The sequence below is a fragment of the Tamandua tetradactyla genome, chromosome 12, assembly GCF_023851605.1.
Source record: "Tamandua tetradactyla isolate mTamTet1 chromosome 12, mTamTet1.pri, whole genome shotgun sequence".
NCBI lineage: Eukaryota > Metazoa > Chordata > Mammalia > Pilosa > Myrmecophagidae > Tamandua > Tamandua tetradactyla.
The window spans coordinates 4,542,463-4,603,410 of record NC_135338.1 but is presented as its reverse complement, the minus strand read 5'-3'; the positions used below and the strand labels follow the sequence as shown (position 1 = coordinate 4,603,410).

General features: G+C 33.9%; 1 protein-coding gene across 4 annotated transcripts; it reads right to left on the bottom strand.

Annotated features, from left to right (window-relative positions):
• Window positions 1–9,747: 9,747 nt before the first annotated feature.
• On the bottom strand, window positions 9,748–56,600 carry C12H14orf39 (chromosome 12 C14orf39 homolog). Of its 4 annotated transcripts, none has more exons than XM_077122464.1 (18): window positions 56,542–56,600; window positions 55,831–55,891; window positions 55,677–55,733; window positions 54,529–54,655; window positions 48,831–48,920; window positions 45,085–45,272; window positions 44,949–44,991; window positions 43,190–43,310; window positions 41,407–41,501; window positions 39,178–39,308; window positions 38,549–38,625; window positions 32,558–32,643; window positions 32,406–32,464; window positions 24,043–24,104; window positions 21,405–21,583; window positions 19,556–19,694; window positions 14,615–14,672; window positions 9,748–11,105 (listed from the first exon to the last, which is right to left on the bottom strand). In XM_077122464.1, the coding sequence occupies exons 1-18, from the start codon at window positions 56,572–56,574 to the stop codon at window positions 10,909–10,911; spliced, it is 1,803 nt and encodes a 600-aa protein (XP_076978579.1). In that variant the 5' UTR covers window positions 56,575–56,600; the 3' UTR covers window positions 9,748–10,908. The 4 variants fall into 4 exon arrangements, with proteins under 4 accessions (XP_076978579.1, XP_076978578.1, XP_076978580.1 ...); XM_077122463.1 differs by having other exon boundaries at window positions 9,749–11,105; window positions 41,407–41,504; XM_077122465.1 differs by having other exon boundaries at window positions 9,749–11,105; window positions 41,407–41,504; window positions 43,190–43,298.
• Between the last annotated feature and the right edge of the window lie 4,348 nt (window positions 56,601–60,948).

Genomic DNA, 60,948 nt, shown 5'->3' with positions numbered 1-60,948 from the left:
GAGATAATGGGGGGAACTTCTCAACCCTTATAAAAAAGATAACTATGTAAATCAAAGAATCCCCACAAACCCCAAATAGTATAAACCCAAATAGACCCACTCCAAGACACATATTAATTACACTGTTAAATGCTGAAGAGAAGCAAAAAGTCCTGAAGGCAGAAGAGAAAAGAGACTCACCACATACAAGGAAAGCCACATAAGACTAAGCTTGAATAACTCAATAGGCACCATGAAAGCAGGAAGGCAGTGGTATGAGATATTCAAGATTCTGAAAGAAAAAGACTTCTGGACAAGAATTTTTTGTCCAGCAAAGTTGTCCCTCAAAAGTGAGGGAGACAGAAACTTCAGGTGTTCATGTGACACTTGAGACTCAGAGTTAGAGCTGCGAAGCTATGAAAGTCAGTAGTACCACATACAGATACTGTTTAAAAAGTTGAAAAAGTGATCAGACATCAAATAAAGATATGAATGAAGCTAACCTGGATAGGACTAAGGTATATCAGAAGACTGAGTAAAGAATGATATCGTCCATATTTTAAAACTTCAGCTTCTGTGTGAGACTAAAGGGAGAGATGCTTATTTAGTGCAAAATTTATATTTTGGGTAGTGCATTTCCTAATTTAACTTGTTTGGTCAGTTTAATTGAACACCATAAGTACATGGAATCTTGAATAGGGCATGAGATTTTGTTGGTTTTTCCAGGTTAGTGTGATGCCCTAATAAATCCCAGAGAGATTTGGACAATGAATAAAGAAGTATTTTTAAAATCCCCTTGGGAGAATAGGGAGAAAGGAGAAATATTCAACTTCCCCATTTGGAAAATTTCTGATATTCTCCCAAGCAGTGGGGACAACCAAATCAATAGGCTGAGCCCTCGATCTTGGGGGTCACCCCTATGAAACTTATTCCTGCAAAGGACAGGCTAAGCCCACTTAAAATTAGGTCTAAAAGTCACCCCCAGAGAACTTTTGTTGCTCAGATGTGGCCTCTCAGTCTAAGCTGACATGGAAAGTGAACTCCTGCCCTCCCCCACCTACTTGGGACATGACTCCCAAGGGTGTAAATCTCCTTGGCCACATGGGACAGAAATCCCGAGATAAGCCGGGACCCATCATCAAGGCCTTGAGAAAATCTTGACTAAAAGGGGGAAGAGAGAAATGAGAAAAAATAGTGTCAGTGATTGAGAAATTTCAAACAGAATTGAGAGGTTACCCTGGAGGTTATTCTTATGCATTATGTAGATATCTCTTTTTAGTTTATGGTGTACTGGTGTGGCTAGAGGAAGTACCTGAAACTGCAGAGCTGTGTTCCAGTAGCTTTGTTTCTTGAAGATGATTGTATAATGATATGCCTTTTGCAATATGACTGTGTGATTGTGAAAACCTTGTGTCTGATGCTCCTTTTTTCTAGAACATAGACAGATGAGTAAAAAATACATATAAAAATAAACAAATAATGGGGGGACAAAGGTTAAATTAAATTGGATAGATGAAAATACTAGTGGTCAATGAAAGGGGGGGCTAAGGGGTATGGTATATATGAGTTTCTTCTTTTTAATTTGTCTTTTCTGTTCGAAAATTGATCATGGTGATAAATACACAATTATGTGAGGATATTAGGAGCCATTGACTGTACACCATGTATGGGATGTTTGTATGTTATGAATGCTTGTATGTTTGTAAGGTTTTATCAATAATATATATATATTAAAAATATTTACATTTATTTATAAAATTATATATATAATTATATAATTATATATAATATATAATTATATATAAATATATATTTTATATGTATAAATATATATCAATAATATATATTAAAATATTTATATTTATTTATAAAATTATATATATATATATATATATTTTGCATAGGCAGGCTCTGGGAATTGAATCCGGGTCTCTGGCATGGCAGGCGAGAACTCTACCACTGAGCCACCATTGCACCACCCTCAATAAAAATATTTTTAAACAACTTTGAATGTTAATGGACTAAACTCATCAATTAAAAGATACATATTGGCAGAATATATTGTAAAAGTTTGATCCATCTATATGGCTCTTACAAGAGACTCATCTTAGACCCAAGGATACAAATAGATTGAAAGGAAAGGATGGAAAAAGATGTCCCATGCAAGCTGTAGCCAAAAGGAAGTAGAAGTAGCAATACTAATATCAGACAAAACAGACTTTAAGTGTAAAGATGTCATAAGAGACAAGAAAGGATACTACATATTAATAAAAGGGACAATTCACCAAGAAAAAAATAACAATCATAAGTGTTTCTGCTCCCAATCAAGGAGCTCCAAAGTACAGGAGGCAAACATTGGCAAAACTGAAGGGAATAATGAACGTTTCAACAATAGTGGAAGACTTCAATATAAACTATTCATTATAGGTAGGACCAGACAGAGGTTCAGTAAGGAAATAGAGAACCTAAGCTATGTGATAAATGAATTAGATCTTACAGACACATAGATTGTTAACCCCCCAAATACCAGGATATATATTCTTCTCTAGTGCTTATAGAACACTCTCCAGGATAGAGCATATGCTGTGGCACAAAACAGGTCTTAATAAATTTTAAAAGACTGATATTATTCAGACACTTTCTCTGACCAGGGTAGAATGAAGCTGGAAATCAATAACAACCAAAAACCAGAACTTTCACAAATATATGGATTAAATAACACACTCTTAAACAAACAGTGGGTCAAAGAAGAAATTACTAGAGAAATTGGTAAATGTCTGGAAATGAATGAAAATGACAGTGCAACATATCAGAACTTATGGGATGTGTAGCAAAGGCAGTGCTGAGAGGGAAAGTTACTGACCTAAATGCCTATATTTAAAAGGAAGAAAGAGCAAAAACGGAGGTTTAACTGTTCACCTGGAGGAACCAGAGAAAGAAAAGAAAAGAATCCCAAAGCAATAGATGAAGAAAAATAACAAAGATTAAAGCAGAAATAAATTAAATGAGAAACAGCAACAACAAATCAATAAAGCCTAAAGTTGGTTCTTTGAAGAAATCAATAAAATCAATGGACCACTAGCTAGGCTGACAAAGAAAAAAAAAAAGAGAGGATGCAAATAAATAAAATCAGAAATGAGACAATATGCTATTACCATGGACACTGCAGAAACAAAAGAAATCAAAAGAGGTTACTATGAAGAACTATATGCCCATAAACTAGACAACACAGATGAAACAGATAAATTCCTAGAAACACATGAAAAACCTTCACTGACTCTAGAACAAAATCTCAACAAATCAATCACAAATAAAGATTCAATCAGTCATCAAACATTTTCCTATGAAGAAAAGCCCAGGGCCAGTTGGCTTCTCAAGGGAATTTTACCAAACATTCCAAAATGAATGAACCGAACCTGCTCAAACTCTTCCCAAAAAATTTGAGGAGAAAGGAATACTACCTATTTTATGATGCTAACATTACTCTAAATACCAAAACTGGATAAAGATGTCACAAGAAAGGAAAACTACAGGCCAATCTTCCTAATGAATATAGGTGCAAAAATTCTCAACCCAATGCTTGCAAATCAAATCCAATGACACATTAAAAGAATTATACACCACGACCAAGTGGGGCTTATACCAGGCATACAAGGTCAGTTCAACACAAGAAAATGAATCATTGTAATACAACACATTAACAAATCAAAAGGGAACAATCACATGACCATTTTGATTGATGCTGAAAAAGCATTCAACAAAATTCAGCATTCTTTTCTGGTAAAAGCACTTCAAAAGTTAGGAATCAAAGAAACTTCCTCATAAGATAAAGGACATATATGAAAAACCCACAGACAAGATCATACTTAATGGTGAGAGACTGAAAGCCTACCTCCTAAGATCAGGAACAAGACAAGGATGCCCACAGTCACCACTATCATTCAACATTGTGCTAGAAGTTCTAGCTAGAGCAATGAGGCAAGAAAAAGAAATGAAAGGCACCCAAATTGGAAAAACTTTCATTATTTGCAGATGAAATGGTTCTGTACTTGGAAAATCCTGAGAAATCTACAACAAAGCTATGTAAGTTAAACAAATTCAGCACGGTGGCTGGATAACAAGATTAATGTCCAAAAATCAGTAATGTTTCTATACACCAGTAATAACCTAACTGAAGAGAAAATTAAGGAAAAAACTCCATGCAAAATAGCGGCTAAAAGACTCAAGTATCTAGGAATAAACTTAACCAGGGATGTAAAGGACTTGTACACAGAAAACTACAAAACACTGCTAAAAGAAATCAAACATCTAAATAGGTAGAAAGACATTCACTGCTTATGGATAGAAAGGTTAAGTGTAGTTAAGATGTCAATTCTACGCAGATTGATCTACAGATTCAATGCAATAACAATCAAAATTTCAACAAGCTTCTTTGAAGACTTTGATAAGCTAGCTATCAAATTTGTTTGGAAAAGAAAGAGACCTAGAATAGCTAAAAATACCCTTTAAAAAAAAAGAGAACAAAATAGAAGGACTAACATTCCTGATTTTAAAGTTAATTATAAAGCCACAGTAGTCAAAACAGCATGGTACTGATACAAAGATAGACATATTAATCAATGGAATTGAATTGAGAGTGCAGAACTAGATCACCAAATCTATGGTTGATGTTTGACAAGGCCCACAATTCCACTGAACTGGAACAGAATAGTCTCCAATAAATGGGCCTGGGAGAAGTGGATATCACCATCCCAAAGAATCAAAGAGGACCCCTACTTTATACCCTATACAAAAATTAACCCACAGTGAATCAAAGACCAAATATAAGAGCTGGTAAATAAAACTCCTAGAAGAAAATGTAGGGAAACATTTTTAAGACCTAGTAATAAGAGGTAGCTTCTTAAACTTTACACTCAAAGCATAAGCAATGAAAGAAAAAAAAAACAGATAAACTGGAACTCCTCAAAATCAAATGCTTCTGTGCCTCAAAGGACTTTGCCAAAAAGGTGAAGAGGCAGCCAACTCAATGGAAATTATACATCAGAAAATGTTTGATATCCTGTATATATAAAGAAATCATACAAGTCAACAATAAAAGAACAAACAACCCAATTATAAAATGGACTAAATATATGAATAGACATTTTTCTGAAGAGCAAATACAGATGGCTAAAAAGCTCCAAGAGTTGCTCACTTTCATTAGATTATCAGGGAAATGCAGATCAAGACTACAATGAGATATCATCTCACACCTATAAGAATGGCTGCTATTATACAAACAAGAAACCACAAATATTGGAGAGGACGTAGAAAATTGGAACACTCTTTCACTGCTGGTGGTGCAGTTACTGTGGAAGAGTTTGGCAATCCCTCAGAAATTAAATATCAAGTTGCCCTAGAACCTGGCAACACGATTACTCAGTATGTGAAAATAGTGACATTAACAGACATTTGCACACCGATGTTCATAGCGGCATTATTTTCGATTGCCAGAAGATGAAAGTGCCCACCAACAAATGAGTGGATAAACAAAATGTGGTGTACACATATGATGGAATATTATGCAACAGTTAAGATTAAATGAGGTCCTGAGGCCTATGACAACACAGATGAATCTTGAGGACATTATGCTGAGTGAAATAAGCCAGACACAAAAGGATAGTGTATGGTTTCGCTAATATGGTCCTGGTAAAGGTAAACTCAGAGTCTTATAATGCAGAATATAGGGGACCTAGAGATACACAGAAGCCAGAGATAGGCTAACGGTTACCTAATGAGTTTGAACTTAAATGCGTGGGAATGGATAGAAGTGACGGTAGTTTTTTAGTAGGTTTATAAGTAATACTGCCATATTGAAGGTGAATATGATTGAAAGGGGTTGCAGAGCCATGTAGCTCACCAACTAACACTATAAATATAAATAAATAGCTCTTGCATGAACTACTTCAAAGGTATAAATCTTGGACAAGAGTCAATTACAGAGAGATATAGGGGAGAAACTAATATTGCATGCTGTGCTGGATTGAAAGCACTGTGTACCCCAGAAGAGTCATGTCCTTTAATCCTTATTCAACATTGTCAAGTGGAAACTTTTGGTTAGATTGTTTCCATGGAGACTGACCACCTCAATTGTGACCATGACCTTTTGATTAGATGGAGATGTGACTCCTTCAAGGTAGGTCTTGATCAGTTTACTGGAGTCCTTTAAAAGGGAGACATCTTGGGAAAACACAGTTGCTTCAGAGACACAGGCATTTTATGCTTGGAGTGCTGACGGAGAGAGCAGACACTTAGACATGGATGCTTGGAGATGCAGAGTGCAACAGGCATAGCCATGTGCCTTCCTGTGTGCCTTCTAAGGAAGCCAGAACCCAGAGCGTGTCTTGGAGGAGCCAAGTGAAGGCCAACAGACACTTAGAGAGGAAACCACTGGCATTAGAAGCTGGAAGCAACAGAACCCGGAACAAGGATCAGCAAATGCTGGCCATGTGCCTTCCCATGTGATAGACATCAGCCTTTCTTGAGTCAAGGTATCTTTCTCTGGATGCCTTAGTTTGGGTATTTTTATGTCATTAGAACTGTAAATGTGTAACAATAAATTCCCTTTTTAAAAGCCATCCCATTTCTGGTATGTTACATTCTGGAAGCATTTAACAAACGAAAACACATGCTATGGCCTATGTTTAAACAGGAAGACATCATTAGTACCACAGCAATACTAGGGGTAAATAATTGGGTGGGGAGAGATGAGTTAAGGGGAGTTTGGGATTTTTTTCTTTGGTGAGGGTGTGTTTATCTATTTTCTTTTTGGAGCAATGAAGTTTGTCTAAAATTGAGTGTGATGATGATTGTACAACTAAATGAGGATACTGTGAGACATGGATTGTTTCTTTATTGTGGACATTATCCATGATGCCCCATGGATGGAAAGTGGCCAACGGGTACAATGACTGAGAAGCAGAAGCAGAAAGGTGAACTGTGGTCTCTCCATATGACAGAATATTGTACGGCCATAGGAAGGAAAAAAGTCACGAGATATGCAATGAGGTGAAGGAAACTTGAGGACATTATGTGGTGCAAAATAAGCCGGAAACAAAAGGACAAATAATGGTTTCTTTTAGAAAACACTTATAAGAAAATTGGGGCCTAAATTGTAAGCTTTTATAGTAGTCACATTTGTTTCTGAGCTTTAAGTGCTGTTTCTAGATTCTGAGATGCTGTGCTATACGTGCTGTATGTGTATAACCTGGTATTCCCCTGGAACTTTGGGCACCTGTGTGAAACCTAAGACTGAGAGTTGGATTACTGCAGCTCAGAGTGTAGCATTTGCTACATACAACTGTTAATGAAACCGAAAAATATACCAGCCTTCAATTACAGATACGAATGAAGCCAATCTTGTTGGAACTGAGGTAAAACAGAACACGAGGTAAAGGATAACAGAATCTGTATTTTAGAACTTTGCCCACTGTATGAGACAAAATGGAGTTTTATTTTGTCCAAAACCTAAATTTTCTGTAGCACACAATCTAAAATAACCTATCTAGACAGTTCATTTAAACAACCCAAACACATGGAACCCAGAATGGGAACTATGGTTTGTAATTCTGTATAGCTGAAAGTAATATCTGGATATAACCTAGAGTATGTTGGGCAGATAATTAAAAAGTGATGGCAAAATCCCTTGTGGAACTGGGGAAAAAATATGGAGCTATGAAATTTTCCCACCTGGGGAAGCCCCTGATACTCTCTCAAACACTAGAGACTTCCGAGTTAATAGATCAAGCCCTTAATCTTCTTTTTTTTAATTTTTAAATTTTTATTGTAAATGACAAACAAGCATATAAACATTCTTGGCATAAACATTCTTGACATGCAAGCCCTTGATTTCAAGGCTTGCTCTTAGGAAACTTATTTCTGTAGCAGGGAAGCTAAGCCTACCTATAATTATGCCTAAGAGCTACTTCCAGAGAACCTCTTTTGTTGCTCAGATGTGGCCTGTCTTGCCTACCCTCCCCCCTCCATGGGGCATTACATCCAGGGGTGTGAATCTCCCTGGCAACATGTGATATGACTCCCAGGGAAGAGACTTGCCCTGGCACCATGGGATCAACAATGCCTTCCTGACCAAAATGGAGAAAAGAAATGTAATAAAATAATGTATTTATTTAATAATGAGAGTTCAAATACAGTCAAGAGGCTATTCTGGAGGCTACTCTTATGCAAGCATCAGCTAGATATGCTAATTGCCATGGTTTGCCAATCCCCAGACAACATCATTCCTGTTAACATCCAGGCCTCTATATGATATCCTACAAAAGCTGCACACACTAAGTTTATGTTTCAGAAACCTAAAATCTTCAGATGGTTCCTAAGCCACGTAAGTCATGAAAGTCAGAGGTGCCAGTCTCTCCAAGAACATCAACCAGTTCCATCTTCCTATTCCATATATTGTTGACACCCCATTTCAACATGAAAAAAGCTAGAATGGGCATAACCCAAGTATCGCTAAAGACTGGGAGAAGGATCAAAGAAGGGGGAGTTAAAACAGTGAAGTTAAGATTTAACAAATGAGTATGCCTACTGGATCACTACACTGATATTTTTTAGTCTCCAGTGTCTAGGAGAAGCCAGAAGGAAAAACCTGAAACTCTGGAACTATAACCAATATCAAACTTCGAAATCGGTTCTATAACTAAAATTTCAAAATGTACTTTGAGATTTATTGTTTTATATTTCACTATAAAATATGTTTTAAAAAATAAGTTGGCCATAATTGTGGGCTTGATTTGTGAACTTTCAATTTGATTCTATTGGTCTAAGGGTCCAATATCCTTGGGCTGTTTTGACTACTACAGCTTTTGAAACTTAGAGCCATCCTAATGAGTTGAAATAGTATAATGTGGTTTGATTTGCAGATCCCTTATGACTAATGATGTTGAGTATATTTTATCTTCTTAGGAGAAATATCTATTTAAAAATGTCTTCTACCCATTTTTGAATTAGGATATCTTTTGTGGCTGAGCTGTAAAAGTTCTTTTTACATTTTGGATCCTAGATTCTTATCAGATATATATGATTTACAAATTTTCTCCAATTATGTAAATTATCTCTTCACTTTCTTGATAGTATCTTTTGATGCACAAGAGTTTTAAATGTTGATGAAGTCCAATTTGTTTATCATTCCTTTGTTGCTTGTGTTTTGGTGGCATACATAAAAATCCATTGATACATCCAAGGTTATGAATTTTTTCCCCATGTTTTCTTCTAAGAATTTTATCATTTATTCTCTTACATTCAGGTATTTGATCCACTTTGAGTTAATCTTTGTATATGGTGTGAGGCAGGAGTCCAAATTCATTCTTTTTGCATGTGGATATCTAGTTTTCCCAACGCTATTGTTGACGAGATTAAAACAATTTTTAAAAGTTGGAGGACTCACACTACCCAATTCAGTCACAGGGTCAAATCAAAATAAATACTTGATATGAAAAAAATTTCCAGCTTTTTAAATGAAATTTTCATCTTTCAACAAGTAGTTAATTTTTTACACAGTATAAAATTTTCTTAACTTCTTTGTATCATTAACTAGACCATCTTTTCAAATGATCTTAAATGTCTTTGAGAAAGCTTGATTTAATTTAAATTGTGATATGTTATGGCTGTGCTTCAAAGGCAAGATGGACCCTCACCCCAAATTCAGTTCAGATGTTGAGACCGATGACGTCAGACAAAATCAACAGGATATGAAAATACTCAGTACTCACAGAATGGGATTTTCTGTGGACTGCAGGACAGACCTCTTGAGTTGGTCCTAAAATGGTCTAAGAGAGCAGAGAAAGGAGTCTGGCTTGGGGTTTTTATGGTGGTTAAGGGCTGGGTTGAGAGTTCCTCTGCACGGTATGAACAAGACATCAAAAGAGGGAACGCCTGAGCTTTCCTATTAGCTTGCCCAGCCAATAAGAGAAAGGGGTAAAACTGGAAAGCTGACAGCAGATAAACATTAAAAAATGAAGTCAGATTCTTTATTACATGATAACCTAATACAACTAATTTAAAACACACTATACAAAGATATTGAGTAAAATGTTTATACAATTTCATCAAATTTTAAATAACTTCATTGAAGCTATGTACTGTCAGCAAATACTGCATAAAAATATAAAGGTGAAATTTTGTTGAAGACAATACAATATTTTAAATGTTCTTCAAAAAAGGTTTACGTAAAGAGAGAAAAAAAGGTTTAAGCAAGAAAATGATAAACAGTATCGCCATTAATACAATTCATTTTTCTGAAATTACTTTAGCCCTTCACAATGAATTTCCTGCCATTAAACGATTGCAGAATAACCCCTGTGTTTGCCACTTGTTGTATTAGAAGAAAATAACACAGACTTTACTTAAGCATAAACTCACTGAGATTATTATACTGTAGTACCACTCCATTTACTACAACAATGAAACATAAGTAAATCCTAGCAATTTTTAAATTTTTTAGAAGCTGAAGTTAACTTCAGCAAAAATTCTGCACAGCTATCACTTAAAGGTCTCCTGATGACCTGAAAGAACGTTTGTTCTTTTCAAAGCACTTAAAATACTACAAGAATGAAGCTTAGGTTCTGAGGAGAATCTGGCTTGATATTCACAACAAAGATTAATAACATCAAATTCTATTAAAATTGATACAAGTTCTGCTTCAATATGGTTTACAAATCAAAATTAAAATAAATAATTAATTAAAGCTAGAAATAAAAATAAAATTAGATTACAGGTTTAATTTCTTTAAATATTTAAATAAATATAATCAAATAATGTTACTATGGTAACCCATTATTGTTTTAATCAACAAAATAAAATGTTTTCAATAATGATGAAAATTTATGCTCTAGAGAATTATAAAGCAGTAAAATACTTCAAGAAATTAGTAGTTCAAAAAAAAGTAAATTGTGTTGTACTTTGGGAAGATGAAAAACCTTTTAAAGAGGAAGAATGTGCTGAGTTTTGATCCTGTTCAAATGAAAATGGAAAACTAAAATCATCTTTTCCAGCTCCAAATGTGTGAGTTGAAGAATTTGATGGAAAAGAAAATGTAAAAGCATCTTCTTCAGGTTTCCCAAATAAGCTTCCTGAGGAAGATAAATATTATAATATCATGTTATTCACATTATTTAAAGTTTACATTATCTGCAGAATTACAGTATATCATATACAAAAAAGAGTAACACTGAATCACTTATCTTTATTTAACAAATATTTAACCATATTCCTTTTAAGTGCAAGGTACTGTCCTGGGTACTATGAAAGGTTAAAACAGACTCAAACTTAAACGCTACTTTCAAAGAATTTGAACTTAAGGATAGAAAATGTATATAGAGAACAAGCATATAAGGTAGAAAGTAGAGTAGAATACCCCAAATGGAGAAAATAGTACAGAGGTACAAAAATAGGCATGCATGGAAATATTAAGGTAACAGAAATTTATTCTACTTGGCAGAAGCACTGAGAAATAATAAAGGGATATAAAAGGGAATTACTGAAGATGAGCTTGTAAACATTACCGAATGTTCAACTACAGAATCTGGACTTCATTTGATAGGTAACAGAATGCCATTAAAGGTTTTCAAGCAGATCCGTGACGTGACTTGAATTGTGTTTTAGAAGGATTACTCAAGAAGGAATGAGTAGAAAAGCTGGGACAAGAGAGTGTTTAGAAGTGAGGAAAACAGAAAGGGAAAAAATGGCAACTGTCCAGGAAAGAGCGGATAGAATTCTGATTTTACCTACTACATAACAGTAAGAATGGAGAAAAAAATAATGGATCTGAGAGACAGTGCATAAATCAACCAAATATTATTTATCAACTACAATATACTGTTTATGGCACTTTTCACAAAAACTGGCAGATCAGTGAAAAGAATTCTATAGTTTTAAAAAGAATTTTAAAAATAATCTTTATAGATAAAAATTTTTGATTCATGATTCCCAGAATTGCCATTAGTAAAAATTTTGTATTTCATTCATAATATATAAAACTATAAATAGAAAAAATTTTCAACATATTAATTATAATTTTAAATCAATTAAGTAATAAAACCAGACTTATTTGAAACAAGTCTTTTACAGCATTTCTACTTCTTTTATAGAGAACATATTTAATTAGTACATTAAGCATAAGAATCTACTTTGTGCTGCTTTTAAAATTTTCATGTATTTTTAAATATTTTAATTATTTAACCCTAATAATAGAACTGAGCCAACCAACAGTAGGATTATGGATGGATGGATGGATGGATGGATTGATGGATGATGGGTGGGTGGATGGGTAATCAGAGGATGGACGGACTGATTACTGTATGCATACATGACTTCTCTCCCTTTCTCACTTCACTTCCCCTGACTTCAGTACATGTCCACAAAACTTAAACAAAGGAAAATAACTATAGCCCAAGTAAATGGCTATTAGAATTTGAAATACAGTGATACCAATGAAAACAGAGAAGAATTAGAAATAAATATTTCAAAGAGAAAATTGATAAAATTTGATGACTAGTTGAATGTGGTCACAGACACAATAAGGAGTTAATTATATTTTTATCACTAATGTTTTGAATCTTGACAGTGAGAATAATACAAAATACCATTAGGGACATCAAAAGGAGAACAAGTTAGATTTGAGATATGCTGAGTTGTTAATGTCAACAGATATCCTAGATAAAAAGAGAATTCAATTACACAACCAGAAATTAGGTCCTAGAGTTCAGGAGGAAAGTCAGTGTGAGACGTTAGGAATTTTATCACCTATATTACAATATTTGAAAGAACAGAAGTGAAGAAATGTTAAGTGAATGAGTATCAAAAAAAGAGAATGTAAATAGATTTAAAATTTTGGATTGCGTATCTTTAAAGTATGTCTACAATCAGTAGACTCCATTCAGTCTTATAGCATTAAATATCATTATGACAATTCCAAAAATTTGTCTTCACTCCACTGAATTTCAGATTCTCTAAATTCCAATTGTCTTCCAACTCTGCATTCAGAAAACTTCATACACCAAATCTGACCTGTACTCATCACCTCCATTGCCACCATTCTAGCTACCATCAATTCTCAACTGGATTATTACTATTATTTCCTCATCATTGTCCGTGCTTTCATCCTTGTTCCATATAGTCTGTTCTTCATATAGTAGCCAGAGAAATTCTTTTGAAATGTGTCAGATCCTTTCAGTCCTTCAGTCAAAACCCTCAATGACTGCCCATCTCACTCAGAAGAAAAAACACCCAAAGTCCTTATGGCCTACAAGACCCTATATGACTGGCACCCCTGCCAACTTCTCTGCTTTAATTTCCTACAGTTTCCCCTTCCTTACTGCATTTCAAGTATACCAATTTACCTGCTGTTCAATAAATATGCTGAGAATGCTCCCATCTCAAGGCCTTTGCACCCTCTGCTTAGAACACTTTACTCTGTAAGTTGTATTCACATCTCCTTCGGGTCTCTGCAGAAATGCTACCTTTTAGTAGAGCATTTCCTGACTTCCTTTCCAACCCAAGTACTTCCTATTGCCCTATTTCTTCTTTACTTTTCTTCCAGCATCTATCATTACATTCAAGTAAAAAATTAACATTAAACTTGAGCTGATCCAAGCTTGCCTGGGGAAATGACTTCTCACAGCACTGTTTTCTTAGAAAATACAGTTAAGCTAAAATGGATTGTTGTCACTGCCTTGTCTGCTATGCGGGACTGCACTTGAATTAGAGAACCTGTGAGTTAGCATACAGGCCTTGGACCTCATAATTACAATAGTATAAAAGCCTGATTGGAAAATGAGACTGCAGCTTTTCTATGTCAAAGTGACCTTAACAGCCTTAAATGCCTCAGATGAGTGACGTGCCAAAAGAAAGCTTATACTTAGCTGATAGGTCTCTTGATAAGTTAAAGATGGTATACCTGCTATTAATTTCTATTCTGTACCGTTCTATACATCTACATAAACGGAGTATTAGATTAAAAGTCTATTACAACTTGCAAGTCTAACTGCCAATTCAACCCATAACAACTGTTGTTTAGGGAACTACCTAACATATTATATGTTCATTTATTTGTCTATTTTATGTCTTTCACCCTAGACCACAAACTCTGTGAGAACTTTACATTATCTTCCACTCTCTGTGTCTGTATCCAGAACCCAAAGCAATACTTAAAATAATATATACACATATAAATATATTTTTATGTTGAATGAATTAAATAATTAAGGGATGGAAGAAGAAAGAAGACCCAATAAAATTTAAGCACCAGTGTGATAGGAGGAAACCCAAAACCTCCAGAAAGGAAATGAGAATAGTCAACTGCATCAAATGTTGCAAAGAGGCTAAAGATACTATCAAATGCAAAAAAATCCCACCACATTTGATAACTGGAAAAGTATTAATAGTCTTGGAGAAAGTGAATTTAGATAGGGTAGTGAAAACAGAAGCTAAATTGCCAAAAGATGATCAGTGAGTGGTGCAGAAGTAACAGAAATTTTTAAAGAATAAACTGAGAATTTAAGAAAATCAATTAGAGACAAACTAAATACCAAGGCATAAATGCTAACACGTTCTTATATGTAGCAAACTTCCAGTCACTTACCAATGTCTTGTTGTGATGAGAGGGGATTCAAATTTCCTGCAGAATAATGTTCACTAAACTGAAAAATAATTTCCATTAAATATTATTTATGAAATCAGTACAATAGTACATATAACATTTATTTTGAATCTAAATAACAAAGTAAACCAAATTTTGCCTTATATGCCTTTCATATAAAGCCTAGTTCTTTTAATGAGCAGAATTAGAGTGCTCAAAATAGCAACTTCCTATATAGCACACTACTGTACTTAAAAAGATATAGCCTCAAAAACCTGTCAATTACTTAATATTAAAATAAAGCCTACCAATTTGATCTGGCAATAGATAAAAATATTAATTGGCAACAGGTACTGTACTAACCATAGTTCCTACTATAGAATACTAAGATCACCTAAAATTTTTGCCAACTTCTGCTCTTATTTTGAAGCCCTCTAATAAATTAGACTCTTGGTAGTTTCCCTACTTACGAAAATAATAAGAACCATGATAGCTCCATGTCAATTCAAATCAAAGTTCTGCTGCCAAAGGAGTCTATTTTTCTCTATACGCTTTTTGAAAGAAAATGGAATAATGCTATAAGCAGGATAATCTTTTGTCCACTTTTATGTTTTCTTAGTATTGCCTCAAGCATTTGGTGTTGCTATTTTTCAGAAACTGGATATTTTATGACAGCATTATACTGTTCCATATAGATGTACCATATACTTTTGAGCAATTTTAAAAATTGTGGACACTGAGGTCAATTTGCCTTTTATAAATTTGTTTTATTTTTATTTATTCTTTTATAAATTTTTAACATACACAAGTTCAAATTTTTTTATGCAACCAAGCCCAATTCTTTTCTTTTGGTTCTCCTTTCACTGTTTTTATGCTTAGATAATCATTTCACCTATTCTTCCTCCAATGTACTTTATAGTTAACATTTTTAATCTAATTTAATGTATCTGTAACTTCTACTGGTGCATACTGTAAGATAAATGCTTAAATTATCATTACTAATTTGTAGTTCCGTCTTTATCACATTCTAAATCCTTTTGTTTCAGAACTTTATAGCTTATGCCATTAATCAGTCTATCAAATGTTACACCACTGTCCCACCATTTTGATTACTCTAGGTTTATAGGATATTTTAATATGCAGAAAAGTGAAGTTCCCTTCACTAATCTTTTTTATAATATTCTCATTATTAATGTCCATAGAATCTATAGTTATATCCCCTCTTACATTCCTAATATTGGTAAACTGCATCCTCTCTTTTTATCAGTAACGCTAAGAGGTTATCAATTTTGTCCATTTTTTTCAAAGAACTTCAGCTTTGTTAATTTTCTGTATTGTTTTCTCATTCACTAATTTCTATTCTTAAGTTTATTATGTGCTTCATCCTACTTATTTTGAATTTACTTTGTTCCTTATTCTAGCTTCTCAAGGTGAAACTAAGGCTATTGACTTCAGACCTTTCTTCTTTTCTACTAATTTGATTATTTAAATTAAATTAAGTTATTGAAAGCTGTGGATTTTCTATGGCTTTGCCTGCAGCCCATAATTTTTGACATGCTTAATTTTTATAATCATTCAATTCAAACTATTTTCCAATTTTTGTGATTTCTTCTTTAGCCCATGCCATGGTCTAAGTATTTAGTTTTTCCTAGGTAGCCTATTGTTACAGATTTCTGATTTAATTCCATTGTGGTTCAAAAACATATTTGCATGATTTTAATACTTTTAAACATATTAAGATCTGCTTTATGGCCTAGCATATGGTGTACCTTCGGGAAAGCACCATGGGCCCTTGAAAAAACATACACTGCAATTGCTGGATGTGATATTCTATAGATGCTAATTAGATCAAGGGGGTCAGTGATGGTGTTCAGATCTTTTAGATCTTTACTATTCATTTTTATCTAACTCTATCAATTGTTAACAGAGTGTGTTAAAAGTATATCCAACTGAATGATTTCTAAATGTTGTGTTAATTTTTTTTGAATTAAAAAAAAAAAAGTATATCCAACTATGTGGTGAGAAAGGGGGAAAATTCAACCTCCCAAGTGGAGAATTTTTGATATTCTCACAAGCAGTGGGGACAACCAAAGCAATAGGCTGAGCTCCCAATCTTGGGGTCTGTTCATATGACATTTAACCCCACAAAGGATAGACTAAGCCTACTTAAAATTAGGCCTATGAGTTACCCCCAAGAGAACCTCTTTTGCTGCTCAGATGTGGCCTCTCTCTCAGCGAACACGACAAGCAAATTCACTGCCCTCCCTCTCCCTATGTGGGACATGAGTCTCAGGCTGTGGACCTTTCTGGCAACGTGGGACAGAAATCCTAGAATGAGCTGGGACTCAGCATCAAGGGATTGAGAAAATGTTCTTGACCAAAAAGGGGAAGAGCAAAATGAGAAAATATAAAGTGTCAATGGCTGAGAGATTTCAAAAGGTTATTCTTACACATTAAATAGGTATCACCTTTTAAATTAAGGTGTAATGGAGAGGCTGGAGGGAACTGCCTGAAAATGTAGAGCTGTGTTCCAGTAGACATGTTTCTTGAAGATGATTGTATAATGATATAACTTTCACAATGTGACTGTGTGTTTGTGAAACCTTGTGTCCAATGCTTCTTTTATCTACCTTATCGACAGATGAATAAAACATATGGATTAAAAATAAATAAATAATAGGGGAAACAAATGTTAAAATAAATTTAGTAGATTGGAGTGCTAGTGATCAATGAAAGGGAGGGTGTAAGGGGTATGGTATGTATGAATTTTTTTGTTTTCTTTTTATTTCTTTTTCTGAATTGATGCAAATGTTCTAAAAAATGATCATGATAATGAAAACACAACTATTGTGATGATATTGTGAGTTACTGATCATGTATCAAGAATGGAATGATCATATGGTCAAAATGTTTGTGTTTGGATGTGATGTTTAACAAACTATGTTTGGAGTTTTGTCTATTTCTCCATTTAATTCTGTCAATTTTTGCTTCATGTATTTTGAAGCTCTGTTTAGGTGCATATGCAGTCACGATAACTATCTTTCTGAAGAACTGGCCCCTTTTAACTTTATGAACTGTCCCTCCTTATCATTAGTAGTATTCTTGGTCTTGAAGAACAGATAAAATGATATTCACATAGCCACTGTGGCCTTTTTATAAAGCTCACAGTTTTCCCCGTTATTTTTTTTTCCATTCATTTACTTTCAACATGTCTCTCTGTACATTTAAAAGTGTACCTCTTCTGAATAACTTATGATTGAGTCATGCTTTTTTATCCATTCTCGCAGCTTCTGCCTTTTAATACAATATTTAATTCATTTGTGGTTAATGTAATTATTGAAAGCTCATATTTTGGTTTACCATTTTACTATTTCTTGTCTGTTCCCTTTGTTACTCTATTCCTTTTCTGCCTCCTTTTTGGTTAAGTATTTTTTTTAGAATCCCATTTTAATTATCAAATTTCTTTTTGAAAATTTTCTAGATTATTCTTGATCAGTTTTCCCCCCAGAAAAATTAGTAATTATTTTTGTCAATCTCCTCTTCCAATCTCACCTTGAAAAAAAACAAAACAAAACAATAAATTAAAAACAATTTTGCTAGGGACTCCAATTAGATTTGAATTGGATTAAATCTATAAATTATTTTGAGGAAAAATACATCTTTATAATATTTTCTTTCTATATATGTATTTCATGTATATTTCTATATGTTCAAAACATTTTTAAAAGTAAAGTTCTTATGGTTTTCTGTATCCAAAATACATCTGTTTTTTGTTAAGGAAACATGCACATATTTTGCATTTATGTTACTATAGCTGCGTAAATGAAAATCACACAACTATGTAGAAAACTGTTTTTTCATGCCTAGCACACTCTTTCTAGAAATTGCCTGTTTCACAAATAAGCATTTAAACAAAAATTGAGACAAAAGGTGAAGACATGAAATACTATGAAATGTATAATACTATGTCATCCACTAACAAATTTCAAATTTCAATCGCTTAATATAATGTGGGGAGTATAGGGATAAACTATTCTAATACACATAAAACTGGCTAACTTTGTCTAATTTAAATGAGCAATAACAATATAAAATAATGACTGAAACACAGCATTAAGTGACTGATACTTTTTTAAGCCTTTATGTAATACTCACTTAAATTCACAAATCCTATACCAGTAACTTATTAGTATATCCATTTCACAGATAAGGAACCTTACAGCAGAGAGTTATTTACCCAAAATCCCTTATCCAGCACACAGCCATGTTGTCTGGCTTCAGAGACTAGCCTTAATCATTACACATATTGTCTTTACTGATAAAATAAAGCATGTCTTAAGATTTTAATTGGTAAATGTATAAATAAGTACTTATGATTTCTATTAAGGAACAGTAGAAACTAATATTAACAGGAAGTTCTTAAGCTCTTTTATAATTAACTGATAATAATGTTGCTATGTATACATACATATGTACTGAAAAGACCAACTTAATTACCTGAGACATTTTCCACATTGAGAATAGTTGAAATTAGTTCAGCAGTTAGATATATTAACTATAAAGCCAAATTCTTTTTTTTTTTAATTTTTTGCATGGGCAGGCACCGGGAATTGAACCTCGGGCTCCAGCATGGCAGGTGAGAATTCTGTCTGCAGAGCCACTGTCGCACCGCCCAAGCCAAATTCATTTTTAAACTGTCTCTAGTTCCAAGTTAAATCATCCCTACCTCAAGACTCTACTTTCATAAGTATATGTCATTGTGGGACACCTAAAGTTGAAAACAAAAAGATAATGGGGCTCTTTGCTGTATTACCTATACTCAGAATTATTTAAAACTGCCTCTGTTTTGTATTCTGTTTCAAGATAGATAAGTACTAAAAAACTAAACTTATTTGAGGTTCCAGTGTGGGACTTTTAGAAATAAAATTTCAGCTTCTCTATTACCTGATCTGATGGGGTTTCTGAGTCAAATACAGAAGGATCAAATAAATTCAATCCAGGTGATCGAGAAGTATAATCCATAAGAAAAGAAAATCCAGGGGATTCCTTTTGTGCTTGACCTTCAGGTACTGTATTCCTATTTCTGTTACAGAGAAATAATCAAAACTATAAATATCTATTAAACACTGGAGATTGCTGAGCACATAAGCTCATATAGAGGCAAGAATTATCATAGTAGGGAAAGGCAGGAATTAGAGTTATTGAATGGGCAAACCCACGGAGAAAAGATGGTTTAGAATAGAGAATAATGTTAAATAATATAGAACCATCAATTTTGGGATAATAGTTGTTACTTATTGAAAATGCACTGTCAGGCTCTATTCCGTGTATTTTCAGAGTCATCAATTTATTTATTCTTCACAAAACCCTATGAAATAGGCACTACTGTTATTACTTCCATCTTACACAAGAGGATTTTAAAGCATTAGAAAGGTCAAATAATTTGCTCAAGGCATTTGGCCTATAAGTGTCAGAGTTGGGATTTGAACATAGCAATTCAGGTTCAAATTCCAAGTTCTTTAACACCAAGATCCTGAAAGTTAGTCACAAGAATTTTGTTTTAATAAGATTATATTACATTACAGATTATTGTATAAGGGAATTAAACTATAAAAGTAATGATTTGGGACATATAATTAGACAAAGCAGCATGTAACATAGTAGTTAAAAGCACGGATTCTGGAGTCAGACTTCCTGGGTTTGAATCTCAACTCTATCATTGACTACTCTATCACCTGTGATTATTTCGTCACCTGTAAGATGATAATATAACAATATACCAATATCTCATAAGGCCGTTGTGAATATTAAATGAGGAGTAATTATAAAATGTTCAGAACAGTGACTCACATAATTAGGGCTATATACCTGCTGGCTAAATAAAAAAGAAATCTAAAAATACTACCATATCTAGCTGTCTGCTCATGAGTCACTTAATTTTTATAAACCCTAATTACTCATTCATTCATAAGATAAGGAGGTTTTAGCATACGCTCACCACATTCTTTTTCACTTCTCATATTTGATAAATGAGTTCTGCTCTGAATACATTAATTCATTAATGTTGTTTACCAACATGACATTAAAATATAAAACTCTTATCGGTAACTTAAAATAAAAAAGTGGAAAGCAGGTAAGAAATTCCTGATGAAATTAAATTTGTTTGACTATATTTAGAGGAATCTCAGGGTTCAGTATTAAACAAAGAGTTGAACTAATCAAAAAGATTAAATGCAGAACTATTTTCTTGGCTGCAGACTGCAAATCTGCAGTTTCCAAAATTAAATAATTTTGATAGAAATATTTATCTCTAAAGAGGTTACTTAACAGAATGACAATTCTTGCTTCAGATACAACAACATATGGAAAAATGACTTCTGGAACATTAATTATTCAATGATAGATTCACAATCAACTCTATTTGACAGCAGCTTTTAAGCTTAACATTTTAAATTTTCCAACAAATTTTTGTCCTTCGAAAATCTTAAATCAATACACTAATGCTATAGATAATCCGGATCCATTCCATCTTCAATTAAATGCCACAAAACAACAACAACAACAAAAAAAAAAAAAAAAAAACGGGGAGAAGGGCCTGTGAAACAAATGATAAAACTTTAACTGTTGAAGTAGGGTAATGAGTATATGGAGGGTCATTACACCGATCTCTCTGCTTTGCTAAGTTTGGAGCTTTCCATGATAACAGGTACTAAAGCACTTTACTATTTTTATCAATTAGTTATAAAACTCAATATGTAAATATTTTAATGACAATTATTACTTAAAATCCTACATTTCAAGTGAGGGGGTTTTGGAGAACTGTAATTTTTCCAAAGATGCCGGTGTTTTCACAACTTCAGGAGTTTTTAAAAATAAAGGGATATCAGGAGCTCTAGGAAATTTTTCAGTCCTTTCTTCAGCTTGATCACTATTATTTTCTTTTGGCTTCTCAAAATTTTCTGTAAATATAGCCTGCAATTGTCAAGTAACAGAGAACCATAAAAATGAATGTTACATTAAAAATCACATACATAAAAATGTATGAAATGGAAAATACTATATTTATCTATGATGCCATTATCATTTCATAGACAAAGTAAATAAAATAAGAATAACTGGTGAAAGTAATACCAAAATAAACTATATATGCCCTCCAAAAACAGAAAAGTATTTTTTATCTAATTTTTCTTTTCTTCCCAGCTCACCCATTACTCCCTCAAAGAATACATTATGATCAGAACATGCTCAAAGTTGAGGAAGAAAAATTATTAAGAATGATTTTCCTTTTAAATTTTCCACCTCATACTCTGGATGAAGAACTGTATATGTTAATTTCTTGAAAAGGAAAAGCAATTTATTTTGAGGCAATCTTGCTCTCAGTCACTTATGCTCTTTGTACATTTCTACCTTTAATAATCCATTATACTGTATGGTCTCACTGATATGAACTGACATTACTGAATGAACTTGGAGAATTTCAGTTGGGAACAGAGACTATCAGGAGATAGAAATAGGGTAGATATTGGGTAATTGGAGCTGAAGGGATAAAGATTGTGCAACAGGACTGAATGTAAAAATTAAAAAATGGATAGTACAATACTACCTAACTGTAATACAATAATGTAGAACACTGAATGAAGCTGAATGTGTGAATGACAGAGGGAGGAGGCCTGGGGGCACAAATGAAAACAGAAGGAAAGATAGACAATAAAGATTTTTTGTTGTCTGGGATGTTATAATCTAGGAATGCCTAGAGTGCATAATGATAGTGATTAAATTTACAAATTTAAAAACGTTTTTGCATGAGAAAGAACAAAGGAATGTCAATATTGCAGGTTGTTGAAAATAGACGGTGATTCATATTTTAAAACTTTAACTTATGTGTTAGACCAAAGCAAAAAATGTTTATTTGATACAAAATTTATATTTTGACTAGTGCATTTCCTAATATAACTTATATGGACAGCTTAACTGAACACCACAAGAACATGGAACCTTGAGTAGGGCATGAGATTTTGTAGGTTTGTCCAGAGTGATGCCAATAAATCCTAGAGTGATTTGAACAGTGAATAAAAAAGTATTTGCAAAGTCCCCTTGGGGAAATGGTGAGAAAGGGGAAAAATTCAACTTCCCCAAGTGGAGAATTCCTGATATTCTCACAAGCAGTGTGGACAACCAAAGCTATAGGCTGAGCCCTCAATCTTGGAGTTTGTTCATATGAAACTTAACCCCACAAAGGATAGGCTAAGCCTACTTAAAATTAGGCCGACAAGTCACCCCCAGAGAACCTCTTTTGTTGCTCAGATGTGGTCTCTTTCTCTCAGCCAACATGACCAACAAACTCACTGCCCTCCCCTTCTCTACATGGGACATGACTCCCAGGGGTGTAAACCTTCCTGGCAATGTGGGAAAGAAATCCTATAATGAGCTGGGACTCAGCACCAAGGGACTGAGAAAACATTCTCGACCAATAGGGAGAAGAGCGAAATGAGACAAAATAAAGTGTCAATGGCTAAGAGATTCCAAACAGAGTCCAGAGATTATCCCAGAGGTTATTCTTATGCATTATATAGATATCACCTTTTTATTTAAAGCGTAATGGAGAGGCTGGAGGGAACTGCCTGAAAATGTAGAGCTGTGTTCCAGTAGCCATGTTTCTTGAAGATGATTGTATAATGATAAAGCTTTCACAACGTGACTGTGTGATTGTGAAAACCTTGTCTCTGATGCTCCTTTTATCTACTTATCAACAGATGAATAAAACATATAATTATTACTTTCTCTGCAAAGATTGAGAACCTGACTACTAATATTCCTTTACCTCATTTTGTAGGCTAGGAATGTGATTTCTCACATATGTTAATCCCAATCCCACTACAGAAACAATCATAAAATGATTTTGCCCCAATTGCTAAAATGATTAAAATATGCTTTTACCTGTATTTCTTTATAGCAGAATAAGACTATATTTCTCCTGTTTTGATCTTAAACATTAAATAGGTAAAGTAATATAGCCCATAATTTTATGTTCTGTTGATTCACTACTTATACATTGTGTCTCATCTATCATCATTAAAACTTTCCAATATTATAAAATATTTTTGTGGCAAACTGAACTGCCACAGCAATCAAAGCAATCTATCTTTGGTTATGATTTAGTTGTGGTCTCAATAGATACTGTCACTAATTAAATAGTAACTCTTTTGCATATTTTCATGTAAACTTTTTGTGGCTTCACTTTTGTTACAGTTTTACATAAAACTGTTCTAAGGGATAGAATCTTTAACGCCCTAGCAACCTGATTACTACCCAATGACTTCAAGACCTCACATAATTAATTTTAATTATACAAGTCTGAAATTAAAATAGAAACAAAATATTTTTAATTGGAATATTTTGCTTAGAAATCAGAAATCAAACATACGGCTTACCTGTGAAGAACATTTTGATTCTCTTAATTGTCTTACTGTCCCTTTATCTCCACACTCAGCATCTGTTTATTACATGAGAACAAAATATTTTTTTCTTTTACCAAATTTATTGTAAAATAAAACCTATTAATTGAGCCATATGAAATTGCCAATATTTGACTTTTTGGACCTTAGAAAGTAGAAACTTCATATGGTTCAACCCAAAATATACACAAAGAATAAAACATTATGAACAGGTTAATAATTATACAGAACCAAGTGTTCTAATTTGCTAGCTGCCGGAATGCAACACACCAGAGACGGACTGCTTTTAATAAAAGGGGATTTATTTTGTTAGTTCTTCAGAGGAAAGGCAGCTAACTTTCATCTGAGGTTCTTTCTTATGTGGGAAGGCACAGGATGGTCTCTGCTGGCCTTCTCTCCAGGCCTCTAGGTTCCAACAACTTTCCCTGGGGTGATTCCTTTCTGCATCTCCAAAGGCCTGGGCTGAGCTGTGAATGCTGAGATGAGGTATGCTGAGCTGCTTGGGCTGTGCTACGTTGAGCTCTCTCATTTAAGTACCAGCCAATTAAGTCAAACGTCATTCATTGCTGCAGACACACCTCCTAGCCGACTGCAGATGTAAATCAGCAACAGATGAGGTTCATACCATTGGCTCATGTCCACAGCAACAGAACTAGGTGCCTTCACCTGGCCAAGATGATAACTGAATCTAACTACCACACCAAGGTAAAGATACTTTTGGATCTTCAAACATAGATATTTCATATGGTTCAATCCAAAACATACACAAAGAATAAAACAATATGAACAGGTGAACAATTATAAAGAATAATTTAACACCAAGGTCAAGATACAGAGCATTATAAACACCCCAAAAGCTTTCATATTTCCATATCCTCCTCCTCCTCAGGGGTAATCAATATCCTAACTTTTGTGATAATCATTTCCTTGATTTTCTTTATAGTTTTTATCAACTATGTAAGCATCCCTAAGCAATATAGATTATTTTCCCTCTTTTTAAATGTTATATGATGAACTAATCATATATTCATCCTCTTACGTTTTGCTTTTCTTTGTTTAGCATATGTTTGTGAGATTTATCCGTATTGTTGCATACACTAGTTGCCAAACTATTTCCCAAAGTGGTTGTACCAATTTTTGTTGTGACAACTAGCCACCTTGAACTTTCCCAGGAAATCATTCAATCTCACCAGAAAATGATCAACTGTGCCTACAATTTAGGCATGGCCTCAATATATATAGTAATGATAATGCCTACCAATCAATTCTTACTGCCCTACATTCTCATCAACAAAACATTGCCAGACTTTTTGAATCTTGCTTATCTGGTGAATATGTAATATCTCACTGTGGTTTTACTTTGCAGCTCTCTGATTTGCTGAACAATCTTTTCATGTTTATCTGCTACAAAAGTTTCCCTCTTGTGAAGTGCCTTTTCCATATTTTGCACAAATTTCTAATTGAGTTGTCTTGTTTTCTTTTCGGTTTGTAGCAGTTCTTTTCGCATGGTGGAAATGTTTTTTGTCAGTTACGTAAGTACAGATACATCCTCTGACTTTGTGAGTTGCCTTTCAGTCTTTTTGTGTTGTCTTTTGATGAACAGAAATTCTTAATTTTAACATAGTCAAAATTTATAATCTTTCCTTTATGATTGGGCTTTTAAATTCTTAAGAAATCTTTTCATACCGTGAAGTCATGAATATGTTCTATTTTATCTTCTGAAAGAGTTAATTTTTTCTTTTTCATTTAAGTTATAACTTAATTTCAGCACTTATTAACTTCTTCAAAAAGAGTTTTTTTCTTCCAAGATAGTTATATGCTTGGATACAAAGCCTCACCATACATGCTCAACAGCAGTGCCAATAGTATATCTATTTGGAGAAATATCTATTCAAGTCCTTTGCCCATTATGTAATTAGGTTGTTTGCCTTTTTTGTTATTGAGTTGTAGGAGTTCTTTATATATTCTGGATATAGAACCCTTATCAGATATATGATTTGCAACTATTTTCTCCCATTCTACAGATTGCCTTTTCGGTTTTTGATAATCCTTTGATGCACAAAAGTTTTTAAATTTGATGCAATATTCTCTTTTGTTGCTTCTGCTTTTGGTGTTGTATCTAAGAAATCAGCACCAAATCCAAGTTCATGAAGCTTGACCATTGTTTTCAGAGTTGTATGGTTTCAACCCTTTTATTTAGATCTTTAGTTCCTTTTGTTAATTTTCATATGAGGTATGAGGTAGGGAGTCATCTTCACTTTTTTTTTTTGCACGTGGACAGTCAGTTTTCCCAGCACTATTTGTAGAAAAGACTATTCTTTCCCCCATTTAATGTATTTGGGACCCTTATCAAAAATACAATGGCCAAAGTATGGATTTATTTCTGACTCTCTCTTTATTCCATTGGTATATACGTCTATCCTTAACCCAGTATCACATTGTCTTAATTACTATAGTTTTGTGTTAAGTTTTTTCTTTGCTGTTTTTTTTTGTTGTTGTTGTTTGTAATAAGTCTTTAAAGAGGACAGTGTGAAACTTCCAACTTTGTTTTTCTTTTTCAATATTTTTTGGCTATTCAGGACCACTTACAATTTCATGTGAATTTGAGGATTGGCTTTTCCATTCTGCAAAAGTGGCTGCATTTTCATAGGGATTGCACTGAATCTGTAGATGGCTTTGGGTAGTAATCTCATCTTAACAATATTAAGTCTTCTGATCCATAAAAATAGGGTTATTGCCAATAATGTAGGTTCTCTTCAATTTCTCTTAGCTTTGTTTAGTAATTGTTTAGTAAGTGTACAGGTTTTTCACCTCCTTAGTTAAGCTTACTCCTATTCTTTTAGAAGATACTGTAAGTGGAATTTTCTTAATTTCCTTTTCAGATTGTAAATTACTAGGTGTTTTAGTTTTCTTTGGCTGCTCAAGTAAATACCCTGCAATGGGTTGGCTTAAACAAAGGAAATTTATTACTCATGGTTTTGAGGCTTAAAAAAAGTCTGAATCAAGGTGTCATGAAAGTGATGCTTTCTTCTCAAACACTGGTGTTGAGGCTGGATGCTGGTGATCCTTGGACCTGAGCTTGTCACATGACAAGGCACATGGCACCATCTCCTGGTCTCTCGTCTTCTTTCAGGTCCCACTGATGATCAGTTTCTGACTGTATCCTCTGTGGCTTTCTCCCAACTGTCCGAATTTATTCTGCCTATAAAGTACTCCAGTAATTGGATTAAGGCTTATCCTGACTGAGGTGGGCCACACCTTAACTGAAATAACCTCATCAAAAGATTCTACTTAGAATGCATTCACACCCACGGTAATGGATGAAATTTTAAAACATGTTTTTCTAGGGTACACGCCAGCTCTAACCTACCACACTGGGTTACAGAAACACACCTGATTTTTTCATGTTATTCTTGTAGCCTATTACTTGGCCGACTTCTTTATTAGCTTCAATAGTTTTCATGTGGATTCTTTGGAATGTTCTTTATATAGCATTATGTTATCTGTGAATACAAATAGTTTTACTTCTTCCTTTTCAATCTGGATACCTTTTATTTCTTTTTATTACCTAATTACTTTGGAAAGAATTTCTTGTGCAATGCTGAATAGCACTTATGAAACAGGGCATCCTTACCTTTCAGTCTTTCACCACTGAGCATACTACTAGCAGTGGACTTTTCCTAAGTGCCCTTTAGCATACAGGGGAAGTTTTCTTCCAGTCTTCTTTTCCTGAATATTCTTATCATAAAAGGGTGTTGGATTTTGTCAAATGTCTTTTCTGTGTTGATTGAGATGACCAATTGTTTTCTCCCTTTACTCTATTAATACAGAATTACACAATTTGCATATTGAACCACTTTGTATTCCAGGGATAAACCAACTTGGTCATGGTGTATAATCCCTTTAATATGCTTTTGGATTCTATCTGCTAGTACTCTCTTATAATTTCATTAAAAGAAAATAATTCAAAATTGGAAAAATATTTACTTAAAAGAATATTGCAGCATTACTTACAATACCAAGAAAAATCCTGGAAACAACAAAATATTCAATGTGACAGAATGGCTACATAAATTTTAACACAATCACATAATGGAACATTATACAATCATTACAAATAAAATCTTTGAAGAATATTGAATGATATGGAGAAGTACATCCAATAGTATAGCAAGTGGGAAAATAAAAATACAAAACCACATACATACAATGACTCCAATTTTGGAAAGAGAAAACATATTTGTGCATAGAAAAATACCAAAAGAACATATAACAATAATTAACAGGAGTTAGTTATAGATCGTGGTATTTCTGTTTCCTTTATATATTTTTTCTGTTTTCCAAACTTACACAATGAAATATGTTTGTTTTATATAAGGAGAGAAACGTACTTTAAAACCAGTCATGGCAAAAACTGTGTCCGGTAAACCAACATGGCAGAATAATACACTCCAGGGTTCCATTTCCCAACAGAATCTTTGAATGTAGGGGATTGAGTCACGTCCTCCACAAAAGGAATGTTCAGATCCCAATACCTTGTTCTGTGGGTGTGAACCTATTTGTAAATAGGACTTTTGAGGGCTGTTATTAGTTTTAATGTATGCCTAAACTGAATGAGGGTGAGCCTTAATCCAGTATGGTCTAAACAAAGGAAATTAGACATAGAATACAGAAGGGAAAGGAGAACACTGCCACGTGCATTACCATATGATAGAAAAGCAAAGGAACTTCAACAAATGCCAGCCAGACATAAGATACTGATCGTGGGCAGCAGTAAGCCTTATAGTCTCTGAAACTGTGAGCCAATAAATTCCTGCTTTTAAGCCAACCCACGATATGGAATTTGTTTTAGCAGTCAGAAAACTATAACATCGAACTACTAGAAAAACTGACAGAGCCATCTTCCTCAAAACTCTGGAAAACAGTGAAGGGGTTGCAATAACTGAGTGAGTGCCAAATTAAGAAAACGCAACTTTAAAAAAAAAGATAGACGTTTGTGTCAGTCAATCAGATAGCAGCCTAAAAGACTGAACCAAGATATTCTCTGGCTCAACCTCCCAGAACGTGTTCTATAGGCATAAGCAGCTTACTGACACTAACATAGTATAATAAATAATTAAATCAAAACAGCCTGGGACAAAGGATTACTGGCTGTAAGAGATACAACAGAACATCTGGGATGGAAGAAAAGTCTGTGTCACAGGTATAGAAAAGGTATTCTAATTCTTATAAACAGAGGAATTTCTAAAACCAAGAGTGCAAGCCCAAGACTATACACAACCTCAGAAAAGATGAGAGGAACTTGCATTTTTATTTCAGGCTAATCTTCTGGTAGGAAAATTAAACTCTGAAGAGAGCACGAGTCAGCACAGAGTCAATCTGCAAAGATTTTGAAAGGTGTTTTTTGCATTAGTTGCTTGTTTTTATTAGTTCCTGGTACTCAAGGAAATCTATGTCATATCACCAGCTGGACACAAACTGAAGGAACAGACAGTTCAGGTACTACATCCCAGGTTTAATATATTAAAATGTACTGTACAACAAAAGATTACAAGAAAACCAAAGAAACATCTAAAGAAAAAGATAAAAATTCAGAAAATATCAACCAACAAGAAAAGACTTTAGACATACCAGACAGAAACTTCTAAAAAATTATCTTTAGTATGTTCAATGAGATAAAGGGAAACACAGACTAAGATCAAAGGATATCAGGAAAAGGATGATTATAATTTCAATAAAGAGATAGAAATTTTTTTAAAGGGATCAAGCAGAAATACTGGAGTTGAAGACCACAGTAAGTGAAAATTTTTGCCTAGAGATTACAGAAAAGGGATCAAAGTGATCATGGTGATGAACACACAACTATGTGATGATATCGTGAGCCATCGCTTGTAACCATGTCAAGAATGTCTGTATGTCAAGAATGTACATCAAGAATATTTGTATGTTTGTTCATGGTTTGTAAGAAAATATTTTTAAAAAAAGAGGGATCAGTGAACTTGAAGATAAGACAATTGAAATGATTCAGGCAGAGGAGCAGAAAGAAAAAAGAATGAAAAAAGCGAACAGAGCCTGCAACCTATGAGACAACATCAAATGTAGCAATATACACATTACAGGAGTGACAAAAGAAGAAGATAGAGAGAAAGGGATAAAGAGACTATTCAAAGAAATAACAGTGGAAAACTTCTCAGATTTAATGAAATACATAAATATGCACATTCAAGAATCCCTACAAACCCCAAACAAGATGAACTCGAAGAGAAACTTGCCCAGATATATAGTAGTCAAACTGTCAAATGCCAGGGCCAAGAAGAGAGTTCTGAAAGCTACAAGAAAAAAGTAATGTGTTATGTACAAGAGAGTACCAATAAAATTAAGTACCAATTTCTCAGAAGAACCCATGGAGACAAGAAGACAATGGAATGAAATATTTAAAGAGCTGTAAGAAAACAATTACCATGCCAGAATTTTATATATGGTGAGACTGTCTTAAAAATGAGGGCGAGATTAAGACATTATCACATAAACAAAGCTAAGGGACTTTATCACCGCTAGCCCTGTCATGCAGGCAATGCTAAAGGGAGTCCTTCAAACTAAAAGAAAGACCACTAGCCAGTGGATTAAAGCAGCATAGAGAAAAAAACCTCTAGTAAAAGTAACCATTTAATAAAATAAATGGTAAATATAAATGACATTTATTTTTATTATGTAACTCCACTTTATACTTCTTTCGTGTTCTAAAATGCAAATGCATAAAAAGTAATGATAAATCTATGGTTTCAGAGATACAATATATGAACATACAATTTGTAACAAGTACAACAAAATTACAGGTCAGTGGAAAGTGAAAGGATGGAAAAAATATCCCATGCAAATCATAACCAAAAGAGAGTAGAGGAACTTGTACTATTAATAACAGATAAAGTGGACTTTAAGTCAAAAACTGTTACAAGGAACACAAGACAATATATACTGATAAAGGGGTCAATTCAAGATAACAATTACAAATACACAAGTACACACCAACCAGAGCCCCAAAATACATGAAACAAATATTGACATTTGAAGGGAGAAATAGATGGTTCTACATTAACAGTAAGAGACTTCAATGGACCACTTTAATAATGAATAGAAACATGCATGCAGAAAAATCAATAAGGAAATGGAAGGCTTGAATGATCCTATAAATTGACAGATATATATATAGAATGCTTCACCTAACAGTAGTGGAATACACATTCTTCTCTAGTGCACAGGGGTTATTCTCCAAGATGGACCAAAAGTTAGGCCAAAAAAATAAGTGCCCCAAATTTAAAAATATTGAAATCATACAAAAGTATCTTCTCCCACCACAATGCAACTAGAACTCACTAACAGAGGGAGAACTGGAAAATTTACAGATATGAGAAAACTAAACAATATATTCTTAAATCAATGAGTCAAAGAATAAATCAAGAAAAAATAGAATATATCTTGAGACAAATGAAAGTGAAAATTCAACACAGCAAAACTTATGCAATGCAGCAAAGGTAGTGCTGTGAGGAAATTTTATAGTACTAAAAGCCTATGTTAAAAAAATAAGAAAGACCTCAAATCAAAGAACTAGTCTCACAACTGGAGACACTAGGAAAAAAAGAGTAAGTTAAACCTAAAGTAGGCAGAAGAAAGGAAATAGCAAAGATTGGAGTGGAGATAAATGAAATAAAGAATAAGAAACAATAGAGACAATCAATGAAAACTAGTGGTATGCATTACTAAAATCAGTTTTTTAAAGTTTAAAATTGGGATAACCTCCTATATTCTGGAGCAGCTAGAAGGAAAACTCACAGATTGTATGGTAGCCCATGACAAACTCTGGGATCTATCCTGTAACCACTTTTTGAAGAGTGCTTTGAAAATTACTGCTATTTTATTTCTTTGCTTTGTATATATGTTATATTATACAATAAAAAAAGTTTAAAAATATTTATTGTATAAATAAATTAATAGACTCCTAAAAAAATTGGATTAAAAGATCAAAGTCTGAAACTTTGCTTGAATTATTTCCTGTATATGTGTATGTGATTTTGCCTTTGATTATGGATTGCTTTTATTTTCTTTTGACCATGTTAATTAATAAATGTCTAATATATTTATTTTCATCAAAAGTCAAAATTAATCTATCAGAATGCCTAAAATAAAAACTATCAACCTAGCATGCACAGTCATTTAACTACAGATTAAAAAAACCTAGCATGCATAGTCAGTTAACTACAAAAGCAAACAATCTAAATAATTTAAATAGTATAAAACCCATATATAATTTTCTTAGTCCCACTTCTAGAAACAGCACATACCTGCATCTCCTTTTTCAAACCACTGACTGCAATTTGATTGTTTCTGTGGAGTTAACAATCTAAAATGCAATAAATATAATTATATTATTTACTGAGCTGACAGTCATATATTATTTCAGAAATTAAAGCATTCTATTAATTTTTAAAGTTACCTGAGTTGCATAAAACTTTGCGAACTTTTAATGGCTGGAACATGTGAACATTTTAAATGGTTATTCACAGCAGAGTCACTAAATACCTGAACCAAAGAAAGCAAGCATTAGAATTGGTTATATAAAACAAAAATGCTTCATTTGCCATGGTTACTCAGGGCTCCCTCATTTCATTAGCATTACCATCTTCATCATAATTATCACTACAAACATTCATTGAAATCACTCTATATAAAACATTAAGTCAAATGCTAGGAAACACAGAAGGTTTAAGACTCAAGAAATTTGACAAATATATATGTATTTTTATGATAATAGCTCACACTTACTGGGCATTTATTATCAAGGCAGTATTCTAAACATTTTATATATAGTAATTCAATTAATCCTAATATTATCCCATGAGGTAGTCACTATTTATTCCCATTTTCAGGTGACGAAATTGAGTCACAGAGATATTAACTGTCCAACGGTACATACTAGGTTGCTTAAGTGAAGCAAGTGAGTTAATAGTAAAAAGTATTTATAAGAGCTAGAATCAACCACAGGTTAGACACATTAACACCAGTGAAAGAAGGAAAAAGTGGTCATTGAAGAAATCCTCAAAGAAAAAGTCCCTTCCCCAGCATTTGCAGTCTAGAGACTTTCAGCAGTTATGGTGATCATCAACTTGGCAAAGAAAAAAATTTTTTGAGACATGCGATCTAGTTTGGTTATTTTTTTTTGGCATGGGCAGGCTCCGGGCAGTGAACCCGCAATCTAGTTGTTTTGTTTTGTTTTTTCAATCTACTAAATTTATTTTAACATTTGTTCCCCCTATTATTTATTTATTTTTAATCCATATGCTTTACTCATCTGTTGATAAGGTAGATAAAAGGAGCATCAGACACAAGGTTTTCACAATCACAGTCACATTGTGAAAGCTATATCATTATACAATCATCTTCAAGAAACATAGCTACTGGAACACGGCTCTACATTTTCAGGCAGTTCCCTCCAGCCTCTCCCTTACACCTTAAATAAAAAGGTGATATTTATTTAATGTGTAAAAATAACCTCCAGGATAGACTCTAGACTCTGGAATCTCTCCGCCATTGACACTTCATTTTGTCTCAAGGAAATCTGATATTTTTGACAAGCATAAATAATTATTCATGGTAACACATCTGTATTTAAGGCAAACTTTAACTTTGTCCCATATTCTTGAATAATCATCAAATGAATCTTAACATTTTCTCAACTTAAGTGATTTCTTAAATTGAATACAGAAAAGCAAAACAATGGGTTAATTTCCTAACAAAACTTTCTTTCATATATACTTATAAAAAAAACCCAATACTTCATTTTTATCTTTAATTAAAATTTGGTTAATATTAATATTTAAACTGTTGCTTTACTGTCTCATACACATTTCACTCCTCTGAGTTGCTCATTTTTATTTATTTATTTATTTTTTATGGGTAGGCACCTGGAATTGAACCTGGGTCTCAGGCATGACAGGTGAGAACTCTGCCTGCTGAGCCACTGTAGCCCGCACTGCATTACTCATTCTGAAGAGCCTCTGATTTTTGTTATTTGACCCAAACGGAAAATCTTTCTATCTTAATAGAAGTTTATCTCATTTTTTTTGTTATTTTAGCATTTTTATTGTAAAATATAACATATATGAACAAAAAAGGAAAAGATGTCTTTTCAAATACATTTTACAAGTAGTTACACAACAGAGTTCAAAATTTGGTATGGGTTACCATTCCACAATTTCAGGTTTTTTCTTCTAGTTGCTCCAAAATATTGGAGGATAAAAGAAATATCAATATAATGATTCAGCAGTCATATTCATTTGCTAAATCTTATCTTCTCTCTGTTATAACTTCTCCTTTGATCCTTCTTCTACTCTATAGGGATCTTTGGGCTATGCTCATTTAACATTTTCATGTTGAAAAGGGGTATCTACAACATAGGACGGGGGATGGAATTAGTTGATATTCTTGGAGAGGCTGTCCCCACTGGGTTTTAGGATTTATCTAGCTAGCCTAGGAACGCTCGGAGGTTTTAGGTTTCAGAAATGTAAAGTCAGTGCATGAAACTTTTGTAGTCGCAGAACCCTAGGCATGACTAGACTCTAAGTTAACAGGAATGATGTTGGTTGGGGCTTGGCAAGCCATGGCAATTAGCAACATCTAGCTGAAGCTTGCATAAGAGTAGCCTCCCGATTAGCCTCTCCACTCTATTTGAACTCTCTCAGCCACTGATATCTTGTTTTATTACATTTCTTTCCCCACCTTTCGTCAATCCCATGGTGCCAGGACCAGACACATGGGACATAATTCCCATTTATTTTTGTCATAGAAGATGTTGATCTTAGTTCTGCCAACCTACTGAATTTCTATATCATAGGAAAAAACTGTCAACCTCCCTTAAAGAACAAGTTGCTAATAATGTTGTGATGTACTTTAAACAATACACATGCTTGTACATGCCTCCTGCTATACATATTCAAGTATTTTAGAATAGCTATCAAGAAGTGAAATGCTGGGTATTCATATTTTTATTTTTAATGGGTGCTGTGAACCAGCGCATTAATGAAGTTATAACAAATTATATTCCTACTTCACTTTACCTCACTAGATATTAGCTAATGTTTTAATGTCTGCAACTCTGATAAGTGAAACCAGATATCTTGTTGGTTTAATTTGCATTTCCCTGTACTCCTGTGATCAAGCATTTTGTTGTGATTAATGACGCTCTTCAGTAATTCACCTTATGATTTGCTCACTTTTGTCTCTCTATTAATTTGTAAGAATTATTACATCTTTTTATATTTTCTGAATGCTAGTCCTTTGCTGTTTTTAAATTTAGTGTCCTTTGCCATACATACATTTTTAATTTTGATGAATTATTTTTAAATGGAATGTTTTAAATTGTTTAAGGATCTTCCAGGAAAGATCCTGAAAATGGGGCTAACTGAGCTAGCTCTTGCCTGGCTTCCTCCTTTCTGCCTAGAAGGCAAATGTGATGGCAAAATTGCAGTGGTTATCTTTTGACCATGAGGTGATCTGGAGGTTAAATCTAAGCACTATGGATAGCAAAAATGAAAACATAATGAGAAACACTGATATTGTGGAGATGTTGTTATCAGACCTGAACCCAAACCACCTACTTTAGAACTTGATGGAAGGTAAGAAAAAAATAAACCTTTATCTTGTTTAAGATGCTATTATTTTATTGATTTGGTTTTGTACTGTTTCACATGAAACCAAACTCAACCCCTAACTCATAGTCGGTACCTTTTTTGAGAGGGCTATATTAAAATCTCCTGTTATAACTGTGGATTCAATATTTTGTTTGGAATTCTATCAATTTTTGCTTTATGTAAAGTTATAATTGAGAGTTAAGAATTAACAAGTAATTATGACTACTGAACCATTATATAGATACTTTTCTTACTTTCTCATATATTGTAAAATGACCAAAGTAAAATGCCTAAGGTTGCTGATGTGGCCCAGGTGCCCTGGTCTTTGATAATGGCTGTATAACAACATAGCCTGTTTTAGTTTGCTAAAGCTGCCAGAATGCAATACACCAGAGATGGATCAGCTCTTATTAAGGGGATTTATTTAGTTACAAATTTATAGTTCTTCAGAGGAGAGGCAGCTGGTTTTCCTCTCATTTTCTCTGTCACATGGGAAGGCACATGGCGAGGTCTGCTGGCTTTCCTCCCTGCTTCTGGGTTCAAACGGCTTGTCCAAGGACAATTCCTTTCTGCATCTCCAAATGTCTGGGCTGAGCTGTGAGTGCTGAGATGAGATATGCTGAGCTGCTGAACTTTCTTCTGACCTCCCAGCTAATTAAATTAAACGTTACTCATTGTGGAAGGCACTCCCCTTAGCTGACTGCAGGTGCAATCAGCCATAGATGAATTTCACATGCTGATGATTTAAGTCCACAGCAGCAGAAGAGGGCATATCACCTGGCCAAGTTGACATCTGACCCTAACTATCACATAGCCTTTATCTTGTGATTGTAAAAACCTTGTGACTGGACTCTACTGTACCCCCTTATCCTGTTTTTCAACTTTGGAGTCTTATGATCACAAAAGACAACCCCCACGTTCATTAATGAAGGAACCGGAGTCAACCTGGAACTAATTCAATTCCTAACTATCTTACTAGATGAAGCTGGCCGGCCTGATGTGCCCAGTAACTTACACCTTAACCTATAAGGGACCTGTACCTCATTTTAACACTAAAAATCATACCCATGATCATATTAAGGCTGCCATTTTCTTACATATGTTCTGTGACTAAGAATACAATCAATGTGTGCATGCACAATAATTAGAGCACCTCTAATTACATCATCTAGAGCCACTGTGCTCACTATCCTAAAATCTGTCCATCTTTTGATACTATAAAACTATCAGAGTTACTGCAGTTCAAGAAGACAGACTTTTTGGCCAATAAGTCATCTACTCTCCTGCCTCCTGCTTAGCAATAAACCCTTTCTCTCTTAGAAACCTTGGTGTCTCACGAATTGGTCATCTGAGTGCAGTGGGCAGAGAACCCACCACTTTTGATCAGTATCATTTTGAAGCTATATAATTTGGTACTTCATGGTTCTTATGATTTCTTGGTGAACTGTTCTTTTTCAAAATACAAAATGTTCTTATTTATTCCTTTTAATGCTTTTCATCTTGATTTCTGTTTTATATGACATTAATATTGTTACAACTGCTTTGTTTTTGTTTACATTTGCCTGATATTATTTTCAATACATTTATTTCCAGTCTTCATTTGTCAAGTTGCTTCAGCTATTCTCTTTTAATAGCATATGGCTGAATTTTGCTTATATAGTCCATAGAAGTATATTCGTCTTTCAACAAGTATTGACTCAGTCACATTATTATTAGCATTGATTTATTTAGACATATTTCTGACATCTTGTTTTCTATTTACTAGGCTAGTTATTTTCTTTTTTTTTCCCATTCCTGCTTGTTAATGCTGATTAAGTTTGTTTGCTTTATCTTTTTTTTCCTCTACTGCTTAAAACTTAGACATTCCATTTCTGTTCTGGTGGTTACCCTTAAATGTTTAACATACAAACATAAATTTACATTTTCCTAACATCTATACAGTACTCATATTTTCTAACTCCATCTCCAAACAGAAATAGAACTTCAGCAAACTTGTTTTCCTTCCCACCCTCATCCCATATTGATATCATTTGGAATTTTAGTACAACATTTTAAAAATTTTATAATTAATACATTTTTAGACTAACAATAAGTTTTACTAATTACTTTAATTACAATTGCTCTATATTTGTATGTACTGACTATGAATGAATGAAAGAAAAAGTATATTTTTTACTGAGGATTCTACATTGAGTTATTTCCACGAAGAGCAGGGGAAGACAGAGATGCGCCATACTAGCAGCTGGCTTTCTGTGTGGCGTGCATCCAGAACTATTCTGGGCACTACCTGTCTCTCTCTAACCCAAGCACCCATATTCACTTACTTCCACTTGGAGAGTTACCCCATTTTGCTGATGCCAGGCCAAAGAAAGAGTGGATATGGAATGAACAGGCATTAACTAAAGTACTCCCAGGGAAGTAAACCAAAGAATTACCTCATTCATTTTACCTGAACCACTATCTTCTTCTATTGTATGACCTGAACCACAACTTCCCTCTTCAACCCAATCCTGTTTTCCTCCTTCAGAGATTCCTCGCAGTTTTTGGTCTACTGGGTGCAAGCTTGATATTTTAAAATTTCTTTTCTATTATTTTTAGGGGTAAAGCGAACCAGTATATGCTATACTGAAACTTCTTTCTTTTTTTAGACCCTGAAGTTATACAAATGGATAATTTAGTATATCTGATAACACCAAAACAAAACAAAAAACAGAAACACCTGTGTCGTAAGTACAGTACATTCATTATCTCATTCTTTATGAATATTTAATCTACACTATTAAAAGAGACATACATACATGTGTATCATTTTCTTTTTCTCTGAAGTCAATATTGGCAAACCTTGACTGCTTCACTGAACTTTCTTCTTTTTTATCTAGGTTATTAAACAATATTACTTCAAATCAATTCCACAGATAGAATTATATATCATGCCCAATATGTAACCTAACCTTGTAATTTAAAAAAACAAGTGTACATGAATATTTAAATTAAAATACTGAGTAACAGAATTAATAAATAACTTTTAACTTCTCACTATATAATAGTTATTATTATAACTATGAATGTGAAATAAAAACCAACTGAGAAAACTATACCTTTATAAAGGAGAACCAAAAAAGAGTAACGATATTAATGACTGAAAAAAAAATCCAGCCCAATAAAACGTAGTCTAACCTCCCATCCACTGAACTAAATGAATATCATTAACAAAAGTCTACTTACCCACTTCACTCACACATACTGATAATACAACTCTTCAAATGAAAAAATTAATTTCTAATGTATGGTAGGTACTTCCCTGAGTCTCTAGGATTCTAATATTGTTCTCGTTTTTACCAAATAACTAAAACTGCTTCTTTTCTATCTCTTCTTCTAACAGTTATTGAAGAAAAGTAAGTTTTCCAGTAATAAACAGATATTGTACCTGTAACTCTTGGTTCTGAAAGATGCATTTTCACTGGTCTGGCTAACTTCTGAGATTCATAAGGAAGAAATAGTTGAGTGTTTTGAGGGTTTTTATTCAATACAAGTAAACGTTCGTCATTTTCAAAAAATCTAAAAAGAAGGATGAATTAAATATTTAGCTAAATAAAAGAATTATATTTTAAGAAAGGGATTATTTAGGTACCATATAAACTCCTCATTTTGCAGACAATGAAATGGAGTTACAGAGATGCTAACAGATGTGCCCAATATTATTAAATCACCTGGCAGTAATGTCAGAGCTAAAACATATTTCTCCTGATTAATTCCAATGTTATTTCTAGCATACCACACTCGCCTTTTTAAAACATAGTAATTTTCAAAGACTTTTTAAAAATAGTAAAAACATTTTAATCAAAAACTTTGTCTACAACTGCTCTCCTCTTGTTCTCTTATAGGGAGAAACTCTTGGAGCAATCGAGGAGAATAGAAAATTTAGAAAGAGACCATATCAGAGAAAAGTCTGTTAGGCTGGTGGCACATTTATCATGATACAATGATGATACTACATAGATTTTGTGACATTTGAGATATTTGTAGTTTTATAAACTTATTTGATGTGTTTTTTTCTCATTCTAAATTCATCTTGTACTTAATTTTGCATTATTTTTCTTGAAGAGAATTCTAAAAATTGAGTAAGTTTTTGACCCCACAAAACCTGGATAAGCTGCTGAATACTCTATTTTACCGGTTTCCCAAACCTGCCTGAAATTTTGCAGTCATCTTATTAAACTGTCCTCATTTTCCCAGTTTGAGAATGCTGTTTTCAAGACCACAACTAATCCAACAGTGTTCATGCTATTCATAATATCTGTTCATCATTTGTTCATCATTTATACATTATATTTTTTATACGTTAAAAAATTTTCACAAAACTAAAAGGTATATGATATATATATATAGTCATACATGTATATATACATATGTATATGTTTTCTTGAGCATGTAAAGATACATAAGTAATTGTTTATGGTGCTCTCTGGAGGGAGACAATGGACAGAAATTAGAGGAGGAATTACTTTCATTGTATTCCCCCTTCTTTATTGTTCAGTATTTTCATTTTTTTGTACTGTTTTTCAATTCAATTCAATTTTTCTTCTTTTTAAGAAACTTCGTCTACAACTAGCATATTTTAATTTCAAATTTAGGTTCAGATTTTAAAATAAACATATTCAGAAGTAAATCAAACTAGCATAATTAATGATCATTAATAATGGTATAGTAATCATAAATGGGTCAAGTTTTTCACTGAAAGAATAATCTCACAGAAATGTTCCTAAATTAAAGAAAGAGAATAAACACTATCAAAATATATTTTGAGTAAAAACATCAAAATAGTTAAATAAGTTCCCCTCAAATAAAGTAAAATTCTATATATTGACCCATTTTTTCATTCAATTTCATTATAAAATTACTGTGGATGTGAGACATGGGAGTGGGTGAATCAAGAAAGTAACAGATCCAGAGAAGTGGAATCAGGGAAATTAACTTAAGAGAGGAGTGTGTTGAAATCAGGATAAGAGCAATCAATGGACCCTGAGGAGAGGAACTCATGAAGAATTTAAAAGGTTATAGGCAGAAAGAAAAAGCAGAAAGTTTATCAGGAATTGCAATAGTAATGCAACTTTTTCTCTGTCACACACTAACAGGCAAAGTCAATCTTTTTCTTTTTAATACCTCCATCATCTTTTCTGCCACCATTGATGAATAAAAGAAAAGGAAACACATGATATCACAATTCAGTAGCACCTTTTTGGCTCATCTTTCATTCTCTATTGCAAAGGAAGAACTGGTGACAATGGTAAAAAGGTGAATTCATTTCTGTCCCCACCATCGTTTCTCCTATTTTACTCCTATTGCTGACCCATCACGGAAAACTAAATGGAATGTACAACTGGCCGTTTATAGAAAAGCTGATGTGCTGCTGCTACCCAATTTCTCTCTACACATTATCCTTGGCCTTACTAAACAAAAAGCAGATTTCAATGTTAGTTCATAATACTTAAACATACAAATTTAACATTATCATCAGAAATGAGTGGAAAATAATCTGCACAAAAAAATTGTTTCGTTACTGTGTAAATATTAGAAGCTTGGAATAAAGTACAGAATCAAACTTTTAGACCCAGAATATCTATCTATTCAGATAAAATTCAATTTTAAAATTTACCTATGTCTTTCTTTCAATTCTTGTCCCTTTTCTATGTTTTTATTCTTTTCTTCCAGAGTCTCTGAAAGATTATTAGTTTCATAAAGTCTTGCAATCTGCTAAAAAAGAAAAATGACAAAGCAAAACAAAATGATTACCTGAAAAATACATTTTTGGTAGTATTAACCATCTTTCATTGAAAGTTGTTAAGAAAAGAATCAAAATTAACAATAAATAATACCCCTTTTACTTTTCCTTACAACTCCATCAGCAAATCTAGATTTCAATGAAATTTATTTTCTCTTAAAAAAAGAAAAGTTGGACATAAAGTACACATTGATTCCTTTCTTAGGAATATAGTTATAATTTATTTTAAAGAAAATGGCACCTACTTTCTTCTCATTACTAAAAATAGCATTACTATTATGTTAGTACCTCATGCCTATGAATAATAAATATAGAATCTTTAATGCAATTTTCAAAAAAAATTCAAAAGGTATTATATTGAAATCTTTCTCACCTTTTGCAAATGACTTTGATGGGCTCTCATATCTGAGTGAATGAAAGCCACTACAACTCAATGGATGACACTAAAGTGTATTCAAGAAAAAATACTAAAATGTATTCTTCTTTCTTGAAGGCCAAACTAGTTCTAAACTAGCTCAGAAAAGATTATAATGTACAGTATTAAATTTGTCAAGATTAAATTCTTTATACCACTTACTGCCTTTGTTCCCTTTTCTGCCAACACTGTTGTAGCTCTTTTCATGTCTTTAAACACCTGTTCTTTTTTTTTCAGCATCTATAAACTTCTGTTCTTAAGCTAAATCTTCTTCATTTTCCTTCCTTAGCCACGCTACCCTCCAAAAAAAGTTAAACCATTCCTTGAAACTCAGAGTTGAATATACTCAGAATCTCAAACATTTTGGCTCTAAAGGTAATCTGAAGCAAATAAATTATCATAACTAGCTTTCCACTGAAATAGTCTCAGTGTAATTTAAAAAGAACATATCTTTCTAGGACTGACCAATTTCACTAGAAATTATAAGTAAATCCACTATTTTTCAATCAAGAGAATATTTAAAATCAGTCCTTTGAATTGAGCCACTTACAATGTATCAGATGAGTCCTGCTGATAATTATTTAGTGATAACTTTAAAACATTTTGTTTTTATTTCAAAGATAGTGACTGAAACTGAATTTAAAACAAACTCATAGAAAAAAAAATCATTGAGTGCTGTGATGGTCAATTTCATGTGTCAGCTTGACTAGCATAAGGTAGGTATCTAGATGTTTGGTCAAATGAGCACTGGTCTAATTGTTACTATGAGGGTATTAAATGGATTTGCATCTATAATAAATTAATTGCATCTATGGCTGATTACATCTACAATCAACAAAGGAGATGCCCTCAACAATGTAGGGCATCTCCTCATCCAATCAGATGGTAGTCCTAAAAGCCAACACTGAGAATTTCAGAAGTCAGAATGAATTTCTGCCTCTATTTCAGCCAGCCAGCTTCCCCTGGGGAATTCAACTGCACCTTTATAGGAATTTCTAACTTGTGGCCTTCCCTATGGAATTTGGATTTGCAAGCCCCCACAGTACTATGTGCCAATTCCTATAAGTCTCTTAGTATACACAAAGAGAGAGAACTTTTTTTCAAAATTTTTAACTTCACAAATTTAAGCCTTAAGCCTTTCTTCAAGTTTAGGCTCTCTTGAAAATAGTACTTTTAAGACTGCCAACTAATATACATTTATACATTAATATATATATTAGAAATATATAACAAAATATATACCTGGTTTAAACAATTAACTTCTACTTCCACTTCATCTACTTCGTTCTTCAATTCAGATGAACTTTTGGTAAAATTGTTGGCATGTGTAAGAATATCTTGTGTTTTACGTCTCAAATCAACTCTTCAACGTTAAGGAACTGTTATGCAGGTAAATTTTACACTTATAACATACTATATCAAAAATAATGTTATGTAACATTATTTATATGTATGTTCTATTAAACAATAATTTGTTGTATACTGAGCTTAAAAATAACACTTTATCCAATACATTTGTTAGGATTATTTTCTTTCAGTTAAATATTTTTAAAGGGTGGTTTTTTGTTTTTGTCTTTTTAGCCTGTTTATAATGTCATTATCAATTCAATTCATGTCTAAATTTCTTATGTTCCCATTATCTATGTGTACCAAAGTCAACGTGAAAAATCTACCCAATTTCCCTTTTCTCACTCTACAAAATTCACTAGCGCACTCTTTAGGATTCAGAAGAGGGATAGATGTCTCATCTGAATTTTTTGCTTGAACTGGATTTATACCCGATTTCAAGCGGATAATGTGTAAGTTATTTACAGACATCCTGCATGGCTATTAACTAATACAATTTTCTAAGTTACTCTAAAATCCATTTAGGATAATTGAAAAATTAATAGGCTAGTGAGAGTAAACACGAACTCCAAAGGAAATATGCCAGATTTTTCCTATCCTGCCTTAAAAAATATGATCTAAAGTTAAGACACAAAATTTCAGGTAAATATTATTTATAACACCATATTATTCTCAAAATTACTTACTTAAATTTTTTAATGGATATTTAAATGCTAATCTTTGATTTGCTGTCAAAATTATTAACTTTTAGATATAGTTAAATCTTAATCCTTAATTTTCCTTTCCTTCATTCATCTCTTGTTTGTCATGCAACCTTAGATTTCATCCTATCCTCCATCCCTCTCTAAATTTCTGCTATACTTTCTACATCTACCAACCTCCGTCCCTTACCACTTAGAAGTTAAAGCACAGATGGGCAGCAAATTGATAACTAAGAATAGAATAGGCTAAAATCAAAACATAGAGTGAGCAAATAGCAAAGGAGATAAAAGGGTGATTTAGGAAGAAACAGGCAGGAAGCAAACATACAATGCAGGGATAAAGAAGATAAAGTTTCCTATCTGATAGAAAAGCATATGAAGGATCATAGAGGATCCAAGTTCCAAGTTCATCATCAGGGAAGATTTCCCTGATAAGCAGGCAATACTTAAACAAGTTAATAAGGCATTTATTACAGTGTCACTATATTATTTGTTTACATGTCTATCTCTCCTACTAAAATTTGAGCTCCTTGGAAGAAAGTTCTGTGTCTTCTTCAGTAGTGAATGGCATGAAGTAGGCACCCAATGAATATCTATAGATGAATGAATAATTGTGACCCCTACCACCATCTATCCTAACAAGTAACAATCTGTTTAACTGTAACTCTTCCTCTGGTAATACAGAGCAAGATGACTCTGTCATTGGTTTAGCAGCTATGACATGCCATTAAAAGCGAAATACATGTTATCATTTTATTCTCACTAAAACTGCCTGCTTCTGATCACCTGGACATATATGAAAACTAGTCCCAGATGACCTCTAAGGTAAGCTCTAGCCTTTTAATGAAAAAAAAATCCATGTGATTCTCACCAGAGAAACACAATAACAATTAAAATGTAAAAAATAATACTTATCTAATGAAAATTCTAAGTAGAAATAGTATCGTGGATACATGTGTAATGTCCATTTAATAAGGGATGGAAAGGGAGCAGGCACTGAAAAACAAAGTAATATTTTAGAATGATTTGTTATAATCTTTTCATGACTAAGATACCATTATTAAAATAATATAGCAAAAATATTGATACCTAAAAATTCCATAAAAATAGTTTCATTCATTTTTAGTTGCTCAGTACATGCCAACACTCTGTTTCTAATTTCTTCATGTTCTGTTTTCTTCTCATAATATTCATGTGAAAAACGTTTTTCTGAGTATTTTAGTTGGTATTGCTTCAAAACATCTTTATATTGGTACATATAATCATGATACATTTTTCTGTTAAAATTAAAAGAAATGACATCTATATAACAAAGCGTATCTAAAAGCTTTGTAAATATCACTTGTAAAATTCTACTAAATTAAACATAAAAGACAAAACAAATAACTACTACTTCTATCAATTCTGCCTGCCATTCAAATTTTTCCTAACTCCATCCATCACACTTCTCTACTCTACTCTTTTCGTCCACGACCTGAGTTATCATCTTTTTAATCCTCTTCAATTTACCTTCCACCCTCACCATTTTAATGAAACTGCTCTTCCCAAGGTCACTAGTGATCTAATTTGTACAATTCAAGGATTGCTTTTCAGTACTCATTCTAACTGACAGCACAGAATCTGGTTCTTTGGATCACTTATTCTTTGAACCTCTATCCTCTTATTCCTTGGGTTCTGAGACTTTACTTTCCCCAGCTCAGCCACCTCTGTGACCATACCTTTTAAATCTCCTTCAATTTTCTAAGCTAAAATTATCACATGAAGTCATCCTCTATGTTAGAGCTCTGGGTTCACATTCACTCATGTATACTCAAGAACTATTTTATGAAGAATATTTCAATACCATTTGGAACTCCTTTTGTCCATCTCTCAAATTGAGGTGGAGCGGTCATCTATGTAGCCACAAACATTCACGGGACTGTTAATTCTTAAAAGAGGATATTAACCCTGCCTTCTCATTTGGTCTATGCTTGTGATCTTCAACAGCAGTCAACAAACTATGGCCTGGGCCAAATTCAGCCTGCCACCTGTTTTTGTATGGCCCATGAGCTAAGAATGGTTTACATATTTAAAAATGATTAGAGAAAAAAAAAATCAAAAGAGTAATATTTCATGACACATTAAAATTACATGAAATTCAAATTTCAATGTCTATAAGAAAAGTTTTGTTGGAACACAATTCATTCCCTTAAAAATTGTCTAAAGCTGCTTTTATGCCACAATAGCAAATTTGAGTAGTTATGACAGAGACAGTAGAGTCCACAAAGCCTAAAATATTTACTATATGGTACTTAACAAAACAAGTTTGCTGACCCCTTAATTGACAACAGTGAAAATGTTCAATCCAGGTTCTTCAAAGAAAATACATGCTTGAAACCTCTTTTTATTCCATTTTTATCAAATACTTCGTTTCTAGAAATAATATTTACAAAAATTTTCAGAAAAATTTATGTTCCTTACGTTCCTCAAGATTTTCTAATTTTACCTCTTGGATTAAGTCATACTACATGAGGAACTTATTAGAAGATACTGTAATGATTATATCACCTTAGCAGATAAAAAAAGAAGAGCAAGTTTTCATAAACTGTATAAGAAAAAAAGTAAGGATAAGAGCCTTGCACTGTTCAGCAAGTCTGAATTTTAAGAATGTTTTATTTATTTATTTTTTTTTTTACATGGGCAGGCATGGGGACTCGAACCCAGGTCCTCTGGCATGGCAGGCAAGCATTCTTGCCTGCTGAGCCACCGTGGCCCACCCAGAATGTTTTAATTTCTTAGTATTACAAAACTCTGCCCCTTTAACAGGGTAAAGCAGTTGAGACCAAAACAATCAAGGTACTATTTCTCAAAAGGCATATTTTGCTAATTAAGTGATCCTCCCCAACCTCCCTCCTCAACGTAACAACTTAAGGAAATGGTGTGAGTAGGGGAGAAATACCCACGATAAGACTGAGCCTGGGTCACCAGTTTCAAGTGAGATTAGCATACTACCCCAAGTGAGACTACCATGGCCCATTCTATTCATATTGTATATTCACATCTACTCTTCTAACACATTCCATATACGAACTTTGGCAGAGTCCAACATAGCCAACTCTTAATTCAAGAAAAGCCATCATTATCCTATCTGCTGCCAGTAATACCATTCCCGGTGAATGCTTGAAATGGGGATGTGAGATTAGGAGAAGTAAATAACTGGTGCCTCTATGTCCTTCATTACCCATGACACCAATAAATAATTCTTTTCCTTTTACAAATTGAGTCATCAATACAATCAATTTGTGTGACTGGTTCAGGGAAGATTTAAATAGATGTTTTCACATTCATATCTCTGACTGGCTCAGAGAAATTATCCACAACACATGAAGTGCCTATTTGGTCTGGACTGGTTTGTGTTAGCCCCTTAAAGAATCATTTTTATGAAATAATTTCATACAGCCATGGCTTGCACTGAGATATATTATAAGAAACAGTTATTTGGGGGAGACCATCACAGATACTGACTACCATGTTGAACAATTTCCCCTTTATGAGCATAAAGGGATAAATTTCTTTCAAGTCTCAGTGCTAGAAAAAAAACTGCTTATCCTAAACAACTGAACTGTTTTTTAAAAAATGAATATTCTGAATCTCATACTGCTCACATTTTCTCAATGTTTTAAAACTAGGAATTTCAACGCCTAATGTGCAACAATGTGCAAGACCATGTAGTAAGAATTTCTAAGTTGACCAAAAACTTCATCTTCCCTTACTTCCCTGTCAATTTGATTCATATAGCTAGTTACTTTTTAATACTATGTTATTATATGTTTACACTAATAATTTCAAAGTATTTTGGGAATGAAGCAGGTCTATAAATAATAACATATAACAGTCTCCTTCATTGATTCCACCCTCTCCTAATCTTTGAATGATGTACCCTAGCTTTCTCCTTATTTTGCTCCATATATTGTACTGGGCTATTTCACCCATTTCTATGATTTTGAAGACCAGTGAAATCCAAATCTATACCTTCAGTCCCTATGTTCTCTTAAGACCCACTCTTGAATATAAAGATGACTGCATTCTAGATTGCATGTGCTTTTAAATTAAAATATTAAAATATACTGTTATCATCCAATTATGTTAAAAATAGTCAGTTTTTTTTAAATTAGGTGAAATTTTTGTGGTATTTAATGTGTTCGTAGTCCCTCATCTTACTTGTTTCATTAAATTCACTAATTATATTTAGTCCCCATGTGACTATATACACAATAAAATAAATCCACACAATTATCAGTGTTTATCTATTAAAATACAACCCTCCACTACACTTGCAAAGCCCAAAAAACTGAATTTTGATATAAAATGTCCTTCAAAAGTTAACCCCCAGGGCAGGCAATGGTAGCTTAGAGAGCAGGCAACAGTGGCTCAGTGGCAGAGTTCTCACCTGTCATGCCAGAGACCCAGGTTTGGTTCCCAGTGCCTGCCCATGTAAAAACAAAGAAAAGCTAACCCCAAAAATTTTTTAAAAGCTAATTCTACATATAAGTATTCCCCCAGATGTTTACCTATAATAGTTCATCATTAACAAGTCACTGAAGCACTGTGCTATAATAAATACTACTGAGAGATTATATCTATACATAGCCAGGGTTAACAGAGCTTTACTACAAACAATTAGATCTCCAAAGACAATCAAAGAATCCAAAATATTGTACTCATCAAAAAAAATACAAAACTTCTTCAGTATACAAAATTTCTACCTTTTTCAATGAACATTCTTATGAAGCATAATGATCCATAAATACTAAATTACAAAACTGATATGCTTAAATTAATATATGTATCGTTACTTGTCTTTTTCAGTAGTTTGTTGACAAATAGCAAACTGTTCCTGCATATAATCTTCATGCTTATGAAAAACATCGCATGTTGGCTTCCAGCTATGGAAAAAAATCATATTTTATTAGCATCTCAGAATGATAAATTGACAGATATATGACATAAATAATAAATTTAACCATTTAAAAATAAACAAATATTTATCGTTCTAGAGGAAATACTTATATCAAGAAAAATATTCTTATCTCCCATTACCAACCATGTCCAACATTCATGAACTTACAATAAGCTCAAATATCAATTAATTTTTACATAGAATCTGTTTTGGAATGATGACTAGGGAAGGAGGAAATATGGTATGGCTGTTGCTATGGCATTTTTATCATACACTGCAATACTCTAACATCAGCCTTTCTTCATTATATTTCTAAGATTGGCCAAGAAATTCTTTTGGAGTAAGTATTCAAAGAGCTAAGACAGGAATTAAGAGAATCTTCTTTCTCTTTTGAAACATAGAAAAGCATGTTATTATACCCTCCTGAGCTAGAAAGAGAAAGTCCAGGCCCATGTAATAAGAATAAAAACGAGTTATTCATCCTGTACGTTTTGTTTCATTACAGAACTTTTTAAAAGTTCACCAATATGAAGAATTTTAAATTAACATACTCTATGGCACTTTCTAAGTAAATGTTTCCTCTAGACTTTTGTCTAATCTTTATTTCAATTCAAAAAATATACAAATTAGGAAGGAAGAAATAAAACTGTCTTTGCATATAATGTGACTGCATGTAGAAAATCCTAAAGAACTGACTAAAAAAAAAAACAAAAACTTCCTGGAACTAATAAATTTTTATAGCCAGGCTGCAACATACAAGGGTAATATAAAGAATCATCCGCTTCCTACATACTGGCAATGAACAAGTGGAATTTGAAATGAAAAACACATTACTTACATGAGTACCAAAAAATGAATCTCTAGGGAACCCTAGCTAATACACTAGGTATAAACCTAACAAAAAGGCACAAGATTTAAATGAAGAAAAACTATACTCATATAATTCTGATGAAAGAAATCAAAGAGGATCTAAATAGACAGACAGCCTGTGTTCTTGAATAGGGAGATTCATTATTAAGATGTCAATTATTTCCAACTTAATTTAAACATGCAATGCAATCCCAATCAAAATCTCAGCAAGTTATTTTGTGGATATCACAACTTGTGGATTTCAAGAAGTTAATTCTAAAGTTTATGTGGGGGAAGGCAAAAGACCCAGAATAGAACAAGGTCAGAGAACTGACCCTACTTGACTTTAAGACCTACCATAAAGCTACAATGATCAAGTCAGCTTGGTAGTGGCAAAAGAATAGGTAAATAGATCAAAGGAACAGAAAAGAGAGCCCAGAAATAGATCCATAAAAATTGAGTCAATTAATCTTTGATAAAGGAGAAAAGGTAATTGAATGGAGAAATGATAGTCTTTAACAAATGGCACAGGAACAACCGGGTATCTTCATGCAAAAAAATGAATCTAGACACAAATGTTACACTCTTCAAAACAATTAACTCAAAATGTATCAAAGACCCATGCCAAACAAAACCATAAAGCTTCTAGAAGATAATATAAGAGAAAATCTAGTTGCCTTGGGTTTGACCATTTCTTAGATACAACACCAAAAGCACCATAATGAAAGAAACAATTGATAAGTTGGACTTCATTAAAATTAAAAACTTCTGCTCTGCAAAAGACACTGTTAAGAATATGAAAGGACAAGCCAATGATGAAGCCAAAAATATTTTGACTACTGACCATTTTTTGCAAAAAAAAAATTGCAAAATAAAATACATTTCTGACAAAGGACTTGTATCCATATATAAAGAACTCTTCAAACTCAACAATAAGAAAACAAACAGCTCAATTTAAAAACAGGAAAAATATCTGAGCAGACACTACACCAAAAAAGGTATACAAATAATAAATAATACATGAAAAGATGCTTAATATTATACATCATTAGGGAATTGCCAATTAAAACAATAATAAGATATTTACTACACATCTATGAGAATGGCTAAAATCTTAAACACTGACAAAAATGTGGAGCAAAAAGAACATTCATTCTTGCTGATGGGAATGCAAAATGGTTGCGTCCACTTTAGAAGACAGTCTAACAGTTTCTTACAAAGCTAAACATAGCCTTACCATACAATCTAGCAATAATCCTGATACTAGGTATTTACCCAAATGAGCTGAAAACATGTGTCCACACAAAAACCTGCACATCATGTTTATACAGCTTTATTCATAATTGCCCCAAGCTAGAAGTTACCAAGATATCCTTTAAAAAATGAATGGATAAACAAAATGTGGTGCATGCATTCAATGGGATATTATTCAGCAATGCAAGAAAGGAGCTATCAAGCCATGAAAAGTCATGGAAGAACCTTACATGTATATTGTTAAGTGAACAAAGCCAGTATGAATGGCTACATACTGTATGAGTCAAACTATATGACATTAAGGAAAAGGCAAAACTATAGAGACAGTACAAAGAAAAAGATCAGGGGTTGCCAGTGCTTGAAAGGGATGAGGAAAGGAATGAATAGGCGGCACACAGCACATTTTTAGGGAAGGGATACTATTCTTTATAGTACTTTAATGGTGGATTATGCATTTGTCAAAAAGCATGGGGCTATACAAAGAATGAGCCCTAATGTAAACTGTAGTTAAAAATAATCTATCTGTATTGGTTTATTACTTATAACAAATATGCCATGCAAATGCAAGATGTTAATAACTATTATTTTAATACATTGCTTCAAATTTTACTACATATATTTTAACATAGTTGATCATATTCATATAACACCATATTCTTGTATCACTTACTTTTAAATTATACGCATTTTCCTTGTCACCAAGAAGTCACTATATAGATTTTAATGGATACATAATATTCTGTAAATTATTCAATCATTCCCATATTGTTGGCCACTTGTGCTTAATCTAAGTTTCTCCATTATAAACACGATTTGTACTTAACTATTTGTCTGAATTTCTAACTATTTTCTTAGAAAATATTCCCTAAAATGTAATAACAAGGTCAAAGGTTATATGTACACTCTTAAAAATCTATAATACATGTTCACTGAGAAGATATTCACTGTAAGCCTTCTGATGTACATCCTTCTAGATTTATTCTAATTATATACAAATATACAATGACCAAGTTGAGTTCATACTATGAATATTGTTTTATAACCTCCCTTGTTCAATCTGTAATATCCTGCTAACGTTTTTCCATGTCAAGAAATATATACTTATTTCAAAATTTTATTAGTTACATATTGTTTATTCATATGGATATAGAAAATTTCATTAACCAAAATTCATTCATTTAATCACCTAATTAGAATTGCTTCCAATGTTCTGCTATCATGAAAAAGGTTGAGACATATATCTTCTTGTACACTATATCTTTGAGAGAATACCTAATTATTCTTTACAAATAATTCAGACATGGAATAGCTTAACCAAAAGCCCTGCTTATTTTTAAATTTTTTTTTTTTTTAACATGGGCAGGCACCAGGAATCGAACCCGGGTCCTCGGGCATGGCAGGCAAGCACTCTTACCTGCTGAGCCACCGCGGCCCACCCTATTTTTAAAGCTTTTTAAAAGATATACTAAAATGGCATCCAAAAGGTTTATACCAGTATATACTCCTACAGTTTATGAGAGAGTTAATTTTCTTATTACCTGGCTAACATTGTCTTTTTTTAAATCTTTAAAAACTTGAAGGCATAAAAAAAAAAAAGGCAGTTCATTGTTGCTTTGATTTGGCTCTCTTTGATGATTAATAAGACTGAACATTTGTTCAATTTAAATTTTTAGATTTAGTATTCCTTCACTTTGTTATTTATGTTTTACCTTCTTTGTTCATTTTTAATGGGGTCTTTGTCTTATTTCCACAAGCATTTTATATATTTTTTAAAAACAACCTTTATCTGACATTTTTTCCTAGCTTATCACTTCTCTTTAACAGTCATTATGAGGCATTTTTCTTTTTACTTGTAGGTAGTCGCATTTATCCAACTTTTCCTCTGTTGTTTGTACCTTTCGTGACATATATACAAAACCTTCTCCCAAATATTATATAGTTATCTATGTACTCTTGTACTTTCACGGATTCATATTTTACATTTAAATCTCTTAATCAGCAAGCTGAAATCATGAACTGTTGTATTTATGAATTTAAATATATTAAAATCAACAAAATCTACTAACTCTCTTCAGAACCCACCAAAGATTATTAAGCTTGTGTAAAGTATATCTAAGACACATGATATTTCTAAGGGAAAACGATCATTTTCCTAGACCCACTGCAAAACCTACTACAATAAAACATAAGATCAACATAACAAGAAATATTCAAACATAATTGTTTGCCTATCAGACTGCCGAAAAAATTAAAGATTGATAATTTCAGTGTTGGCAAGGTTGTGAATAGAAACTCTCATTGTTATTGGGAGTATAAATTTGTACAAACTTTTGGAGAGCAGTTTGGCATTTTCTCTCAAATTTTTAAAAATGTATACTCTTTGATCTAGCCATTTTACTTCTAGGATTCTATTCTATAGGTACAGATGTATAAATGTGGAAGGGTACATGTACATGTTAATTATAGCAGGGAAAAACTGGAAACAACCTAAATGTCCATCAATAGGGAAATGTTTAAATACCTTAAAATACATCAGTAGTATAAAATACTAAGGAACTATTAAAAACAATGAAGAGCTATTCAATATTAGATGCATTGTACAATTTCCATTACATACTACTAAATTTAAAAGGCAAGATATAGAAAAAGTATAGTATGACCCCATTTTTTTAAAGAAAAAGAAAGGTAAATAGATGTATAGATATGTATATGTAATAATTATGTCGAATATTTATTGGAAAGATTCGGAAGGATACTCACCAAACTGTTAAGAGTGATTACTTATGAGGAAGGAGAACAGGGCAGGGGGTGGGAGCAGCAAGAAAGGAAAAACGTTTGCTATATACATTTGTGCATGGTTTGAATTTTTATACTAGGTATGTGTTACTTTCATAATTTAAAAAATCAGTAAAAAGTAATAATGGGGAAAACCAAGAAGGCTCATATTTTTGAATAACAAAATATTTTTTAAAAAAATAGGAATCTTAAGTATAGTACTTAATACAATAGATAAAATTAAGTACAGAAAACGAACACATTTTATAAGAATTTGCAATAAACAGTTAACTCTGTTCACAATGACTTTATTATAAAATGCTTAATTTCTTATAACAGACATATTGAATACTTTTATTTTTAAAAGCTACTAATTTTAGACTGGATTCCTTTACACAAAAATCAGAAAAATCAAAGTTGGAAATTATTTCAAATTAATATAAGAATTTTATATACTGAGCCGACTGAAAACTCTGTATTTAGAGTAAGTGGATCTAAATTGGCGAGCCCTTATACAGCCCTTCTATTTTTCTTTTGAACCTCCTGAGATCCCTTTCTACAGTGGCATGTAACCAGGCAATTTAAGACCTGAGCCATCATTTTGCTAATATAGAATACTACTTCAAAGCAACAGCATCTTCAGTTATAAACTAAGAAACCTTGAATTAAAGAATCTAGTAACAACTAATGAAAGTTAATTTATTTCAAACACTCACTTATTACAGTTGTCTTTGATCTTCTTACTATGTCTGCAGTAATGATCAATTTCCTCATCCGTTGTATTTATATTTTCGTGTATCTTACAAATAGTTGCTTTGTTTTCCTTAATATCTTCAAAGCATTCTTGAAAGAAGAAATGTTTATTAAGACAGAAGGCAAATTCAGAAAAAACAAATACAGTCGAGAAAAGGGGAACAGCAAGTCCCCTAAAAAGAGCAGAGCCAGAGAACAGAGAAGCAGAGACCCAGGACAGGCTTGAGCCTGGACTGAGAAGCTAAGAAGGATTTCTGTTTGGGACTGAACGGAAATAAACGATCCCTGTCTCTAATCTTTAACATCAAAGGGTTAGATTAAGTGTTATCTAAGATCAGTGTTTCATGCTATGAGTTCAAATAAACAACATTTAGTCATTTATGATACTAATAACAGACTTTTATTATTGACCAATGTTAAATTTCCATTCATCAATTCCATATCAATTATTTAAAGCATATTCAACGCATTTATTTCTTTGTGGTAGGTGAGCAAAGATGACAGAAAAGTGTGCTATCATTTCTCGAAAAATTAAAATAAATTCTTAATACTTAGTATTCCATTTTTTTATTGCAGGAAAGATAACCAAATTCTACTTTTTCAGAACCGTTAAGAAATTAACAGTTTTCTTCTGAGAGCTTTTATGTCAGATCCTAAAAATAGTGTATGTCATTTGCCTTGCTGTTTAATTCATAATATTTTTCAGAATTATTATTCCTTGAAATGTAGCATCCATTCATCTCGACCCCTAATTTCTCGTGGATTTTGTAGAGATAAAAATTTTTCACTCAGATATTTGAAATAACTAGTGATGTTTGAGGAAAAAAATAACATTGTCAGCTGCACTTACAGAGTCGTTTCTGCTTAAAGCAAGATTCTTCAACACAAAATAATTAAACGCTGAATACAAAAATTTGCCATCCAAAAACTGTAGTTAAATCACAGTATTTCGCCTCTGGTAACCACAATAGCTGATTATTAATCACTAGACTGAACTGACACAAAAGTTATGTCAACAAATTGCCCTGAGCAAGGCAGGGCAACTGGATATTATCTTCTACGCCAGGAAAAAATTAAAAGACAAGTATTTGTATCAGACAACGCCACTTACTATTAACTCGCTGAATCATATCTTCTTTAGTACGTATGTCTTGCTCATACTGGAAAACTAAAATAAATAATTCTTCTGTAACTTCACTGCATTTTAAAGGTGTCAAATCACAACACAAATAGTAACCTATTTTTTATTCTCATCTTATACCTACCAAATTCTAGCAAAAGTCTGTCCAAACTGACAAACAGGCTGTCATTCATCTTGGACACTGTCTTTAAAAAAAAAAAAAAGGCATTTATAAGGAAGGAGCTGCTGAAATCTTAGACTTAGCAGTGCACATTCCCAACCCTTCTAACACAGGAGACCCCTGCGCGGGGTGGTGTACCAAGGCTCTGAGTCTCCTGGGTCCACAGAGTCCCAGATTTCTCAAAAGGACACGCCCTTAAAATAAACAGGAGCTCTAACTTATTCCCCCGCGCAGTCACGCCCTTCCCGACGAGGAAACCACTCCGCGCCGCAAGATTCCTCAACGGGGCGACGCGGCACCCGGCAGCGAAGTGGCGTCCGGAGGACCAGCGCCAACCACGTCTCCCACTTTACCCCCAGGAGTCACCAAAGTGGGGGTCGTCACACAGCTGCCACCCGCGCTGCAGACGGGCCCGGCATTCGCCGTCGCGCGTGGCCCGCAGACTCCGGGAGCCCCCCCCCTTCCCGGGCGCTCCTGGGCGGGGATCCCCCACGGCCTCCCGCTCCCTCACAGCCTCGCCGCGTCCCTCGCCGAGGCCGCCCCGCACGCGCCGCCCTCGGGGCCCACCGCGGGGCGCGGGACGAGGGGACGAGGGGACGAGGGGACGCGCCCGACCGCCCGCAGTCCCCTCAGGACCGCCGCCCACACGTCTCTTCCCGCCCTCGTCAGCCGCACCTCCACCGCCCCAAGCTCGGCGCCTCCCGTCATCCCAGGCGCCAATCAAAATCTCGCGCGCCCAGGCCCGGACCGCGAAGCCTGACGCGCGGGGGCGGGAGCCCCGCCCCCCGGGAGGAGCCCCGCCCCCGGCAAGAGCCCCGCCCCTGGCGCCGCTCCCGCACCAGCCCCTCACCAGCCCCTCACCAGCCCCGCCCGGCCCCGCCCAGCCCCGCGGGGAGATGGGGAGGGCGGCAGTCACTACTTCCTTGGCAGGAGGAACCTAAACCGGGGACCGTAAGATCGAAGAAGTGAGCGCTGGAGACAGAGACAGAGTTCTAAAGGGAGGAGAAGGGAACATGCCAAGGACTCTCCCGTGGCCTGAAAGACGAGTGTTCTTGTTGTTTTTTTAAGACTAATTCCGTTTGTAGTATAACATGAAATTTTTTTTTTTTTTGCACGGGTAGGCACCAGGTGTTCAACCCGGGTTTCCGGCATGGCAGGCGACAACTCTAGCCACCGTGGCCCGGCCAACGTGAACTTTTTTTTTTTTTTTTTTTTTTTTTGCATGGGCAGGCACCGGGAATCGAAACCGGGTCTCTGGCATGGCAGGCTAGAACTCCGCCTGCTAAGCCACCGTGGCCTGCCCCAACGTGAACATTTGAAATAGTTTGCACAGCAGCAGTAAAAATTGATATTTGCCTCAGTGTGACAGGAATATACAACCCTAGCTCTGTTATCAAAATTCAGTTCTGAATCAGCATTTTCCAAATATTTGAAACTCAAGCATAAGAATTCGAACACATTTATTTAAATGTTTTGATGCTAATTTGTTCAGGTCCAAATAAAGATCCAAACTGAAATTAAAAGTGAAGAAAAAATAATTTAAACAAATAGTCCCGCAAATTACTTCAATTATTGCTATATTTCTGATGAAAATGCTTTTAATCAAATGATCCAAATAATTGCCTCAATTCACCATAGCCTAAATTTTTTGCAGATTGTTAAAAAAACTTTCAGAAAATTTTCTTACTTAAGTGCCTCAGATATGCATAGCCATCTTTAATATAACATGAAGTAATGTTCACTAGTTAGAATCAATGATGGTGAGCCATCAAAGCTAATGTAAGTTTTAGTGATGTAAGAGATTTAGCAGATCTATTCTTATTGTACTTCTTGGTGTATATTTATTAAGTACTCCTCTTCAAGAAGACAAGAGAGAATGAATATGAAAAGCAAAGTTTTTCAGTCTTGCTGACACTACAGTGCTATAACTGTCAAGAAAGCTTGATAGGTCAAAAGAGTTGATTAACTTCAACTCAACAGTACGTTTTCTCATGGAGATTTGTGAAAATTTAGAAACACCATCTTACAGAGACCAGAAGTTCAATTTATTAGCATTTATATTCAGATTTATACATATCCTAATTATACTCACAAAAACATACCGGAGATCTATCACCATCACCACTATCTATTCCATTCCAAAAATCTATTCTGGAAAAGCAATGAAGATGCTCCATCTACTGGATAATCTTAAATAAATCCCTCCCCCCACTCCCAATGAAATGCAGTGCTGCATTAGAAAAATTATAGAACCTTGACTCAGGTAAACGTTATCCTTAGGTGAATTCTATTGCTTCTATTCAGTTGGATCCTTTCCATCAACTTTGAATATGGTCAAATCTCTCTCAGTTAAAAAGGAGGAGAAGGAGGAGGAGGAGATGGCAGAGGAGGAGAAAGAAGAAAAGAAGGAAGGAAAAAAGTCTACACTCACACTGTCTCTATTTCCTCTCCTTTTCATTTCTGACCTTATTCCAATCTGCCTTCCATCCCAGCACTCCATAAAAATTGCTCTTATTGAAGATGACAATGACATCATGTCACTAAATACAAGGAATATGTTTCAGTCCTTACCTGACCTCTCAGCAGTATTCAACAGTCTTCATCATCCCTCCTTCTTAAAACACTCTTCTCCCTTGGCTTCTAAGAGATGGTAATTACCTGTTTGTTAGTTGTTGTTGTTTTCCTATCTCTAATAAAATCACTATCTCCTTGTTCAGGCTCCTCCTCTCCTACTCATCCATTAAATGTTATAGGTGCCTCAGACGCAATCATTGGCCACCTTCTCATCCTGTACTCTACCGTTAAGGGATCTCATCCAAGCCCTGACTTCCAAAACCACCACTGCACAGATGACTAGCAAATATTTACCTCCAGCCCAGACCTCTGATGCAAATACAAATCCTTAGTTACAAGCAACAGAAATCGATTCTGGCTGATTTAAGCAAATACAGAATTTGTAAAAAGGATACAGGGGATGTCGCCAAGGTGGCAGTGTGATGTTCCAAGATTCAATCCTCCCAACAGAAGTTTTAAGCCAAAACTGGCAGAACCATCTATCTCAGAGCTATGGAAAACAGTAGAAGGATTGCAATAACAGAGTAAGCACCAAATCAAGAAAAAGGCAACTTTAAAATGGTAGGAAAACCTCCTGGTACCCTTACTATCCCTTCAACCACCCCCTCCCTGGCACAGGGCTGAGCTAGCCCGCTCTCTCAGTATGGGTCCCTCGTCCCAGTTTCAGAGGAAACAGAGAAACCCTGTTGCACATATGATATGTGTCTGTACTAATCTATCTAGTGGCTCTCTGAAGGTCTGAACCATGATACTCATTGCCGTTCACCATCACAGAAATTGCCCTACATGTAGAGGCAGTTTGAGGGTTGTAAGGAACATTGACCAGTAAGAAAACAATCAAATCATTGATGCCTAGGGGAAAAGATTACCAGCTTTAAGATCTACAATATAGCACCTGGGACCAGAAGGAAAGACCGTTTTCTAGGGGAATAAGGAGTTTAAGATTCATGTAAACAGGGAAATTTCCAAAGCCACACTTGCATAGTCAAGACATGATGCATACTCAAGAAAGACCAGGGAGGACCTTACCTTTTGCCTTGGGCTATTATTTGGCATCATTGTTAGGCTAAGCTCTGATGAAGAGCATTTACACAGGCATCTGCAAAGATTGGGGAAAGCATTTTCTTTTTTTCTCATTTTCTTTTGTTATCTCCTGGCATTAAAGGCAACTCTAGGTGTAGACAATCTAAAGTAACAGACATGCTCTGTAATAAAAATACAGAGATAAAACATTAAATATTAAAATATTGTGTGCAACAAAATATTACAAGATATACAAAGAAATATGAAATGGTAACCCATGCAAAATAGTAAAATAAAGCATTATAAACCAACAACTAGGAAGCCCAGAATTTGACCATACCAAAGATTTCTTTAAAAATTGTCTTAAGACAAGAAATTCAATGAGCTGAAGATGAGATAAACTCAAAATAACCCACAGTGAGACACACTATAATCAACATGTTGATTGCCAAAGAAAAGAGAATTCTGGAAGCCAAAAGAGAAAAGCAGAGAATTCTGTAAAAGAGACCCTCAATAAGATTAAGTACCAAAACTTATCAAAACCAAGGTGGCAAGAAGGCAATGGGATGGCATATAAAGGACTTAAAGAAAAAACTGCAAGCCAAGAGTTCTATATCTGACAAAGCTAGACATTCCTAGATAAACAAAATCTGAGAGAGTTCATTACCACTAGACTTCCACCACAGGGAATGCTAAAGGAAGTTCTTCAGATTGAAAGGAAAGACCTGCACAAATAAACTGAAGCCACATGAAAAAATCAAGATCTCTGGTAAAGGAAAAAATATGGATGAATATGTATGCCAGTACTATTGTATTTTTGGTTTATAACTCCACTTTCTACCTCTTACAGGATCTAAAATGCAAATCCATAAAAGGAAATGAAAGATTTGTGGTTATGGACACACATTGTATAAAGAAATTTGTGACAAGAACAACATAAAGTTGAAAGGACTGAGGGGTATAGGAACAAAGTTTGTGTATGCTACAGAGTTAAATTGATATCAAATAAATTTAGGATGTTGCATAAATCCCATGATAACCACAGAGAAAAACCCTGAAAAATATGCACAAAAGGAAATGAGAAAGTAGCCAAAATGTTTCACAACAAATAATCAACTAAATACAAAAGTTGGCAGTAATGGGAGAATTGAGGACAAAATGGTATGACTTAAAAAAACAAAATAACAAAAGGCGGACATCTTGCATTTTCAGTAGTCACTTTGAATGTAAAAAGTTTACAATCTCCAATCAATAGGCAGATTGGCAGCATGGATTTTTAAAAAAGCACGACCTAACTATGTGCTGTTTGCAAGAGACTCACCTTAAATTCAGAGACACAAATAGGTTGGAAGTGAAAGGATTGAAAGATTATTTCATGCAAATAGTATCCAAAAGAGACCTAAGGTGACTACACTTAAATCAGATAAAATGGACATTAAATCAAAAACTGTTACAAGGGACAAAGAAGGACACTATATATTGATA

Excerpts from the sequence above, each read along its gene's own strand:
- C12H14orf39 (XM_077122463.1), bottom strand. The coding sequence starts at position 56,574 with ATGACGGGAGGCGCCGAGCTTGGGGCGGTGGAG. Across the intron at positions 55,734-55,830 it reads CAGACTTTTGCTAGAATTTG|TTTTCCAGTATGAGCAAGAC; the intron begins GTAGGTATAAGA and ends TATTTATTTTAG. Across the intron at positions 38,626-39,177 it reads TTCAGAACCAAGAGTTACAG|ATAAAAAAGAAGAAAGTTCA; the intron begins GTACAATATCTG and ends TTAATAACCTAG.